The 55,927-nt window shown below is 42.5% G+C and overlaps 2 protein-coding genes across 6 annotated transcripts; both read left to right on the top strand.

Moving 5' to 3' along the window:
* The first annotated feature begins 4,760 nt into the window (after positions 1-4,760).
* LOC310644319 (sialic acid-binding Ig-like lectin 5) lies at positions 4,761-23,571 on the top strand. Of its 5 annotated transcripts, XR_014493269.1 has the most exons (12): positions 4,761-4,875; positions 9,006-9,178; positions 10,984-11,412; positions 13,123-13,176; positions 13,493-13,747; positions 16,696-16,761; positions 16,882-17,133; positions 17,521-17,844; positions 19,182-19,269; positions 19,611-19,644; positions 20,769-20,889; positions 23,070-23,205. XR_014493269.1 is itself a non-coding variant. In XM_083369185.1 (11 exons), the coding sequence occupies exons 2-11, from the start codon at positions 9,079-9,081 to the stop codon at positions 23,271-23,273; spliced, it is 1,893 nt and encodes a 630-aa protein (XP_083225311.1). In that variant the 5' UTR covers positions 4,761-4,875; positions 9,006-9,078; the 3' UTR covers positions 23,274-23,571. The 5 variants fall into 5 exon arrangements, 3 of the variants coding, with proteins under 3 accessions (XP_083225311.1, XP_083225313.1, XP_083225312.1); XM_083369185.1 differs by lacking the exon at positions 19,611-19,644 and having other exon boundaries at positions 23,070-23,571; XM_083369186.1 differs by lacking the exon at positions 19,611-19,644 and having other exon boundaries at positions 4,764-4,862; positions 23,070-23,571.
* A 3,578-nt stretch (positions 23,572-27,149) lies between these two features.
* On the top strand, positions 27,150-45,621 carry LOC310644321 (sialic acid-binding Ig-like lectin 13). The gene is made up of 9 exons (XM_083369191.1): positions 27,150-27,241; positions 35,635-35,773; positions 35,909-36,259; positions 38,070-38,363; positions 38,872-38,922; positions 40,135-40,389; positions 40,726-40,819; positions 43,546-43,609; positions 44,832-45,621. Exons 2-9 carry the CDS (start codon positions 35,713-35,715, stop codon positions 45,045-45,047), a joined length of 1,386 nt encoding a protein of 461 aa, XP_083225317.1. The 5' UTR covers positions 27,150-27,241; positions 35,635-35,712; the 3' UTR covers positions 45,048-45,621.
* Positions 45,622-55,927: the final 10,306 nt, after the last annotated feature.

The following is a 55,927-nucleotide window of genomic DNA, read 5'->3' as shown; positions in this document are numbered from 1 at the left end:
GTCAAACACAAGGCCCGGGGGCCAGATCAGGCCCGCGAAGTGGTTTCATGCGGCCCGCGAAGCCATCCTGGAAACAGTGAGGGAACGGCCCCCACTGCCTTGGCCCTGGCCCAGAGACCCTCCTTCTTCCAGAGACCCTCAGATCTGTCCCACTCCTGCCCAGGCCCCCATAGGCACCCTTGATGCCAACGATGTAGAGCTGGCCACGCCCACCCAGTAGGCCATACACACTCTAGCCACGCCCACTCAGTAGGCCACGCCCACCCTGGCCATACCCACCCAGCCCCCTGAGGGCAACCACAATGCTGATGCGGCCCTCAATGAAATTGAGTTTGACACCCCTGGCATAGACTCTCAAGAGGAAGACAAGCTGTAGACATGCAGTCAGTGCAAATGTGTGGTACTACTAGATTCTTCTTCCTTTTTTTTGCAAAGGGTTTTCCACAAAAAAGGAGAACTTCACCCTTTCTCAAGGGCAAAACTGAAGCGCCATTATAGAAAAGCCTCACGGGATTTAAAGGAAGTGCTGGGGAGCCATATTGCCCCTTGGGCACACCTCGTCAGAGTAAGGGCAAGAACAGCACACTCCACCCTTGCAATTTTCTCCAACGCGCTTTTCTTCTTTGATGAAATTTTTAGGCTCTAATCCCCTTTCATTCCACTGAGCAAAAATTTGGTGGGAGTAAAAAAAAAAAGCAAGAAAAACTCTCTACTGAGCTTCGGCAGTGAGTGTCTCAGAACTGATGGGAGAAACTAGAATATGTCTACCTTTGATGCCAACCTGAAAGGCAAACTTATCTTTGGAGCAAACAATGTTTTCTGGCATACTTTGAGGATGAAAGGAAGAACGTCACTGCAGCTGATTCTTCTCTGGGCAATTAATACGGCCATGTTAATAAATTAATATGGCTCCAAGAAGACAGGCCTTCTCTATGATGTGTCCCTCCCTGTGGAACATCATCTTTGCTGAAATAAGATTGGCCTCCACTTTGACACTTTTTTGCAAAAGGCCCTGAAATCATGGTTTTTGCCAACAGGTCTGAAGACTCCAAGGCGATATGGAGCCCATTAAGTGGTTGGTTTGAATGTTATCAGAGAGGGATGGGCGTTCATTCGCTTTTGTGTTGCACTTTCATTTCTGTAAGCTGCCTGGAGTCTCTGTTGCAGCAACATACATTTTCTTAATAAATAAATGTCAGTCCCCACCTTGCCATGATGCTTTATTCTGGGATGGAATGGCATGTCCTCCTGGTTCAAGACAAATCCATAGATAGATAGATAGATAGATAGATAGATAGATAGATAGATAGATAGATAGATGGATGGATGGATGGATGGATGGATGGATGGATGGATGGATGGATGGATAGATAGATAGATAGATAGATAGATAGATAGATAGATAGATAGATAGACGGACAATTTGTCTCCAGTGCATAAGCTGTCAGTGTACATACAAACGACAAAGTGGTAAGACTTAGATCATAGACTGCAATCATTAATCATAAGATACAAGTGTATGTATGTATGGAGAGCAGAAGGGGAACAAATAAGGTAACGTTTATTGTCACTTTTTTATTGTGGGCACAACAGCACACATCAAAAATGAAATTTAGTTGCCCGCTCTCAAAGTGGAACATATACATGACACACACCTAACCATACTATATACACATATGTATAGAGCCACACCCCTACATATACATAACAAATAAATATTAAATATTATATACAGTCCATCTTAAATATATAACGGAAGGAGGAAGTCTGAGAGTTCACAAGGTTAATGCTGTGTGGAATGAAACTATGGCTGAATCTGGATGTTCTGCTGCAGATACCACGAAGCCTCCTTCCAGAAGGTAACAAGGAAAACAGGTTGTGAAGAGGATGTGTAGTGTCCCAGATAATCTTACGGACCCTGCTCAAGCAATGCTTCTGTGCTATGTCCTGGATGGAGGGGAGGGAACTGCCAATGATCTTTTCGGCCATCCTCACCACTCTGCACCGCCTTCCTGTCTGAAGCAGTGATGCTTCCAAACCAGACTGTGATATTTCCCTTCTGCTCTCCAGACCTCAAGCTGCTGAGTATCTAAATATCAGACTAGCATTTCAAACACGAATTGACCCAACCATCTCAACCATCATTTGACCTCAAAGACTTTGTGTCCCACCTGACAAACATTGTCTCTCTCCTCACATGGACGGAGAACATCCCTGGAGATTCTCAGTCATCCAGGTCCTAGTTGTCCCAAAGATGCTTATTCACGAGGCAACTGGACTGCAAGAAAGTCCAGTTGCCTCATGAAAAAGCATCTTCGGGACATGAAGGGAGAACATTTTTGAGTAGCTGTGAGTAGCTCCATGCATAGACTGCTTTTGGTTTTCAGCATCACTGCACTTAGCTCTTCCCAGGAAGCCCCATCTTCTTAAATATTTTGAGGAACTAAGAATTCAGTCTGCTGTAGCGCAGTTTCCACTTTCTTCTGTCTTATTCTCCTGGGGTGAAAAAAAAACCTCACCTCATGCCAGTTATTTCTTACCCGTGTTATGAGAAAGAGAAAAATCTGGGCCTAGTCGACCATTTTGTATTCTGTTTGGTAACTTAGCGCGAAGAGCATCTCCGAGAGGAACTGAACAAGTGGAATTTCTCAAAATAGAGTTACTGTCTGTGTCCCCTTTCTGGAAACCCCCTATAAGCATATTGAATAGCTAATCAATTCCCCTGTAGCAGAAACACACTGCAATATAAGGCTTTGTCTCCCTTTGTGTCACAGTTCCTGAGCCCTGGTGGGCTGAAAATGCTTATTTAACTGAATTTTGTGAGCTTGGATAATTGGTGCAACTTGAAATAGACTCACTCGTATGTTCAGGTAGCTCCATGGAGAATGTGCATGAATCTTCTGGCAGTGTATGATTTCCATGGAACGGATGTAGTTATCAAAATTAACCCTCAGAACTTTGTTCCCATCTTTAGACTCAGTGTTCATACCTGTAACAAGTCAAAAAATTTAACAGAATAACAAGAGTTGGAAGGGACCTTGGAGGTCTTCTAATCCAACCCCCTGCTCAAGCAGTAAACCCTATACCATTTCAGACAAATGGTTGTCCAATCTCTTAAAAACCTCCTGTGTTGGAGCACCCACAACCTCTGGAGGCAAGTCATTCCATTGATTAATTGTGTCAGGAATTTTTTTCTTAGTTCTAAGTTGCTTCTCTCTTTGATTAGTTTCCATCCAAGACTCTCATGGCTGGTTCATACAATAGGCTAAGCTGGTTAATTTTAGCATTGTTTCATTTTTCTTTGGTGCCTCAGTGTTCTGTGAATGCAAACCATGTGGTTAAGTTTACGATTCAAGAGAAGTTCCAGAAAAGATCTATTCAGTAACAAAAGAAAAGTAGTCCATTTTGCCAACCTAGCTACTTAATAGACACAGGGCCATCTGAGCACACAGATAACAACATTTTTTCATTTGCATAACATCCAGGGTGAAATAATTTTGTTGCAAAAATGCCTCGGTTCTCAAATAAATAGAAGGGTGGAGCAGCACCCAGCTTTTCTTGGGAAAGAGGTCAAAAGAAGCTTGTAGGAAGCTTGCAATATTTGCATTATTTGAAGGTTTGTAGATTGTGCTTCAATGGTTTTGTGTCTTAATATTCATCAGGTGTCTCCAAAATCTACCGTTTATTCATAAGGCCACAGTGAACTATCTCATTACTTTGCACTCTTCCAATGGGTGGAAAATGGACTTAGGACATGCATCTTAGTTACTCTTCTGCTCCTATTTTCAACCCAAACTGACTTGCATCTAGACAAGCCACCTGTTCAGGCTTGCATTATGAATCAAAGGTTAAGGCAAAATTTGTATCTCTTAGTTAGAATTTTCCACCCATATCCAGCTTCATTTAATGCCTCCAGCATTCTTCCCTAACAGCAGACCAATCCAATAGTTATATGTTAAAGGTCTATCCATCAAGTTTGAATTCTCTCCTGTCTGCTTTGTCTCATGATTTTTTTGGGGGGGCTTCTGAATGTTTCTCAGTAGGCTGCTCATCAGGATGATTATTTTCCTCAAGATCTGAAGCAACCTGTCTCTCATTTTCCTGTTGTGAAAAATGGATAAAAAAGAAAAACTGGGGAAAAAATCTAGTGGTTAAGGCATCAGGCTAGAAGCCAGGTTATGGTGAGTTCTAGTCTCATTTTAAGCATGAAAGCCTGCCAGTGGCTTTTGGCCAATCACCAGGAGACTGCGAGTTCTAGTTCTGCCTTAGATTATGAAAGCCTGCTGGGTCAATCACCAGCAGATTGTGAGTTCTAGTCCCACCTTAGACCATGAAAGCCTGCTGGGTGATCTTGGGTCAATCACTAGGAGACTATGAATTCTAGTCCCTCCTTGGCCATGAAAATCAGCTGCGTGAACTTGGGCCAGTCACTATCTCTCAGCCCAACCTTCACAGAGTTGTTCTTGTGGGGAAAATAGGAGGAAGGAATATTGTCGGTGATCACCACCTTGAGTTAGTTATTTCTAAAACAATAATAAAGGCAGGGTATAAATAAATAAAATAAAAATAAAAAGTTGCAACTGGTATTCTGTCCCACCTTTTGCTCCCAAATGACCCTTGAAGACCTGTTGTAATTGAGGAAAATACCATGCCCTTCCCCTTGCACCCACATTTTCCACACTTCTGCTTTTTCTGCATGCCACTATCTTTTAATATCAGAAAACATCTCCCTGCAGTTCTCTTTCTCACAGCAGAATCAGCAAGCACGGGTGGTGATGTGAAGAGAAAGTAGATTATTTAGCCACAATAACGGAGAAAAGATCTCACCGGAGAAGGAAAGAAATCTGGAACAAGGAACCAAGGTATAGTTTTGTGGTGAGTTTAAGTAACTTTTCTGAGGAAAGTCATGGTGTATTTTCATTCGAATGCTGATCCTCTGGATAACTCTTGACTCAGAATAATTCAGAACATAAATCCTGATACTGGTTTGAGATAAAATGTGTGTGTGTGTATGTGAGTGGTTTTTTTTTTAAATTCCATTTATATCCCGCCCTTCTCCGAAGACTCAGGGCGGCTTACAAGCTTAGCAGTAGCCTTCATTCTATGTATATGCCTTCCTATTAGGGCTTTCACACACACACCCAAGCGGCATTATTACAAAGTCAGCTTAATTGCCCCCAACAATCTGGGTCCTCATTTCACCTACCTCGGAAGGATGGAAGGCTGAGTCAACCTTGAGCCTGGTGGGATGCGAACCTGCACTAATTGCAGGCAGCTGGTGTTACTTAAGGAGGCATTAGCCCACTGCTCCACCAAGGCTCCTTTCCCCCAGAACTGAGAGAAAGCGACTGGCAGGGATAGAATTGTTAGTCTTCCAATCTGGCCTCATGTCTTACAACCACTACACTTAACTGTCTCTTGAAACTGGGTTTGAAATGCTTTCTTTTGTAAACCAGAACTCAATCTGGAAGTTAACTCCACTTTGAAGTAGAACTCAGGATTGCAGAACCGTAGGGCCATGCATAAAAATAAGATGGCTGTGGCAATTGTCTTCTCATTCCTCTAATGTTTTCCTTCACAGTGCAAGAAGTTTTTGATTCTTTGACGTTGCTGTAGGGATGCTTTCAATGTATATATATATATATATATATATATATATATATATATATATATATATATATATATATATATATATATATATATATATATATATATATATATATATATATATATATATATATATATATATATATATATATATATATATATATCTCAAAGAGTTATTTTGCTGGTGTTTGCTGTTTCAAGGCTAAAGAGCATGCAGATTTTGCTGCATTTGATTATCTGTGTCTCCATTCTGGAATTTTTTTCTGCCTAGTTTGGTTTCCTAATCAAGAAACAGTCCATGGAGAAATTCCTTCTTCCTTGGGGACTAAACCAAAATGCAGGGAGGCTGAAGCCTAGCTACAAAATGAAAGAACTGTTCTGTACCAGCCTGCTACCGGCCCTGCAGCAAAAGCAGGGACAACCCCTTTTACAAGAAGGCAAGAGGCTGGAATTACGCCTGCCAAATTTATTGCTACAAAAACAAACGGAACAAGACACAAACCAAGAAACAGGAGCTTTAAGAAACAGGAACTATCCAAGCGGTTGCCTTCAGCAAACCAGCCCTCCCACACATTCCCCTTAAATACAGTTCAGGGCGTGGCCTCTCTGTGCCTCCTTCTGAGGTTCCCCATTGCCTTCCTCTGTTTACTCCTGATTGACTGCCTCCTGCGTCGGGCGTCCTTGAACAGGGCCAGCTGTGGGTCATCTTCATCCATGCTGTCAGGCTCACACAGCTGGGTCTGCGTCGTGACCAGATGAGAGGGGCCTGGCTGGGGGCTCTCATCAAGCTGTCCAATCCCCTCAGCAAGCTCTTCAACACCCCCCTCCTCCTCCTCTGAGTCGTCCAACCCAACTGCCGAACCCACAGGCTGACCCTGAATCACAACAAGAACATTCACACAACTCTCTGTCATCTCATAAATGAGATAAGGGCACAAGAAATCCATGGGAAGAATTGCTTCTTCCTTTAAGACATGCCAATGTTAGTTCCCCTACTTTAAAAGGAAAAGCAACCAGACCTTAACACAATCCATTGCTAACATGAGGGACAGAGGGTAACTAGGCCTTATACCCCAAAGGGAGTCTGTCTAAGCTACTATATAGCTCAGGCTGGAGAAAGAGGCACAGAAATATGATTACTATGCCCCCACTTAGATATAGGACTTGCTTTTGATACCCAGCAGTTCTAGAATTCTTTCTTAATGGCTTCCTACTTTTTCTACAATTACTTATTGGAAGTTCATTGATTCTGTTGTTCTCTAACAACTTTGGGAATTCTCTGATGCACAGTAGATAGTCATGAAGCTTCAGATCATACACCTCTGTCTTAGGTTTAGTGCAGGGGTGTCAAACTCAATTTCATTGAGGGCCGCATCAGTATTGCGGTTGCCCTCAGGGGGCCGGTTGGTTATGGCCAGGGTGGGCGTGGCCTACTGGGTAGGCGTGGCTAGAGTGTATATAGCCTACTGGGTGTGCATGGCCAGCTCTACATCGTTGGCATCAAGGGTGCCTATGGGGGCCCGGGCAGGAGTGGGACAGATCTGAGGGTCTCTGGCAGAAGGAGGGTCTCTAGGCCAGGGCCAAGGCAGTGGGGGCCGTTCCCTCACTGTTTCCAGGATGGCTTTGCGGGCCGCATGAAACCACTTTGCGGGCCGCATCCGGCCCCCGGGCCTTGTGTTTGACATGTCTGGTTTAGTGGGAAGGTCAAGAGACATCAGATCTGAAAGCTCTTGAAGGCGGCCTGACCTTCAAAGAAGGATTCTTTCAGAGTTTCCTTTCCAGGAGGCTACTGCAAAAGGTTAGCATAAAGTTACAGAAGTCACAGCAACTGGATCGTCTTCCTTTTCAATATTCAACTTATTTCCCAAGTTCTTAGTCTATTCCCCATGGCTACTGTATGAAGAAGTACGTTGTCCTACCTTACTACACAAGAAAATCAGTGACGGTACTAGGAATGTGAATCTCTCTCCAGTTCTAAGTGTACCATCACATGTTCCCCACTACAATGTACAATGAGAAACAGGATACTCACATATCTTTCAGCTAGCCCACACGTCAATGTCAGCGGAAGATGGTGCACCATACCTACCAGACCTTCACCCAAACGTGTTCCTTTGAGCAAACACAGAACATGGAAAACATGGAACAGTAGTTCCTTTTTCATAAAATCAGAAGAGATCGTTGAAAAAACAGCCAGAGGTATTTTCACTGCAGCTCTATATAACTAATTCAGGAAGTAAGTTGACAGTTTACCGTATTTTGTTGAATCAAACCAACTCTCTCCTTCCTGTCTGGAGCCGTTGTTTTGAAGAGTATCAGAATCTGCTAAGAGGAAGTGGGAAACCAAACAGAAGCTGCACTGTCTATTTTACTTTTTCCTCACAATTCCCCCCCCCCTCGATCCTAAACTAACACTTTAAAGTAATTAAGAGTAATTTTGGTTCCCATAAAAATACTTTCCCCTTTCCTAACTGACTAAATTACTGTAAGATCTCTTCTTAAGATTTTTTTTAAAGAAAAGAACATATTACCTCTTCTGTAGACCACAGACTTGTATCCAAGCATGCCCAAATACTGTGCAAAACAGATTTGGATGATGTTAAAAGACAAATATGTCAAATAATAATCATGTTGAAGGTTAATAATTGTGACTCTTGGGATTGTTCAGCCTGGAATCAGAGAGAGAATCACTCGTTAACTCATCTATCTTCCAAAATATTTAATCACTGGAGGTTTTTAAGAAAGGACTGGACAGCCCTCTATCTGAGATGGTCTAGACCAGGGGTAGGCAACCTTTACTCTTTTCTGACTCGTGGACTTCAACTCCCAGAATTCCTGAGCCAGCCATGCTGAGGAGAAAGGGAGAGGTTTCCATGCTGAGCCATGCTGGCTCAGGAATTCTGGGAGTTGAAGTCCACGAGTCATGAAGGGGCCGTAGTTCCCCCATGCTGGCTCAGGAATTCTGGGAGTTGAAGTCCATGAGTCATGAGGGGGCCATAGTTCCCCATGCTGGCTCAGGAATTATGGGAGTTGAAGTCCACGAGTCATGAGGGGGGCCATAGTTTCCCCCATGCTGGCTCAGGAATTCTGGGAGTTGAAGTCCACAAGTCATAAAAGAGCCAAGGTTGCCTACCCCTGGATAGGGTCTCCTGCTTGAGCAGAGAGTTGGAGTAAAAGACCTCCAAGGTTCCATCCGGCTTTATTCTGATTTATTGATTTCAGGTGAATTCTGTTAACATAGCCCTGCATTGATAACCCATTCAAGTGACAAGGTGGTCTGCTTAAGATAATTGAACAAGTTATTCCTAGATACTCCAAGCCCTTTGGATGCACTTCTTCTCCGTGTTCTCCAGGCATCTCTATGACCATTGCCAATGTATTTCTTTGGCTTCTTGCAGGCACACCAGATCACACGGCTTCTCTTCCTACTACAGAGCTCCTCCTTTCACATAAATATCAAGGTAAAACAAGATGCCAGCAAACGAGAGTGCATGGTGGATAAGGCTTCTTCCCTGTAAGAAAAAGAGACTGTCTCTGTCTTTGGCAATGATCTTGGCCCTTCTCTGCAAAGGTAGGTGGCATGTACTAAAGTAAGAAAAATATGGAATTAAAAAATATTGTCCGGTTGACATTGGGGATGATAGGGTTCAACATATCCGGTGGACAGAAGGTTGTTCTACTTTGATTTCAGCTTCCTTTGGAGCAGTGGTTGCCACTCTCATACTGGAGACTGATGACATTTCTACAAAATTTGATTTATTTACTAGGGCCCAAGTTGATCAGGAGCAACTTGCCTGTTTTGAGAAGCTAAGAAAAATCAGCTTTGGTTTAGACCACGGATAGGCAACCTTGGCTCTTTTATGACTTGTGGACTTCAATACCCAGAATTCCTGAACCAGCCATGCTGACTCAGGAATTCTGGGAGTTGAAGTCCACAAGTCCTAAAAGAGCCGAGGTTGCCTGATCCTGGTTTAGACTTTGATGAGAGATCTCCAGAGAATATTACGGCTATAAGGCAGAATGAGAAACTAGCAATATTGTAGACGGAACCCCAACTGTGTAACCAACTCTGTAACCAGATACAGAACATTGTATGAGTTATTCCCAGACAGGGAGATCTATAAATAAAGATAGTGAGAGATCTAGAGAATTCTTAGATGAGTTTCCAACAGCTGAATGTTGGTTGCATTGGTGGCACAGGGGTTAGAATGCAGTACTGCAGCTACATCTGCTGATTGCCAGCTGCCAGCAGTTCAGTCCTCACTGGCTCAAGGTTGACTCAGCCTTCCATCCTTTGGAGGTGGGTAAAATGAGGGCCCAGATTGTTGGCAGCAAGAGGCTGACTCTGTAAACTGCTTAAAGAGGGCTGTAAAGCATTGTGAAGTGGTATATAAGTCTAAGTGTCAAACCTGCATTGAACCTGACTGAAGACATCTTGCTCGTTTTCGGTTGCCACGTGATTGGGGGGGGGGAGAAAGAATGAGACATTTTATGCTAAACAATTCTTTGTCCTGTGGGAACCAAGGTCATTTCTGTTCCTTCAACTTGGGGGGTTGAGCCTAATGTCAGAAAGCCTGCCAAACTATTCTATTGGGAAACGCAGTTGATTGCAAAGGTTTTGGGGTGGGAATTTTAACTTTGTATTACTGTTTCTTTTGGAGGGGACTTTAGTCTGGGTTTCACTTTTGACTGTGCCGATACTTTGTAACCAATAAACATGTTCTTAGAGGAAAACTATTAAGAGTTCTGCTTGAATTGGTCTCATCTATCGGAACCATGACACTAAGTGTTATTGCTATTGCTATTTTGGCTGCAGTCTTTACACATCTCTTGATTCAGTCTATCCCTTCCAGCTGAGATGGTTCAACCAATTGGCAAAGTTCACCTTTTTGTCCTATAAGGAACTGTCCAATTATTTTTTCCCTTGCATCTTGTTAAACAACAGAGAATCATTTCATTGTAGAGTTCCATCTATTATTTATTGTCTTGGACACTATGTCTGTAGTGGACATATCACTCTAAACCTGGCTTAACAATAGACAATTGCTGTGTTTTTGTTATGTACAATTCCCAAACACCAAAAGTACACCATGGTTCAGCACAATGTTCTTGTTCGCCAACATAGCCAAATAATGCCATAACATAGAGGACCCTTAGCTGCTGAACGCCGTCTTCTCTTTCAATCTCTGGAGCCCACTGTTGTGGTGGAGAGGGCGCACAGTGGACATATGGCCTCATGTTTTGGAGGGCTTGATTACTTGTGATGCTTTCCACTTTATGAGTTAGTCCTACAAAAAACCTCAAGAGGTTTTCCAGTGCTTTCATTTAGGCTTTGTCTGTATCCAAACTAATTTTGTTTTGTTTTTCTTGGATCAGGAATCAGAAGTCAAGGAACAAAGGATTATAGTATCACTGTGCCTTCTTCTGTCTCCGTGCAACGTGGTCTCGCTGTTTATATTCCGTGCCAGTTCACTTATAAATCGGAACACCTGCGGCAGCATGAGAGTATAAATGCTTACTGGATTAAATATCAGCCACAATTATTCCCCTGTTCTCCATTGGTTTCTCTAGCCTGCAGGCCTGTAGCTACCAATGACAAAAGCCAGACAGTCAAACATTCAACCAAGGATCGCTTTTATTTATTAGGAGATTCAAATAAAGGAAATTGCTCCCTTGTCATCACGGAGGCTCAGATAGAAGATGAAGGACAATACTACTTGCGAATTGAGGGAAAAAGTCAAGGTCAACTAAAATTTTCTTTTGTCCAAGAAATGGGACATACTTCACCTTGTGTTTATGTGATAGGTAAGCAGTTTTCTATTGTTGGATGACTTATTCATTTTGCTGAACTGTTATTGTCTATTATAAAGAGATCAGAAAAGATCTACCAGTAGGAGATGAGCTATTAGGAGATATCTATACGTTGGGTAAAAAAAAACCACAAGCAAGATAGCAACTGTGACTGTGTGACTGAAGCCTCATTTCATTACATGTGCATTACATGTGCATAACATGTTATAAAAAATTGCACCTTCAGTCACTTCCAGTGCCCGCCATTTTGCCTTTTTGGACTTTCTTCCTCTATCCCTCCACTCCTTTGGAGGCCTGCAACTACAATGATGAGCAAAGAATTGCCTCCTCTCCTTCCAATATCTTCCAATGTTGACTCAGCAAAGGAAATGAATTAGATTATGTCCTGCCAATATTAAGTACCAAAGTGCAATCTGTGGTTGAGGTCCCCTTTGCTGCTGTAAAGCGGGGGTCCCCAATCTTGGCAACTTTAAGACCTGTGGACTTCAACTCCCAGATTTCCCCAGCCAACATAGCATACCTAGCTGGGGAATTCTGAGAGTTGAAATCCACAGGTCTTAAAGTTGCCAAGTTTGGAGAACCTTGCTTTAAAAGGGGAGATATGTTACTTGATGCCTTCCAGATATTTTGGATTATAGCCCCTATCACATGTGTTGACCAGGAATTGTGTTCACAATATTTGAAGGACATCAGGATGCCATGCAGTCAAAACAACAAATTGATCACTGCTTCTTAGCACAAAAAGAGGGGGTGCTAGCGATATCACTATGAAGGAAGAGAAGGCAAGCCAAGTGAAGGAAGTATTAAAATAGATCACTCTGGACAAGACCCCCAAATAAAAGAAGTGTCTGAGAAATTGCCCAAACAGTATTCAATGGTGCAAAAAGGTACATGGGAAAACAGAAAAAAACAAGTAGGAAAACAACAACAACAACAACACAAATCTCTTTCCTACATACCCTGATTCTCACAGAATTGAACCTATTAACCATAGCACTTAGAGTTATATACCACTTCACGGTTCTTTATAGCCCACACTAAGTGGTTTACAGAGTCAGCCTATTGCCCCCAATAATCTGGGTCCTCAGAAGAATGGAAGGCTGAGAACCCTGAGCCAGTGAAGTTTGAACTGCTGACAGTGGGCAGAGTTAGCCTGCAATACTGCATTGTAACCACTGTGCCACCATGGCTCTCTTCTTCTATATAAGAAAGTAAGACTTTAGGAAGAAGCTGGGTGGTGTGAAGGTTCCAGCCAGCATCTTTAAAATCTCTGTGAAAGAGGTGTTACCTTTGATTTTGAGGACAGCATTCTTCACTTTGCCCATAGCATCCAGCTGACCTTAACTGATCTCAGACAGCTAAGGGTTGAAGCTGTTTGGTGCTGAATTAAGAGACCAGTAAAAAATCCCAGGGCTTAGATTAGAAAGTTGACAAAACATTCATGAAGGTTGCATTGGCAAAACCTCTTCTGTATCATTGCCTAGAAAATGCATATTTCTCTGATGTCATCAGGAGTTGAGCTTGACTTATTCTTTATTTCCAACCTCTGACTCTAAAATGCAGCCACCAAGGCTGATTACATTGTAATCTCATATTTATACGCGCAGTAGTCAAAGCTTTCTGTTTTTCTGTCTTTCGTGAGCTTGCTGGCCCTGTGTGCCTTCTGGGCAAGGAACTCTCATTTTTCCTCTTCCTACGTTTCAGAACCACCCCAGAAAATCAATATCACAGTAAACGTGATGGACTCGGGACACTATGGTAAGATTTCAAATTGTGGATGTTTTTGCAGATTCACTTCAAGCCTAGTACCAGAATGGTGACTCTCTGCTCTGTTCCCCAAATGTTCTTGTAAGCTTGAAAAGCTCTCCCCGTTTTATCTGATCATTCCCTAAGCAACATCTCTTCCCCCCATCTTACAAGGTCAAGGTCATTTGCATTATATATTTCACGAATGAAACCAAACAACAAAATATTCAGTTATCTTGATTTTCTGAAATTATGCCAAATCTGGGGAGGTGGCTTCCAATATGCAGTTTTGGGTAGTTCCCTGTTTGATGCTCCTAAATGCTTGCAGGCTCATCAGAATGGCAAAGGAAAGAGGGATTAAACCGTGTGATAGCCCAGGAAAGAACCACTGTCAACCTGATCTGTATTGCTGATGGTAGACCAACTCCCAACCTATCCTGGATGAAGGGGAACAAGACAATTGGTCAACCCAAGAATTACTTTGAACTGAGTGAAATTGGACCAGAGGATGCTGGAAAATATCAGTGCCTGGCAAATAATCAGTACGGATCAGTCAAGACGACGGTGGAAGTTATTGTCCAATGTAAGATTTACTTGTTGTTGGGTTATATAGCTGAAAACACTCATCCACTGTAGCTTGACTTACAGTGACCCAGCAAACCCTCCCACTTCATCTGCTGCAGCAGAACATGGTCAATACATCCTTACCCAGGTGAATCTTCCATTAATGGGGCTCTCCACAAGTGAGTGTCGATGTGAGTGCCTGTTGACCATCATTCTAGGTGGCCTATCAGAAGGTCTTCTTCTTTTAAATAGGCTTTTATTAAAAGAGTTTAGCTCATAAGAAAGAAAGAAAAAAAGAAAGAAAGAAAAAAAGTAGAGTAAATGTGAAAATGTGACCCATGGCATCCATCCAGGTTACTTAAGTGACTGTCTCATCTCACTGGGATTGGTTGCTCCAACAGCGCTGGCAGAGGAGCCATACTGCTGGCCCCACCAGTCAGGGTGTTCTGGCTGGTGTGGTCTAGAAGAGCCGTTTCTGCCATTGCGCTTGCATTCTGGGACATCTTGACCCTCGGAATGAGGTCATCTTACTGACCTTCTGCAAGACCCTACAGATCTGTCTCTGCCAGCTGGTTTAAAGATTCAAAGAAGAGTCTTCATGTGGGCTGGTTGATAGATTAATATCAGATCCTTCCTGTTTATCCTACTCCCTCCCTACCCATCTTTTAGCTATTTATTTTGTATTTTTATACTTTTGTAGTATTTCATTTATATAGTTTTATTTATTTATTTAATATTGTAAGCTGCCCAGAGTTACCCTGTGGTGAGATGAGTGGCCAATAAATTTGAAAAACAAAAGAAAAGAAAAAGGAAGAATAGTAGGTAGAGGGAAAAAAAGAGAATAGAAAACATGTACATTGTCAAGCGCCCGGGAGTCAAGGAGATTCCGGCAGTTCAAATGAGTATAAAGATTTATTGCAAGCTTAAGCTCTCTACAAGAATCTGAGCTACTAACAGTCAAGGGAAGTGAGCGGGAGATAAGAAAATCATTCAGGGTGGGCTGGATTTAGATCTCTTGTGGGCATGCAAAGGCTCATGACTTATAACATGTTTGACCCCTCCCTTGGGTTCAGCCTGGTCATCTGCTACATACATGTATGTATTCATAGTTTTTGCATAAGAAAGAAAATAATTTTGTGGTTTTGATTTGAAAAAAACAGATTATAGAAAAAAGGGGAATTGAGAGAGTGGTTTGATTAGACTTGTGTGTATAATTGGAAGCTATTTCGTTATAAATAGCAGAAGGTCTTCTTGTGGCCCCTTGAAGAAGATCCCTTATGGCACCAAGTTAATGGTACCATATCTCTTAATCCTTTGTCAGCCACAGCTGCTGCCTTACAATTATACAAGAGCTAACAAGGAACAGCGCCTTCTACAAAAGTTGCCATAAGCAGCAGTGCTCAAACTACAAATTTCCTTTCTTAAAAACATTTCAGTTGCATCTCCCTTTTAGCACAAAAGAACAGGCTACACACTTTTGAGGGGAAGTTACAATGGTATAAACTGAGAAAAGGCAGGGCTTTTTTTCTCATAGAACGCTCAGAACGGAGTTCCGGCACCTTTTTTGGATGGAACCTTGTAGGGTAGGCAAGGCGGGTTGTATGAGATGTGTGAGTTCTGGCACCTTTTTCTTTTACAAAAAAAGCACTGAGAAAAGGAATATGGTTGTGGTGTTCTATTTCCTAAAAGAAAAGTTGAGCAAGGAAAGCTGGATCCACTGGCCGAATACATTTCTCTGATCTCCTGCTTCAAACCCTTTTCTTTCAGCTTTTGGTGTGCTTCGCTTTGGAGAGACATCTTTATCAATCTATTCTATTCTGTCTTGAAGGCTGGGGATGATGGAAATTATAACCCAAAGTACTGGGAGAGATACAAGATTAGAAAAGGCTGCCTCAGGGAAAATGAAGATTATTTTCCCCCTAAAAGCAGATTAAAAAAAATTCTTACTCAGTAAAAATTGTATTGAAATGCTATGGGTTGTGCAGCTGCTTCTGTAGAATTGCTGTAAGGATGCAAAATCTGATACCGGCTTGTTTCTCTAGGAGTTGCCACTTTTTTACTCCTAAAACAACAACAATAACAACAACAACAACAAAGCAAATCTAGATTCTCAGAATGCCCAAAGGAAGTTTAAATTAGAAATTATTCTACATAATTCTCTTTCCTCCTTTCCCTCCTGCAAATAACGATGTGAAAAGAATACACGATGTCCCATTCAGAAAACGTATACAATACACAATGCGGGAAATATCAGTAATTTGTGAGTCAGTAACTCATAAATGTTACTCGTCCCCGCTTCTGCCAACCTAGCAGTTCGAAAGCACGTAAAAAATGCAAGTAGAAAAATAGGGAACACTCCGGTGGGAAGGTAACAGCGTTCCGTGCGCCTTTGGCGTCTAGTCATGCCGGCCACATGACCACGGAGACGTCCTCGGACAAGTGCTGGCTCTTCGGCTTTGAAACGGAGATGAGCACCGGCCCCTAGAGTCGGAAATGACTAGCACACATGTGCGGGGGAACCTTTACCTTTTTAACTCATAAATGTGTACTTGATTGTCGGGGTGCTAGGCTGACGGAATGGGACAATTGGCCGCAGCCATATTGTTGTAGCCACTTCCTGCCCCCCTACCCTAGCTAACCCCCTGAGGCCGTGGTGAAGTGTCTACAACATGTGGCTATGGCCAATTGTCCTATACCCCTGGGCTGAAGAGTACAGAATCCACACACCTTGGATCCTTTATTTTGAACTTCGGACTCCTCCTTCTGTCACTGAAAAGCCATGAAAATTTGGCTCTTTAGCCTTTGGCTAGAGAAAGTGCAACCCCTCACTTCATCACACCTGTCATCTAGTGACCAGATGCAATCTTTAAGATGCCCTGTCTTGCAGGCCAGAGGTTTTATCTTTCTTCTCCACAAAACTTTTTCTCTCATGGAGCTTGATGTGTTGTTGTTGTTGTTTTTCTTCAGATCGTCCAAGGATGCTGATTTTCAAGACCTCCCAAACTCACAGGAGAGGCTCCATACTCACCCAAGGTACCTTAGGGTGCGACTATGAGCAGGACTCCTCTGTTTTCTGAAGGAGGCCAGTGGCTGGCTTGATCAAGGCTCTCTAGCTCTTTCATGGAAATGATGGATGCTTTACTCTGGTTTCAGGTTGCTCCGGGGAGCTGGCCATTGGCTCTGAGTTGACAGCCCAAGAAGGTGACTTGCTGGAGATATTCTGCAAAGCAGATAGCAATCCTCCAGGCAGAGCGAGTTGGATGAAAGGCGACAGCCATTTGCAGAACTCTCCAGAAAACCAGTTGAGACTAACCAATCTGACAGTTGAAGACGAGTGTGTATATATGTGCAAAGTCACAAACTCGATTGGCTTTGTTAATGGGACCTTCCGGCTCTATGTGACATGTGAGTGAACCACGATGCTCTAGAAGGCACTTCCTTCTGGAGGGAAGATATTAAAGCTGTTGACATCTTGAGCTATAGGACATTGCTCATCCTTGGCAGAAAACCCACCAAGGATCCATTCTGTGGAAGGGAGAAAGAATATGAGAGAGATTCCTGGATACCACAAGCCAACTAGGACGTTCATAATGAGGGAGGTGAAATGAGATCTGAAGGGCCTATAATAGGAGAGCGAGACTCTTATGAATGATGCTTTTATCACTATGGCAGCCCTAGGTTTGGAAAAAAAACAATGTGGCACCTTTTTTCTTTTCATGTAGAGAAATGAAAGTCTTAACTAAATTAAAGACCTTTGAACTACATGGCTCTTTTGTTTTTGTTTTTTTCCAGATGCCCCCAAAGTCAGCAGAAGCCCCCAGAAAAATACAACCTGTTATTATCACGACAGTGGCTTCCTGTGTAGCTGTACCCTGCATGCTAAACCACCCCCCCAGATCGAGTGGGAAGTGGATGGGGAGAGGATAACCAGGACAAGAGGAAACCAGAGAGTCCAAGCTTTAACCCAGAAGAATGAAGTCACCAGTACATTAAACTGGACTGGCAGCCTGGATAGAGCTCATAATATTATCTGCATAGGGAGCAATTCTTATGGAATCCAAACCATGCAATTCCTGTTGAGTGCCAAGGCAGACCCAACTTCAGAATCGTCCACAGGTAAGGAACTCCACCAGGCGCGTGTAAGGATACGTGGGAATTATCCTCGGGGGAAGGAGGAAAACCCACAGCCTAGGCCAGGGATGGGCAACCTCGGCTCTTTTATGACTCGTGGACTTCAATTCCCAGAATTCCTGAGCCAGCATAGCTCAGCATGGAAGCCTCTCCCTTTCCCCTCAGCATGGCTGGCTCAGGAATTCTGGGAGTTGAAGTCCATGAGTCATAAGAGAGCCGAGGTTGCCTACCCCTGGCCTAGACAATAGTCTGATAAATGAAATATGACTTTCAAGGAAGGGTGAAGACATTTCAGAAAGGACCCTCCGTGATTTTTAGGAGAGTAAATGTAAGAGAAGGGGGAGGTCATTTTAGGCTGGCAAATTTCTGCTACTGGTACTCCTTGAAGGAGAATTATTTGTAGCTCAGGCTTGAAATGAGGGGTCCTTGGTGCTCTCTCTGAGCTTGCTTGTTTTCTTGCAGACATTTCATGACCCTAACTAGGTAACATCATCTAGCACTGATGATGATGTTACCTAGTTAGGGTCACGACACATCCGCAAGAAAACAAGCAAGCTCAGAGAGCACCAAGGACCCCTCAGACGCCTCTTGACTTACAACTACAACTGGGGATCCGAACTTCTGTTACTAGGCAACAGGGTTGTTAAGTGAGTTTCACCTGATTTTAACAACCATTTTTGCCAGAGGTATTAAGCAAATCACTGCAGTTAAGCTTATCACACAATTGTTCAGCAAATTTGGCTCCGCCCCCATCATTGATTTTGCTTGTCAGAAGCCAGCTGGGAAGGTTGCATATGACAAGCACATGACGTTGGGATCCTACAGTCATCATCAACACCTGCTGGTTACCAAGTGCCCGGATTTTGATCATGTGACCATAGAAAAGGGCCCGATGGTCATAAGGATGGGGATCAGTTGTAAGTCACTCTTTTCAGTGCCATTATAACTTAGAAAAGTCCCTAAATGGATGGCTGTACATCAAGAACTATCCGTACGGATTCTTATCTGTTTCCTTCAAGACCATCTTGCTGATTCTCCATAGCGGGGATCTTCAAACTTAGCCCTTTTATGACTTGTGGACTTCAACTCCCAGAATTCCTCAGCCAGCGTGCCTGGCTGAGGAATTCTGGGAGCTGAAGTCCACAAGTCATAAAAGGGCCAACTTTGGAGATCCCTGCTCTATAGTCTTGGGAACAGAGGTCTCCCTCTATCTCCATGCAGTATAGTCTTGGGAATTAGACTTTCCCAAAATCTCTTACCAAACCATGACCAGAAGAAACTATTTTTTGGTTTTCTCCAGAGCTCTTGGTTTATTGTTGCAGGAAGATCTAATAAGGCTTTGTTCATTGCTGGGTTCTGTGGAATTTTTCTGGGAGCTGGAATCTTCATGGTGTGTTTATTCCTGATCAGGTGAGTTTCTCTCCAGGTCATTATGTTTGAGTAGAATTGATAAAAAATCACACTCTGACCAATAACTTGTATCAATCTATAAAACTCACTATAAGTTAATCATAGCCAGCCCATTGCAGATTTTATCGATCCTGCCCTGGTCCCCCATTCCAGATTCTAGGTTTTCAACACGTAAATGGTGAAATTCAGAAGCATCATTATGACAATCATTATGCTCTAGACCTAGTATATTTCAGCAGAGTTACAATGCTGAACAGTCTGTTAATTGTTCTGTTGTCAACAACAATGAAGAACTGGGCCAACATACTAAATATCGTTCTCTATGGGATATTTGACTGCAGAAAGACGAAAAAGGGATGGAAACAAGGAAAAAAGGTAGAGACTGTGTAGCAATATATGTGTGTTTATTCTATGCTTAAAAAAGATTCAGATGAAGTGTTTCAGATTACGCAGCAGCACTGGTACAGCATCTCTTTAAAGCAGCCACTCTTTCAGGCTTTGTCACACAGCTGCTTTAATAAGCCACATTAAATTTTAAAGATCCACAACTTTTCATGCATGGAATAGATCCAGTAGAATAAATGACATCTGTCACTAATTTTAATGGGTCTACTTTAGACAGATCTCAAAGTAGCAGCTTCTCTAGGATTAGAAGAATACCGGATAAAGGGGCAGAATTTGTTTGAAAACAAATTGCTTGTTTGATTACTGTCACTAAGCTACTCCCAAGTGTGTTTGTGTGTGTGTGTGTGTGTGTGTGTGCGCACACACACACACACACACACACACACACATTAGTGAAGGAAACTTTCTGCTTGACTCCAGATATTCAGCCTAAACTATCCATCTGCCATTGTTACATTTGGGAAGAGCCAAAGTATGATTCATCCTACTATGGTGACACTATATGAATCCTTAGTATTTATATAGTGTGTATAAAGACACAAGCCCCCAACCCAATTTGATTACGATTTCAATTAAATGGAGTGTTGCATTGTTGTGGGGAGGAAATGCATCATTAATAAGAGAAAGAGATGGAAAAATGATGGATGTAATTGATTAGGGAATTGACACAAGCAAAAAGCTAGGGATTAAGAGATCAGTTTTAGGAGAAAAAAAATAGAGAAGATTGTGGCTTCATTTCTGAAATAACTATTGCTGTACTAGTGGATTCCTCTAATAGTAGATATTGGGCTACATCAAGAGCCTTTAAACTCTTTGATGAAGTTTCTAATTGCTCATTAGCCCCCAAACATTTATTATATGACAATAATGTAATAAATATACAAAAATAATAGCAACAATCTCTTGGATAGTCCTATAGTACTGTTAGTTAAAGTAGTGTTGATTACCCTTTGGATAATCTCATCAGCCTTTGGGGTCAATATTGATCACTTTGGGGAACCCTGAATTAGATTATTTTCTAGGTCCCATCCATTCTATGACTCCACAGATGTACAGTGTAAGAACCTAACATTGTCCTACTGACTTGCTACCAGGATCGTCAAGCAGAAGAAAGCATTGTCCAAAGCTGGTCATGTCAAAGGAACCTCTTTTGAAAGAGAACCTCATGAGAAACCCAAGAATTCTAGTCAAATCTACAGCAACATTTTCCCAACGGTAGGTTTCACATGTAATTTTGCTCTCCTCATCTGGAGAATGAAGGAAGTAGTGAGTTCAGACTAAATTAGAACAGAAAAGAACAGAATACTTTATTGGCCAAGTGTGATAGACACACAAGGGATTTGTCTCTGGTGTATAAGCTCTCAGTGTACATGCAAAAACAACAAAGTAATAATAATCATAATAGTGATACCAATAAGAGAAGATAGTGGAACAGATGAGAAGGGTAAAAGTAATACAGCCGTACTACATGGGTAAATAGACATAAGACAGTACTGTGGGGATTAGGTGTTCAGCGAGCGATAGCATGAGGGAAAAAGCTATCCCTGTGTCTAGTTGTTTTGGCATGCGATGCCCTGAGGGGAAGGAGTTGATGTCCAAGATGTGAATGGTCTGTAAATATTTTCTCAGCCTTCTTTCTGACCTGTGCAGTTTACAGGTCCTCAAGAGAAAGCAGGTTGGTTGAATCGAGGTGTTTATTAAACTGAATTTCATCGCCATCTTCTGGCACTTTGTTCCAAATTACTGATCCACATGAGGAACGCAAAATGGTTGCTCAAGGAATCCTGTCAGATTCAAACCTAACAAAAGCCACCTTTCATTTCTGTGGCTGGTTTTATTCTTCCGTTCGTACCAAATCAGTTCTCGCTGTCCTAAACGATCCTAAGTCAGGGATTTTCAAAAGCTAACAACACATTGTTGTTGTAATCCTTTCATCAAAAGCCAACCTGGCATGTTTTTCTGGTCAAGCTGTAATCCTTCCTTAAATGTAGCTTGCCAGAAGAATTTATGATCTTTACTCCATTTGTAAGGAACCTTTACATTGGTGAAAAGAGCCTTGTGAAAAGATACATTAAAAAGCCAATGTATTGAAAAAAAGTCCCCAAATAACTAAAGCAGAGATCAGCAAGACCAGTCTTTTAGAAACCATCAGGCTTTTTCTGAAATCAGATAGATTCCTGGTATTTTTAAAAAAAATCTAAACAATTTTTGTAAATGCCGCCAGGCTTGTAATAATCTAATTAAAAGAAAAAGAAACCTATTTCTTAAAAACAAAATCTAACTCCTTTTCAGTTCTAACCTCTTTAGGCTCTGGTCAACCCCAAATGTTGACCAGGGCCTAAGTTAACCCAACCTTGAGGAAACTGAGGCATTAACGCTTCTGTGTGTCATATGTCAATGAGTCAAGTGCAGTTTTTTCCCCCGCTGTCATCTTAAATATTCTGCCATCACGCCAATCTCAGGAACGGAGAATAAGAATACAGGTAGTCCTCGAATTACAGCTATTTGCTCAGCGACTGTTTGAAGTTACAGCATTGCTGAACAAATGATAGTTACAACTGGTCATCTGAAGTATGGCTTGTCCCAGCACCCTTGTGATCATGTGCTAAGCATCCTGGTTGCTTAGCAACCTGTTTGCACTTAATGACTCATTGCCAAACACCCTGAGATCATGTGAACACCCTTTGCAGCTTTCTCTGCTGGCTTCCCCAGAAAGTCAATGGGGAAGCCAGTAGGGAAGGCCACATTTCACTGAGGTAAGTGTCCCCCACTCACTCACCCTCCTCAGTCCCTCTGAGCTCATGATACATCAGCCACTTGTGTACCCCACACACCTTCCCCAAGTGAAGTGGCTCCTTTTGTGCATGGCCACACACCCTCCTCAATTACATAGCCCCTCTTGTGCACTCCCAACTCCTGTAGCACCTTTTGTGCACCCCTGCACCCCTCCCTGATCTGTGTGGCACCTCTCATGCATTCCCATACATCCCACCGTACCCCCGCACACCCCCATTCATCCTCCTTGATCTGCTCAGCACTTCTAGCATACCCTCCCTGACCCATGCAGTGCTTCTCAAGCAACGCTGAGCGTAGTTACACACCCTTCCTGAACCACACAACACTTCTAAACATACTTTTAATGCAGGGATTAGCGAAAACTTTAAGCCCTTGTTCATTAATAAGTTGATTAAGGCTGAGTGTCTTTGAACATTCTGAATCTCGCTTTGCAGCCTGGACTGAGCTGCTGCTTATAAGATAAGTTAGTAACTGGCAAATTTCCCTCCTATCTCTTGGCTGTTTGTGCCCAACAATCGCTTAGAAAATAAGGTGAGAACAAGGAAAGAAAATGAGGGCTTTTCCCCCCTTTCTCCAAGAACATTGTTCCTTTCTTTCAGGGTCTGAGATTATCCCTGGTCAATAAGCCGAAAGCTGCTGGAGAAAGGAAGCCAAAACGACCCCAGGTCTCCACTGTTCCAAGCCCAAGGAGAACAGAGCCAGATGAATTGCAGTATGCTGCCCTAGAGTTCAAGCCGAAAAATAAAGACGTTCCAGTCTTAAGATATGACAATGTGGAGTATTCAGCGGTCCACAGAAATTAAAGTCCTTGGAAGTGAGCGTTGGCTTTTGTGGAAGCAGGAGAGAAAGAGGATTGACGTTTTTGAACTTCAGTGCTGGGCTCCTGAAGATGCTGTGGATAGCCAAGAAATAAAGCATCAAACAAATCAGCTCGGAGTCATCATGCAAGGCACCAGTAACCAGGCTCAGATGATCTATTTCAGACACCTTATAAGAAGACCCAGCTCTCCGAAGAAGGTGTAATGCTGGGAAAAGGGGAGGGAAAGAGAAGAAGAGGGTGAAAAGCAGCAAGGGGGGGGGAATGGACTCGGTTATAGTGGCAATGGGGCTACCTAAGGACCATTCCAGAGAACGTTTATCTATAGGGTTGCTAAGAACTGACACTGACTTGATTCATAGTTAATCAATCATTCTTAAGAAATGCCAGATGTAATGAGGATAAGGCTACTTGATTAAAACTGCAATAATTCACACACACACACACACATACATACTACTAAAACATTTGTGTCTCTCTGTCTACATATTTCAATTGGGTGAAACGGTGCATTGCAGAACAACGATTTTGTAACCAAGGTACCTCAAACGGCCGAACTTACAGAATGGGTCCAAAATCCAGGATCCAGGACTTCTGTAAGGATTAAAAATTGGCAAATTCATGGTCACTTCAGTGCTGCTGCACCGTTGTGCTCTTAACCAAAGTTTCAGTAGACTGGCCCCCTCCTTTAGCCACTGGAGATCAAGTAGATTGATCACACCCTAGCCCTCCAGTGGAACAGCACAACTCACCCTGGCCCTCTCGCTGCGGCCATCTCACCCTGACCAACTTGCCCATGGACAACATGTCACAGAAAATTCCACGACCAACTCGCTTTGGGAGAACTTGCTGCAGGACTATTCAACAAATACAAAAGTTAAATGAATTTCAGTGGAATGGTGACCAATAATAATAAAGAAAGTCCACCCAGAAATACAAGCGTGACAACCATTTTGACAAAAACATGGTCACAAATAATAAAAGTAGCTGAATGAAATGAGTAATACAGTGTCAAATTGTCCCGTAGTAAGTTGTCCCATGGTGTGTTAATAATAATAATAATAATAATAATAATAATAATAATAATAATAATAATAATAATAATAATAATAATAATAATAATAATAATAATAATAATAGTTGGAAGGGACCTTGGAGGTCATCTAGTCCAACCCACTGCTCAGGCAGGAAACCCTATACCATTTCAGACAAGTGGCTGTCCAGTCTCCTCTTGAAAACTTCCAGTGTTGGAGCATTCACCACTTCTGGAGGCAGGTTGTTCCACTGGTTAATTGTTCTAACTGTCAGGAAGTTTCTCCTTAGTTCCAGGTTGCTTCTCTCCTTGACTAGTTTCCATCCGTTGCTTCTTGTCCTGCCTTCAGGCGCTTTGGAGAATAGCTTGGCTGCCTCTTCTTTGTGGCAGCTCCTGAGATATTGGAAGACTGATATTGGAGAAATTGGCCATGGTGAGTTGGCATAGAACCCTCTCCTCCAGAGGCTGAATGGTCCAGTCCTTTTGCCAGTCCCTGGAGGGCGGTCAGCCATATTTGAACCATCAAGAAGTTGGAAGTTCCCACTGCCACTAATTTTTTTGCCCTTGAGCAAAATGGATTCTAAAGATGATGCAATGAATGAAGGGCCATTTTTTTGTGGAAAATCTTCCATTTGTGACTTTCCCTATAGACAGGTTGTTCCACTGGTTAATTGTTCTAATAGGAAATTTCTCCTTAGTTCTAGGTTGCTTCTCTCTTTGGTTAGTTTTCATCCATTGCTTCTTGTCCCACCTTCCGGTGCTTTGGAGAATAGCTTGACTTCCTCTTCTTTGTGGCAACCCCTGAGATATTAGAACACTGCTATCCTGTCACCCCTCGTCCTTCTCTTCATTAAACTAAAGATAAAGGTTCCCCTGCACATGCGTTTCCGACTCTAGGGGCCAGTGCTCATCTCCGTTTCAAAGCCAAAGAGCCAGTGCTTGTCCGAGGACGTCTCCGTGGTCATGTGGCCAGCATGACTAGACGCCAAAGGCGCATGGAACGCTGTTACCTTCCCACCGTAGTGATTCCTATTTTTCTACTTGCATTTTTACGTGCTTTCAAACTGCTAGGTTGGCAGAAGCTGGGATGAGTAACAGGCGCTCACTCTGTTATGCGGCACTTAGGATTCGATCCGCCAAACTGCCAACCTTCTGATCGACAAGCTCAGCATCCTAACCCACTGAGCCACTGCATCCCTTTTTTCATTAAACTAGGCACACCCAAAATCCAGCAATCGTTCTTTATATGTTTTAGCCTCCAGTCTCCTAAGAGGGCAGAGTCAACATTGAGTGTAGAGTCAACATTGATAACAGGAGCGTAGAGCTTTGATTCCATTCCAAAATACCTTTGGAGTTTCAGTGTCAATCATCTCCTTGCAACCTGTACCTTCAAAAAGTGAGTATTTTCTTAACGAACAATGACCAAGCTTACACAGCCAGCATTCTCAGCCCTAGCAGGAAACTTTTTAAAAATATTAGTCAGTTGGCATAAGGCTCCTCTTGTGACACTGTTGATGATGAAAAATGCTTTCAACAGGGTAATCTTTTGCAGTCTCATGCCGGAACAAACCCAGTCATTTCCAGGTGAAGAAAGCTGAGTTAAGGAGCTGGTTTACATTATTTCACACTGGGTCTTCAGTATGTCCAGGCTGCAGTAAGGTGCTTCTGGATTGTAGAGGAAGGGTGTGGTTCAGACACTGGGGTTTTTTTGAGACTTTTTCTTTATGCTTCCCTGAGCACAAAACACTTACACTTTGGAGAACTCATCCAAGTGTCTTAGTCCACATGTACATGCAAGTCGTATGAAGGTATGATGGTGAAGTGAAGGCAAAGGATACATTCTGCATGATTACAGCTGATTTGTGGCCCTATACAGGTTGTCCTTGACTTACAACAGTTCATTTACTGACTGTCCAAAGATACAATGGCACTGGAAAAAGTAACTTTTGACTGTCTTTCCACGCTGACAACCATTGCTGCATCCCCATGATCTCGTGATCAAAAACCAGAGGCTTGGCGTTATTGATGGTGGTTGCAGTGCCCAGGGCTCTGTGATCCCCTTTTATAAACTTCTGACAAGCAGAGCCAATGAGGAAGACAGATTCACTTAACCACGGTGTTATTAACTTAACAGCTGCAGTGACTTACGTAACAACTGTGGCAAGAGAGGTCGTAAAGTAGGGCAAAACCAGCGGTGGGATTCAAATATGTGAACAACCGGTTCTCTTTGTGGATGCCGCCTCTGGAAGTCCATTCTGGGCCTGGGCAACAAAAAATTAGATACCGGTTCTGCTGAAGTGGTGCGAACTGGCTGAATCCCACCCCTGGGCAAAACTCACCTAACAAATGTCTCACTTAGCAACAGAACGTTTGGGCTCAATTGTGGTCGTAAGTCAAGGACTACATGTAAGAGATTCCTGTCCCTGCAGAATCACAAGCTATTGATGAAACCATAGTTAGCTAGGTAGACCCAGCTCCAGCTTGTTGAATCAAAACCACCTTAAATGTCTGATGGATGGATGTATCTCGGGGCTGGCATTGGGTTGCCATTGTTCTCCAAAGTTTTTTGAAGAGGAAGTATTGCAATAAAACCGTCTACAACCTGAAACCTGACTCTAGAGAATTTGTAAAACAAAACAAAATATCAGTGTGATCTGATATGCATGGAGGGTGCATTCTTATTACCCACAAAAAAGGGTAGTCTCCTGTGTCACCCAATGGAACCCCATCACTTTCTTAATTTGTTGAGCGATGATGTTGCAATTGACCCATGGGAACTATAACCACTTCTGCTTTTGGCGAGGACAGATTTCCGACCAAAGGCCTTTTCCTGCACTGTTCTGACAATAGCAGAGAATAAACCACAGGAGCATAGAAGCTCCCTGAAGTCCTGTAGAAAGGCAGCTCTCCTGCACCAAGAGGTGAGACTATCCTTTTTTTCACTCAGTGGGAGTTTTAAGAGCCTAGTTGACTTCAAAGGGCTCTTAGTCAGATCAAAAAGAGTGTTTAATTTGAGCTTTCTTTGCATCAGTCACTATCTATATCTATCTATATCTATATCTATATCTATATCTATATCTATATCTATATCTATATCTATATCTATATCTATATCTATATCTATATCTATATCTATATCTATATCTATATCTATATCCAGGGCTTTTTTTCTCATAGAACGCTCAGAACGGAGTTCCGGCACCTTTTTTGGATGGAACCTTGTAGGATAAACAAGGCGGGTTGTATGACATGTGTGAGTTCTGGCACCTTTTTCTTTTACAAAAAAAGCACTGTCTATGTCTATATCTATATCTGTATCTGTATCTGTATCTATATCTATATCTATATCTATATCTATATCTATATCTATATCTATATCTATATCTATATCTATATCTATATCTATCTATATCTATATCTATATCTATCTATATCTATATCTATATCTATATCTATATCTATATATCTATATCATCTATATCTATATCATCTCTATCTCTATCTCTATCTCTATCCCTATCCCTATCCCTATATCTATATCTATATCTATATCTATATCTATCTATCCAGGGCTTTTTTTTCTCATAGAACGCTCAGAACGGAGTTCCGGCACCTTTTTTGGATGGAACCTTGTAGGATAAACAAGGCGGGTTGTATGACATGTGTGAGTTCTGGCACCTTTTTCTTTTACAAAAAAAGCACTGTCTATGTCTATATCTATATCTGTATCTGTATCTGTATCTATATCTATATCTATATCTATATCTATATCTATATCTATATCTATATCTATATCTATATCTATATCTATATCTATATCTATATCTATCTATATCTATATCTATATCTATATCTATATCTATATATCTATATCATCTATATCTATATCATCTCTATCTCTATCTCTATCTCTATCTCTATCTCTATCTCTATCTCTATCTCTATCTCTATCCCTATCCCTATCCCTATATCTATATCTATATCTATATCTATATCTATCTATCCAGGGCTTTTTTTTCTCATAGAACGCTCAGAACGGAGTTCCGGCACCTTTTTTGGATGGAACCTTGTAGGATAAACAAGGCGGGTTGTATGACATGTGTGAGTTCTGGCACCTTTTTCTTTTACAAAAAAGCACTGTATCTATCTATCAATCTATCAATCTATCTATCTATCTATCTATCTATCTATCTATCTATCTATCATCTATCTATCATCTCTCTCTCTCTCTCTCTCTCTGCTCTGTCTCCTCAGTGGAAGAAATATTTAAAAAGGTGGTTTTTTTGCTATCCAGAAGCTTCTGCAGAGCTGGTTCAACCACTGAGCGGGAGTTCCTTCAGAGTACAAATTTTTGGAGAGATGGAACAGCAACAACTTGCTTCTTAATTTGGCATTCTTGCATTCTTACTCTAAAGGATTTTCTGCTTCGTGATCCAAAATAACTGGGCTGCCATTGAATGTTATGCATATTACCTTGATGGATGTAGAGATATGGAAGATGACCTTGGTGGGGAAAAGCAGGAATCGTTACAGAAGAAAAAAAAGCCAATGCATTTATTAAGAGTAAAGCAAGAAGATAATATTCAGGCAGATGGCTCCCTAATTTACTGAACTGTAAGAAGGATACAGCATAAGCAGTAACCATTCCCAGATTATATAATGAATTTGCCATTCTGATAATTAGATATATGTATGTATATATGTATACATATAGGTGTGTGCAGGGCTTTTTTTCTCATAGAACGCTCAGAACGGAGTTCCGGCACCTTTTTTGGATGGAACCTTGTAGGGTAGGCAAGGTGGTTTGTATGACATGTGTGAGTTCCGTCACCTTTTTCTTTTACAAAAAAAGCACTGGGTGTGTGTGTGTGTGGGGGGGGGGGAGAAGAATCCAGAGAAATAAATATTTTGGGGAATATTAAAAAAGGCAGAATATGTTTCCCCAAAGGAATAATGGAGAAGATCTTGAAAAAGACAGAAACCAGCCCCAGCCCCTCTCTCCCAGGCAGAAACTAGGCAGAAAACAATTTTTTAAAAATGCAGATGTAATAATCCATTCAGGAAGGTTGGAGCCAGGAAGCTAGAAGCTAATGAAATTAGGAAGACAAAGACCCCTAAAATCTACATAAAGGTAAAAAGGTAAAGGTTCCCCCGCACACACGTGCTAGTCGTTTCCGACTCTAGGGGCCGGTGCTCATCTCCGTTTCAAAGCCGAAGAGCCAGCGCTTGTCCGAGGACGTCTCCGTGGTCATGTGGCCGGCATGACTAGACGCCAAAGGCACACGGAACGCTGTTACCTTCCCACCGCAGTGGTCCCTATTTTTCTACTTGCATTTTTACGTGCTTTCGAACTGCTAGGTTGGCAGAAGCTGGGACGAGTAACAGGCGCTCACTCTGTTACGCGGCACTCGGGATTGGACCCGCCAAACTGCCGACCTTCTGATTGACAAGCTCAGCGTCCTAACGCACTGAGCCACCGCGTCCCAAAATTTACATACCCCCACGCAAATTCTAAGGACAGGAAACATAATAGGATTAACCCACCAATACCAAAAGGATGCATTCAGACTCAGGTCAAAGTACATGACACAGGAAATACAAAGCCTCAAACAGGAAGAACTCCAAATACAAAGCCCAAAGGAGATATAAAAGCCCACCACTCCCTGCTACATGTGGTTAGGATTCCCAGAGCCATCTTTCTGTCTGACTCTCCTCTTCAATAAAACCACAACTTTCTTTCTAAAGCAGTCTCCATTTTGATTATTCCCAGCTTGGACTGGACCCTGATGAAGATTTTTCTTTCAACATGTGTATATACATGTATGTATGTGTATGGTCTAGTGGTGAAGATGCTTGCCTCCCACTCAGAAGGATGAGAGTTCAATCCTAGGTAGGGGCAGATGTTCTCTCCTAGGGCTCAAAGCAAAAATGTCTACTGTGAACTTCGCGGGGTGTCAGGAAGGGCATCTAGCCAGTAAATACTCATCTCCATTCAGTTGTCCTGACTCTACCAGGGATTACTGGGTCATAAAAAGAGAGTTTGTATATATTATCAGAATGGCAAAACCATGTACCATCTCATGTTATATAATCTGGGAATGGTTATAGGCACCCTCCTTTTTTAATCCAGCAGGGATAATTTCAGAAAGGATAATTCAATCAAGTGAGCATCTCAAAGTGTTAAGGATTAAAGAGCGTTTTGAAATACTGTTTCTTTTCCAGCTGGAATTAAGAGTCTTTTCACTCCTCTGATGTCTGCTTTGGGTCATTTATTTAAGTACTTCCTAAAGTGGTAATCCCTGGGCTCTTTGCAAGAAGTAAAAGTGATGATAAATCCTGCCTAAAATTTGCACTTTTGTGTCTGCTTTAACCACGAATGTGTGCCTGGTAATATTTTTCAGAATCCTCCAGAACTTCTCACCCTTCCATTGCTTACAAGACCCTGAAATTCTCAAATGCAGACATACCCCTTTTCTTTTTCCTTTTCAAAAAGACATTTCCTGTGCTCTCCTTTCACATATATACATGCTTTATTTTCTATCCACACCCATCATGTATGCTTAGAAGACTGGCATATTGTAAATTATATATTTAGAATGCTTGTATATAAAATGTTTGCAACATATTATATATTTAGAATGCTTGCATATAAAATGTTTATAACATATAACTATGAAATTTACAACAAGGAAGGCAAGACTTATGACATTAAAGAAACCTTCAAGCCTCTTATGAAATCTGGGCAGACACACAATTTCTAACCTCTTAAGGAACTTAAGCATAGTAACTGAATTCAGAGTACATGCCTCTACATTCACTGGGGATTGGCTTGCATCCAAGACACATTTATCAGTAAACAAGCCAAAGACAATGGGTTTTTCATCTGAATAGGTATATTGAGAATAGCAGCTTAGTGTGCAGGTAGGGTTACTCTTAGATGTTGCCAAACCATAACTCATTGCAGTAGAAGTCAACCATGACTTACAGTGAAAAATTCTCCATTCTGCGGTCCAGGTATTATATTTATAATTACAGCCCTAAAGAGAGATGAACTATAGCAAGCGTAAGATTGAGACACATCTTAGGCTTGTTAGTTTAAGCATGTTTAAAGGAAGGTGACAGATAATTTGACGGATCTTTATTTATAGTGTATTATAATGATCTGCAGTGTCCTCTTCCTTCTCTTCCTCCTCCTCCTTCTTGAAACTGTATTCAGGAAGTTTGATGGCACCATAGTTTGAGAATAGTTTGCAACATGGTAGTGTTGGGAAATTCTAGGCTTCTAGATCTGAATAGAAGCAGCTGAATGATACGATGTGGAAAAAGTACATAACATTTACCACGTGGATCAGAGAGAAGTGAAGCTGAGTGGTGGGCAATTCCAGGAGACCAAAGCAAGCAGACTTTCACAAAGTAGGCACGAAGACTTTGGGATTCTGTGTTGCAAGGTTGGTGAACTACAAATCCCAGGTGCCCCGGAGTTAAAGAATCTTAGGTGATGCATGTTCTGAGGCCTTCACAAAAGGGCAGTTTTAAAAGGGGATTAGGCAAACTTATGAAGGAGAAAACCTCTAATTAAAAGAATCATTTTACTACTGACATGACAGACTAAATTACGGATAGTCCTTTGACTTATGACCACGGCATTTCTGTTGTTAAGCGAGACATTTGTTAAGTGAGTTTTGCCTCATTTTATGACCCTTCTTGCCACAGTGGTTAAGTGAATCACTGCAGTTGATAAGTTAGTAACATGGTTGTTAAGTGAATCTGGCTTCCCCACTGGTTTTGCTCGTCAAAAAGTTGAAATAGGTGATTGCATGACCTCGGGACACAGCAGCGGTCATAAGTATGAACCAGGTGCCAAGCCTCTGAATTTTCATCACATGATCATGGGGATGCTACAAAGGTCGTGTGAAAAATGGTCATAAGTCACTTTTGTCAGTGCTGTTGTAACTTTGAATGGTCACTAAGTGAACCGTTGTAAGTCGAGGACTACCTGTAGTGTCCGTATAAATTAGGATTATGACCTCATGGCTTGCCTGCCAGCTTCCTAATTTCCTTACTAGGCTCCACTGGAATCTAGATGAGGCTCGTGTGGTGAACGGTGCTACCATTTGTAAATGGGATGGGTGCTATCTCTTGTCAATCTTTTATCATTTATCATTCCTAAATTGCACATTTCTTCTGGGCTTCTTTCCCTGAAGCAACTGGTAAAAATTAGGCACTGTGCAACAAATGTAGACCCAAAGTATTCTTCAACGCAGCCACTCATATATATGCCTATAAGAGGAGACCGCTCTTTGCTGCTTTTATAGATCCTACAGCAGCATTTGATACTGTAAACAGGGAAATACTATGGAATAAATTGACATCTCTTAAAATAGAACCTATATTGCTAGCTTTGGTTAAAGCCCTTTACACTAGTACCAGTTTGAAGGTGCAGTATGGGGTTAATGGGGCCCTGACTAACAGGATTCATACAAACAAAGGGGTAAGACAAGGGTGTATCCTGGCCCCATTATTATTTAATCTATACATTAATAACCTGCCAGGGTTAATGAAGGATCCCATGGTACATATGCTGATGATCCTAAATATATACTGTAATAGCTTGCTCTATGCCGCAGAAGACTCCTGCGAGTCCCTTGGACTGCAAGGTGATCAAACCGGTCAGTCCTAGAGGAGATCAATCCTGACTGCTCTTTAGAAGGCCAGATCCTGAAGCTAAAACTCAAATCCTTTGGCCACCTAATGAGAAGGAAGGACTCACTGGAGAAGAGCCTAATGCTGGGAAAGATCGAGGGCAATAGAAGAAGGGGACGACAGAGAATGAGGTGGCTGGATGGAGTCACTGAAGCTGTAGGCGTGAGCTTAAATGGACTCCAGAAGATGGTAGAGGACAAGAAGGCCTGAAGGAATGTTGTCCATAGGGTCGCGATGGGTCGGACACGACTTCGCAGCTAACAACAACAACAACATGCCGACAATATGATCCTATATCGTGTTCACAAGTAGGATTGCTTGAGCTATTAAGAAGGCTTAAGTCCTATTGCCAGGACAACTCCCTAACAATCAGTAAATCTAATTCAAAAATCATGGTGTTTGGAAAACATTGTGAGAGACATAGATGGCAATTAGATGGTGAACCAATTGTACAGGTTAACATCTTTGCATACTTAGGCATAGCGTCTTCCAAGACTGGATCTTGGGCTTGCCATCATCAATGGAGCACCCTTAGAGCAAAGGCTCATTTGAACCTACTGCTTAAATTAAAGGATCATAGTTATCCAGGGTCCCCTGTTCCACTAATCAGAGTATATAAAGCTAAGGTCACTCCTACACTTTTGTATGGAGCAGAAGTTTGGGGTATATACCCAGTTACAACACTAGAGCAAACGCAGTCCCAGCCCCTGAGATGTATTCTGGGCATATTTTAGCAACAATTCCCATTTTAGCAACAGTTCCTATTGCTTAAATAGGACAAGAGGGACAGAAGAATGGAATTGGTTTAAACTGGAGGGATTTGGAGCAAAAGTCTAATATTGGACAGCTGCTATGCAGGAATCTGTTCTGTCCAGTTGTCTATCCATCCTTTCACCCTTTCACTCACCTTGTGCACACTCTGTCTGAAACAACAGTGGAAGTCCCCTTAAAGTCACATTCCTTTCCTCTTGTGACCAGAAGTGCCCATTTTGGTTACATAAAAATAGAATCCACAGTCTGGATATTAAAAACAGGGTAAGGTATTAGTTCCACTTCTCCAAAGGTCCTTATGCAAGAAGACTCTCTGGGATGGTTGGTTTAATTTGACACCCTTAAACCAGCTCTCTGATTTGCAGAAGGAATTGATTGAAGGTGGCCCAAATAATAAACATAAACAAATGACAGGGTGAAAATCATGCAACGAAATAAACTTCTGATGTGATCCCAAATTTCACAGAAACGTACTTGGACCCTTAAAAACAATACTAAGGCAAGGTCAACAATACTAAGGCAAGGTCCCTTAAGGGTGACATTTTGGTGGCCATTCCAGATATTAAGAGCTTTTCCTGTTCAAAAGTGATCCAGACTGTGTCTCTGCACTGCAAACGGTATCTGTTCTGATTTACTTTATCTGAAGGGGAAAAAAAATAACATTAACAAAAACTCCAAAGACTTTTAGCCTAATCTGTGCCCAGGCCGAGTGGCTTAAATGTCATATTCTTCCAACCTCAAGGAAAACTACATCTAGTGCCTGACTTATAACCACAACTGGGATCAGAATTTCTGTTGTTAAGTAAGGGTTTTTTTTCACTGAGTCTTGTCCGATTTGATAAATATTTTACCACACAAAATTGCAGTTGCTAAGTGAACCATGTGGTCGTGAAGTGGACTGGCTTCCCCCATTGACATTGCTAGATGTTAGAAGGCAGCTGGGAAGGTTGCAAATGGTGATCACTTGACCCTGGGACATTGTAACTCTCATAAATACATGCTGGTTATCAAGTGCCTGAAAGTTGACGGCAATAGCATGTAGACTTATATACCACTTTACAGTGCTTTACAGCCTTCTTTAAGTGGGTTACAGAGTCATGCTATTACCCCCAACAATCTGGGTCCTCATTTTACTGACCTCAGCAGGATGGAAGGCTGAGTCAACTTTGAGTGGGTCAAGATCGGACTCCTGGCAGTTGGCAAAATTAGCCTGCAGTACGTGGTGGCTCAGTGGGTTAGGACGCTGAGCTTGTCGATCAGATGGTCGGCAGTTTGGCGGGTCGAATCCCGAGTGCCACGTAACAGAGTGAGCGCCTGTTACTCGTCCCAGCTTCTGCCAACCTAGCAGTTCGAAAGCACGTAAAAATGCAAGTAGAAAAATAGGGACCACTCCAGTGGGAAGGTAACAGTGTTCCATGCGCCTTTGGCATCTAGTCATGCCGGCCACATGACTACGGAGACGTCCTCAGACAAGCGCTGGCTCTTCGGCTTTGAAACGGAGATGAGCACCGGCCCCTAGAGTCGGAAACGACTAGCACGCATGTGCGGGGGAACCTTTACTTTTACCTTTACTGCATTCTAACACTGCGCCACCTTGTAGCGAACAGAGGGATACTGCAACAGTCTTAAGCTTAAGGACTGGATTGTAAATCACTCTTTTTTTTCCCATTACTGTTTTAACTTTGAACAGCCACCAAACAAATGGTTGTAAGTTGAAGACTGCCAGTACTTATCCAAGAGGAGAAGAAACAGTAGTTTTGAGTATCCGTCCTCTGATTCTCTCCTGGCTTCAATATTCTCCCGAAGGAACAAAGCTCATTCTGACCATTTCTGTCCCCAGGTTTACCCCATCAGGCTTCTTGGGATCCTGTTGCTGAGCGCAATCTTCCAGAGAGGCGGTCGTTTCAGGGATGAGAAAATGGGCTGCCCCTTTGAGGCCTTCTTCTTCGGGCTAATTTCAACATCGTTGCTTTGGAAAGGTACGAGCTTGGTGGGAAGGTGAGAGGCTGACTCTTGAGGCCAGCCCTTGGATGAGTTCTCCTTTCCAATGATGGAAACGGGACGGGATGTCGGTTACTGTGTAGCTGAGATTCTTGTTTTTCCACTCTTTGCAGGTGTGATACCTGCCAGATTGGAAGGGTATGACCTGAAAGCTCCTGAACACGTGTTGGTAGAGGAAGGGCTCTGTGCCGTTATTCCCTGCAATTTCACTTATAATAAAGAGCATGCCAATCCCAATGAAGCATTGATTGGATTTTGGAAGAAAGGAACAGAGAGTACGGGTTCTATTGAGCTGTCTCAGGAGCGCTTTCAACTCACTGGGAATCTGACCGCAGGAAACTGTTCTCTCCTCATCTTGAACGCCCGAAAAATTGATTCAGGGAGCTACTTTTTCAGAATGGAAAAAAAACCTCGTGCCTTTTTTAGCTTTCACAGCTACGCTAATCCAGACCTGAAAGTGACAGGTGAGTACCTGGAAAATTGTTCGGCCTTTGTCAGAAGCGCCGGTTTTCACCAGCCATTGTAAAATGTTATCATCAACACCCCTCCCTCTGTCATTTTCTCTTCTTGTTTTAGTTCTGCTCTGATAACGCTTTTGAAATCATTATATACAATGGGATCCGATAATAATTGTTTTGTACGCTGATGTTCTTCTTGGACTGTTGTATGCTGTTCAGAGTTACTTTCTGGCCATATAAATTTGATTATTGATCATTGGGCATAACCCCTCGGCGGGAAAACACCCGTCCCTGATTTGTTGATTAGTTTGACAGTTGCCTATATAAAGGCTCGTTGTACTGTTCATGTTGTCCGGGCTGAGCTAAATAAATCGTTTGTTGAACTGAAGCCACCGTCTCTCTCATCACTGCCCGAGATTCTGCAATTAATACATGAATGAAGAGGGATGGGTTGGGGTTGCAGATAATAACCATAACGTGCAAGAATGAAGCCACTAGCGGATGAAAGAATTTCCCTTTGTCTCTCTTTCTCTCTCTTTCACACATAGACACAAACCCGAGAAAAGGTTTCAAGCAATCTGATCCGCAGAGAGCCACAGGCTTAGACTCAGAAGCTTCGAGGGGTAGTGAAATGCTTCAGGATAGCATGAATGTTTCCTTAGTAATAGAGATGGGTGTCCCCACCCACCACCACCCTGGCCTTGGTTTCACACATCATACTAAGCTGGATTTTGGTTTCTTTGATTTATGCTAGTGAGATGTGTAAACCCACTTGATGTAATTGATAGTACAGATTTGCCACGTGTGAAAAGCCAGTGGTGGATTTTCTGATAAACCATGGTCAAAAGCAATCGTGTCTTAGCATGAGGGTAAAAAAATAATAATCAGCAAAAGAGGGAAAGAAGCACTAAGACTTTTGATCAACAGCTCACCCTTGAAGATCCTCCTGAAAAATCTTTGGATATGTGTTCCCTGCCCTCCTTTAGCATTTCCTGGCCCGCTGGATCTGTAACTCTGCCCTTGTAGACGGGCACACCAAACTTCTCAAAATTTGATGAGGGCTTCCTAGGGCAGTGATGGCGAACCTTTTAGAGACCCAGTGCCCAAACTGCAACCCCAAACCCACTTATTTATCGCAAAGTGCCAGGCTGCATCAGCATTGTGGTGCCCTCAGGGGGGTGGGGCATGGTCCACTGGGTGGGCGTGGCTGCAGTGGTCACAGCAGACTGGGTGAACGTGGCTGGGGCCAGTCCCTCGCCATCTCCGGGGCATCCCCGGGGGCCCAACACCGCTTGCTCGCTCACTTACTGCCCTGTCGCTTCCAAACACCACATGCTCGCTACTCTGGCGAACTCTGCTGGGGCAACGGCGCGCGTGCCCACAGAGAGGGCTCTGAGTGCCACCTCTGGCACACGTGCCATAGGTTTGCCACCACTGTCCTAGGGGATTCATGAGATGCTGACAAACATGGATTTGTGCATGCCCCAAAGGTGCTTTTCTAAAACTGGAGTTTCTTGGGGGTTTTTTTCTTTGAAAATTTAATTTAATTTTAATTTAATAACATTTAATGTTTCACTTCTCCTCCGAGAAGCTTCTTCAGATGCTTCTTGGATGAGAATATGCTTGAAATATAGAATCTCTGTGGTCATTCCTGGTTGCATAAAATCTTGTACTCCAAGAGAGGATAAAATCTCAATGGGGTCCATCTCACATGAGAAGCATTTGGGAAGGAGCCTGAAGAGCAAGCCCAGTGGGTAGGTAAGAATGTATGTAGTCCTGGAGTAACTTTCTCCCGATTCCTCTCTTCTTTTCTTAGAAAGACAACCACCAGAAATACAGGCATTGGGGACATTGCGGGCAGGAAATCGTACAAACATCACCTGTGCAACCTTCGCAAGTTGTAGTCGGATGCCTCCAAACATCACCTGGAGTGGCTTTCCCGAACCTCACAACTCTCATTTGCAGCTGAACGGGTTCCAGATCTACAGCACAGTGCTGAATTTCTTACCTTCAGTTGCAGACCACCAGAGGAATCTCACCTGCAGGGTCAGCTACGAAAATGAGAATAAATTGGTTCCTAGAGAGACAACTATCCAACTGAATGTTGCCTGTGAGTGATCATTTCTAGGTCTGCCTAGCTTCAAACCCTAAACCCCAAAGCAATTTCCGTTTGAAGGATGGAGCTGTGTCGCTGGTCCTTTGCATCAGAGACTCAAGTCCCACAGTTTGCTGTTCTCTCTTTCACTCGGCCTGGCTCCCTTTGAGAGTTGTTTTTCTTCACTAGCTTGTGGGGAGAAGGGGACAATCGGAGATTCCCTAGGGCAGGGTTTCCCAGCCTTCCCAACTTTTAAGACGTGCGGACTTCCACCCCCAGAATTCCCCAGTCGCCATGCCTTCACATCTTAAAATTGCTAAGGTTGCAAAACACTGGTGTGGACATTATAATATCAAAATGGCGGACAGTTCTTTGCATCTTATAACCGAAAAGGGAGCGTGTTGAAGAAAAGAGGTTGGGATACCAGCTCCAGGAAATCAGCATATGTAATTGGTGATCTGACTGTGTCCAAATCTCAGTTGGAAAGGATTTCTGAACAGGAGGATTTGTTTTTCTCTTACAGTCCCACCGCAGATGGTAGTGATCGAGGGGGAGCATTTTCACTCCAATAACAGTAAGTTGCATGATTCTCCCAGCAGCCATTTGTTCAGTAAGGAGGTATCAAAAAGAGGCAGAAAAGGCTAGCAGGAAATAGAACAAAAAGAGAAGATCTTTGCGGACCAACTGGCATTTATTTATGATGATTACCGTGCCCCAGGGTCAAGTGATTGCCATTTGCAATGGCAGCATGATTGACTTAATAACTGCAGTGATTTGTGGTAAAAAAGGTTATAAAATCAGGTATGACTCACTTAAAAACCATGTAGCTTAACAATGGAAATTCTGGTCCTAATTGTGTGGTAAGTCAAGGACTACTTATATACCAATATTGTTCAGAATTGCCCTGGAAGTAAGAAGGAATTCAAACTGCTGTCCATTTCAAATAACTGTTTTTGCCTAGATTGTCTGTCTGTCTGTCTATCCATCCATCTCCATCTATCCATCATCTATCTATCTATCTATCTATCTATCTATCTATCTATCTATCTATCTATCTATCTATCTATCTATCTAATCTATAATATCTATAATCTATTCATCTCTCTATAAACTATCTATCTATCTATCTATCTATCTATCTATCTATCTATCTATCTATCTATCTATCTATCTATCTATCTAATCTATACATTAATATCTATAATCTATTCATCTCTCTATAAACTATCTATCTATCTATCTATCTATCTATCTATCTATCTATCTATCTATCATCTATCTATCTATCATCTATCTATCTATCTAATCTATCCTATGTCTATGTTTCCTGTCTCTGTCCTATCTATCTATCTATCTATCTATCTGTCTGTCTGTCTGTCTGTCTGTCTGTCTGTCTGTCTGTCTGTCTGTCTCTCTCTCTCTCTCTCTCTCTCTCTCTCTCTCTCTCTGTCATCTATCTATTACCTTTATTATTTTCAAAAAAAATAACTCATGGTGGTGAACATACATAATACTCCTTCCTCCTGCAATTTTCCTCACAATGAGAGAGAGTGACTGGCCCCAAATCATACTTTTCCTAATCTAATTTTGTATTTACTAATTCAGGTCTCAAATTTAGGAGGCAGCCATGAACAAATCGCACGAGATAACATCAGTTTCTTCTCCAAATTGCAAACTAAGACATTTTTAATCTATTGTTGAAATCGATGCATATTGGTAAAATCATCCAAGCAAATGTTGAGATTTCTGGGCATTGTCTTCTCAGTGTCCCTCTTGAATCTTGCAGGTCAGAAAAACTTCACAAGCGTGTCTCAGCTCACGGTACAAAAAGGGGACCGCATCCGGCTACTCTGCACGGCGAAGGGCAACCCTTCGCCCAATGTGACTTGGGTTAAGGAAACCCAAGTCTTGGAGAGACCATCCCAAGCCTTGAATGTCTTGAAGCTTTCTGATCTTATGTTGAAGGATGCTGGGAAGTACACATGCCGAGCAGCCAATGCTGAAGGCTTGGCTGAAGCATTCCTCGAACTCTCCATGACAGGTATGTGAGGCATTCTTGAATTTACTCAGAGGGGTGAAAAAATCTGGAATTTATAGCCAAGAGCTGGATGGAATTTTTGAGAACATTGGGGCAGGATTATTTGTTTCTAAATTTATTTTTATGTATTTATACCCTGCCTTTATTGTTATTTTTATAAACAGCTCAAAGTGGAAGACATATCTAATGTTCCTTCCTTCTCCTTTTTTTCTCTACAACAACCACTCTGTGAGGTGGGTTGGGCTAAGAGGGAATGAAACTGGCTCAGTATTAAAATCCAAACTGGATTAAAAAAATAACAAGCTATTGAACTCTATCTGTTCTTCTGTGCATCCAAAGACCCAGAGAAAAGCCTGCTTCTTATAGTGACTGGTGCCTTCGTCATGCTTGCTGTTATCGTGCTAATCACTGGGATCATACTGGCTTCTGAAAGGTAGTTAATTGTGGGAATTTGTTTCTGGATTGATCAATGAATGACGAGGTTGCAAATATATGTTGGAAGATAATGTCTTCAATTCCATGATATCCTTGTTTGGCATGTTTTCTACCTTATTTGTAAAAATAATAATAAAGGTGGGATATAAACAAACAAGCAAACAAATAAAATCTGTATATATATATATATATATATATATATATATATATATATATATATATATATATATATATAGAGAGAGAGAGAGAGAGAGAGAGAGAGAGAGAGAGAGAGAGAGAGAAAATTTCTGCTTTTGCATAAACATTTGCAAATTTGTGTAAGCCATTTGTGTAAGTCAAGGTGCTGGTGATGACCTATAAAGCTCTAAATGGCTTGGGTCTGGGATATCTGAGGGAACACCTGCTGCCGGCATCAAGTTCCCTTCGTCCTGTGCGCTCCCACAGGGAGGGCCTTCTCAGGGTGCCGCCGGCAAAGGATTGCCGGCGGGCAACACCCAGGGAGAGGGCCTTCTCTGTGGGCGCGCCTGCCCTTTGGAACCAGTTACCCGTAGAGCTTAGGACTGCCCCTGATTTTCGTTCGTTCCGCCGGGACCTGAAGACCTGGCTCTTTGAGCTTTCCGGCCAGGACTGAGGATTTTTTTAATTTTTTAACTTATTGTAATTGGGTTTTTAATCAGAGTTACAGGGGGTTTAGATTTTAATTAAGGAAAATTTAATCGATTTTAATTGTTATTAATTTTTGTATTGTAATGTTGTTTTAATTGCCTTGTGAACCGCCCTGGGTCCTACGGGAGAAGGGCGGTATATAAGTTTAATAAATAATAATAATAATAATAATAATAATAATAATAATAATAATAATAATAATAATAATAATAATAATAATTGATTGGAACTTTCCAGACACTGTTTTTCCTCCAAATAAATGAGTTCATCTAGATGGTGCCCTCTCACAGAATCAGTGCTTTGATCAGAGGCATCAAGATATTGGTAGCACAAGACTCAACAGCTGGCAGCCTTGATTTGAGACCTCCTGCCAGATTTTATAGCCTCAGCTCTCTTGTATGATATTATTGCTCTATGCATTGGCAATTCCTTCTCCATCATCCTACGCCATTAAAATAAGAACTGACTATAAAGATTAACTCTCTCTCTCAAAAGTTGACTTACAAGACGTATATAAATTTCCTATTATGTTTTAGAAACTTCTTAAATTTTTTATTTTGTTCCTATGAGTTTATGTACCCTTGTCAGTGTTTTATTGTCATTAATATATTTCTCTCTCTCTGCCTGTTCTTTCTTTCATTCAGACATGAAGAAATCTATGAATTCCCACTTCACTTTATTAGTTCCCCACATGCTTAGTTGATTATTGTCTGGAGTATTATTAAGTCTGGATAATCTCCGTTCATAAAGTACACAAGCTTTCCTTTCTGACAGTAACAAATTATTTAATTTTCTCTGGCAAAGTTGTTCTTATTTATAACTGAACAAATTAAATATGCTGTGTTAGAATCAAATTATACTAAGGAAATCTCGAAGAGGAGAGAAGCCTCTGAGTTTTTGCACAAGACACTAACCCTTAATTTGGATTGTTTAGTTTGTTATTTACTTATTTATTTATCCAATTTTATATGGCCACCCATCTCAGGAAAAGTGACTTTGGGCAATTTACCATTTCCCCCCCATTTACTTTCTTCTGCTTTTTCTATTAATTCTCACAATTTGCTTGCCGCAGCCCTAAGGTGGTATGCAACGAAAACCATCACTCTTTTAAACTCAATTTTATTCCCTTTTGGATTCCTGCATGGGATGGAAATTCTGTCCCCTTCTCCTTTATCCTACCTTTTCTTAATTTTTTTTTTCTAACCCTGCAATACGCTAACGTCGTTTCCATTTTGTACATTCTTGCCACTCAATGTTTCATGCCTATTATTAAAAAGATGATCAGGAGACTGGAGGCTAAAACATATAAAGAACGGCTGCTGGAATTGGGTATGCGTAGTTTAACGAAGAGAAGGGTGAGGGGTGACATGATAGCAGTCTTCCAATATCTCAGGGGCTGCCCCAAAGAAGAGGGAGTCAAGCTATTCTCCGAAGCACCTGAAGGCAGGACAAGAAGCAACGGATGGAAACTAACCAAAGAGAGAAGCAATCTAGAACTAAGGAGAAACTTCCTGACAGTTAGAACAATTAACCAGTGGAACGGGTTGTGTCCAGAAGTTGTGGGTGATCCAACACTGGAGGCTTTCAAGAAGAGATTGGACAAGTCTGAAATGATGTAGGGTCTCCTGCTTAGGTAGGGGTTTGGGTTAGAAGACCTCCAAGATTCCTTCCACCTCTGTTAATTCTTTCATATACGACAATCAGAATATGGAGTCTCGTTTCTAGAATTAGTATATAGGGCTATAATTATCTACTGGAAAAGCAAGCACTTTCCCTCCTTGTGCAGTGGTTTAGCTTCCTTTATGCACATCCTGTTACATAAATTCCAGCCCTATGAATCAGCATCCCTGCTAGCGAATGTGCCTCTGCCTGGAGGGAAAGGATATCTACAAAGGTTTATATTGCTTGCAACAGGGAACTTTAACCGAGCCCAGTCAATCTGCTCTTTAAGCAGCAGCATGCAAAAGAATTTATTTATTTATTTATTTATTTATTTATTTATTTATTTATTTATTTATTTATTTATTTATTTATTTATTTATTTATCTATTTATGCAGATACCGGAGGAAGAGAAAAACGGCGACTGACTCAGAAGCAGGAAACACCATAGCAAGTGTCAAGGTTTGTAATGCTTTCTCTCTCTCTTTTTTTTTTACTGCAACTCACACCAAGGGCATTTTGCTTACCGCGCAATCAATCCAGAGCATCTCAAATGGATGCTGGCCTTTTCTCTCCCTCATCTTTGCAAGTCCACAACTTGCCAGGAGCGGTTCCCCCCCCCAAAAAAAAATGGGAGATTCAGCTTTGAAGTCCACCAGGTCACAGAACAAGCTTTGCTCTCCCTTCAGCCTTGGCTGGGCTTCGGCTGAACTTCCCTTTAATCAAAGCAACTGTCTGACTTCTTTGTGACCAGCCTTCAGGAAGTCTTTTGAGACGGCTGGGTGGGGTAACTCTGGGAATTGAAGTCCACACATCTTAAAGTTGAGTTGAGAAATACTATGGCCGTGGTGGCGAACCTATGGCACGTGTGACACAGGTGGCACGCAGAGCCCTTTCTGTGGGCACGTGCGCCGTCATCCCAGTCCTAGGCCTTCAGCTGGGTTTTTATAAAACCTTTTTGCATTAGGCCTCTGCCACCATGTGCAAAAGAAAAGAAAATAGTTCAATCAATCAATTTCAACTTCTCGTGGGGAAAAAAAGAACTCGCCAAGTTGGAATCGATTGATTGAACTTTTTAGTCCCACCCAGTCTGCCATTGCCACCACAGCCACACCCACCCAATGGCCACGCCCACCCAATGGGCCACACCCAGCCAATTGGGTACACCCAACCAATGGGCCACACAGATTAAGACACTGCTCAAGGATCTCTCCAACACCTTTCCCTCCCCTTCAGCCATTAGCCATGGAAGTAAGAGTTAGAAACATCTGGAGAACTCTTTTTCTCCACCCCTGGGTGAAGAAGTAAGATGACATTTCTGTGCCTCAGTAAAATGCTTTAATCTCAATATGCAGGGTATTTTTTTAAAGGTCTGGAGGATAAATCTCAAAAATTGAATTTTTGGGGGAAGAAAATGAAAGTTCAAGCAGATTTTTTAAAAATATGAAATGTTACCTCCAAAACAAGCTTAAGCAAACTTTATTTTTTTTAGTTTGCAGAACTGATCTCCTTAGAGTGCAAAAGTTGTCTCTTTCTGCTAATTCTTCTTATTTTGCTTCTGCTTATTCTAAAAAAACCCAACAACCTGCACCTTGTTTGCGGTAGACTGTAAAATTAGCTCAAATTTCAATTTATGTGTAATGGTGGAAGTTTCTGCTTCCACTCAACTCCTCTCTTCAAACAGGAACTCAACGCTTCAGACCTCGCTGCACAAGAAGTGAATAGCATTCCCTCCAAACCAGGAACCACCAAGGAATCTGTTGATAGCGATCCCAGCGACCCTGAAGAAATCCATTATGCGACTATTACATTCAATCCACGAAATCCTAAACCAGTTATAACTACGGAAGACATCCAGACGGATTATGCCGAAATCAGACCTTACAGCGTGAAGGTTTAAAGGGATACCTCCGTTCTGATTAGCAGCCGTGTCCTTGGAAGATGCCAGCTCTGGTTTAGACTCCATCACTTTGTCTCGTCTCTGTGTCCTCTTTGGAGACAGGAACTGCCTATCCAGCTGTTAACTCCCAAAAAGCACAGCAGGACCAGGGAAGCAAGACTCGTTTGGAAATTCATGAATCAAGTTTCATGTCAAGAAATAAAGGGCTAAGATACAGACTCTTGGAAACTGAATGAGTAAAACTCCCACCCTCATTTATGAGTGATGTCTTGGAGAGTTTAGACTCTTTTTTTTTCCGCCAAAAATGCAAAATTGGAAAAAATGCTGTTACTTTTTCATCCAGAGTAGCTTGGCACCCAGGTACCTGTCTGCTCTTTGTTTCCGATGTTTCAAATACTTCCCCTCTTCCTGAACCACAGTGCGTTCTCTTTTCAAAGTGCTGCAATCCAGCAGTTTCACATTCTCACATAACGTGAGAATCAGTGGCTTTCTATCCACCTTAATAGGGCTGAGTGTGCCTGGGAAGAGATGTAGCTGCTTTAAAGGGCTACGTTCCCATTTATTGCCCTCTGAAGCCCCTTTTAAAGATTGAATCCAAAGCACTGCCCAGCCTTAAATGTTAATAGGTAAGAGTCGGTTTGAAGTGCAAGATGGGTGGCATATACATTTAATAAAGAAAGAAAGATCAGTGATGCCTACTGAACATCAGGAGACTAGATCCAGTCTATGACTTCCAGGGAGGAAATGGCAAACTGAAGATGGTTGTGTTAAAAGTGGATGCTTATATGCTTATACCTAAGGGTTTTCCAAACATGACAATTTAAAACATGTGGTCTTCGACTTCCAGATTTCCTTAGCCAGCATAGCTGACTGGGGAATTCTGGGAATTGAAGTCCACACATCCCAAAGGTGCTTTTTCAGGAGGCAATGGGATTTTCTTTTGTTCCTTTCCTTTTTTCTTTTTTGAAGAGGTTTCACTTCTCATCCAAGAAGCTTCTTCAGCTCTGACTGGATGGTGGGGAAGGGCAGGATTTATACTCCTTCCAGATGGCTGGTCATTTGCATTCTTTTAAAGCAGACATGTCAAACACAAGGCCCGGGGGTCAGATCCGGCCCGCGAAGTGGTTTCATGTGGCCCACGAAGCCATCCTGGAAACAGTGAGGGAACGGCCCCCACTGCCTTGGCCCTGGCCCAGAGACCCTCCTCCTGCCAGAGACCCTCAGATCTGTCCCACTCCTGCCCAGGCCCCCATAGGCACCCTTGATGCAAACGATGTAGAGCTGACCACGCCCACCTAGTAGGCCATATGCACTCTAGCCACACCCACCCAGTAGGCCACGCCCACCCTGGCCATACCCACCTGGCCCCTCAACGGTAACCACAATGCTGATGCGGCCCTCAATGAAATTGAGTTTGACACCCCTGTTTTAGAGAGTCGTTGAGGCCACCTGGAGGTTTACCTATGTCCTCCATGACACCTGAGCAGTGCAAATGTGTGTGGATCCTTCTTGGCTGCAGGATGTTTTCTGCCCTGGGTGCTTTCAGTGTTGAAGACAGGCGGAGGCTGTTGGGGATAAGTTTGCGTTGTCTGCATCTCAAACTGAAGCGCAAATGGTTCCTGGAGTCTGCAGTGTCCTCTGGAAATCCATTCATACTCCCACACTGTTCGAAGTCCCGTCAAATGTGTGGACTTAGATTGCCAAGGTTGGGAAACCCTGGTATACAGAAGTACAGACACTTAAAACTTCCCTGAAACACTCAGTGCCATGTGGTATTGGGGAACAGGGAACAGAAGGATAGCAGAAATGTTTTTACACACCACTTCCACCTTGCGCAGCAGAAGTCTTGTGATGATGCACTTATTTGGCACAATTTTCTATGAAATACACTCGAAGTGAAAACTCCAGGAGCAAAATTGCCCCCACCTTCCAAGTCTGAAGAATGATTTCTGGTCTCTTCCTGGAAAAACGCTCGCTGTTGATCCATCGGATTGTGCCTACCTTCTGTGCCCGCCTGCTGTGCCATGACACAATGGATGCCACGATGCCAAGAGCCCCAGCCAGGTGCTTCTTTCAGACAATAGGATGAGTGGGTGGGAGAAAGCACCTGGCGGCAGTGACATCAGCTGGCCCAGGCAAGGAAGGGAAGGCATTGTCTGAGAACAGGGGTCGTCAACCTCGGCTCTTTTATGACTCGTGGACTTCAACTCCCAGAATTCCTGAGCCAGCATAGCTGGCTCAGGAATTCTGGGAGTTGAAGTCCACGAGTCATAAAAGAGCCAAGGTTGCCGACCCCTGTTCTGAGAATATTTGCACACTGTCAGAAAATGAAGCAAGCCTGATGGCTGTTTACGCTGAGCTAAACTGACCCTGGCAGCCATCCTTTTGTTTAAATTGGAGGAGCCAGATATTGAATGTGCGGTTTAATGCATGCAAACCATGTTTCCCAATCAGTAGCCAGGAATATTTGTGATTCTTTCTCGGGTAAATGGCTATTTTCATTCTCGACGTATTAAAATTCTTCAAAGCGTTCCTAAGGACCCCGTTTTGCAGGGTCAGTGCTATCCCAGTCACAACGGTGACTCTTCAAAGTTACAACGGCACTAAAGATGTGACTTATGTGACTGTTTTTCACACTTACCGACCGTCGCAGCATCACGTGATCACAATTCAGCTGTTTGGCAACTGGTTCATATTTATGACGGTTGCGATGTCCCGGGGTCATGCGATCCCCTTTTGCGACCTTCTGACAAACAAAGTCAAGATTCACATCTGTTACAGTTGTTACTAACTTAACATCTGCAGTGAGCCTTGGTGGAGCAGTGGGCTAATGGCTCCTTAAGTAACACCAGCTGCCTGCAATTAGTGCAGGTTCGAGTCCCACCGGGCTCAAGGTTGACTCAGCCTTCCATCCTTCCGAGGTAGGTAAAATGAGGACCCAGATTGTTGGGGGCAATTAAGCTGATTTTGTAATAATGCCGCTTGGGGTGTGTGTGAAAGCCCTAATAAGCAGGCATATACATAGAATGAAGGCTGTTGCTAAGCACATTGTGCTTTAGATTGTAAACCGCCCTGAGTCTTCGGAGAAGGGCAGGATATAAATGGGATTAAAAAAAGAACTGTGGCAAGAAAAGTCATAAGATGGGGGCAAAACTCACTTAACAAACATTTCATTTAGCAACATAAATGTTGGGCTCAGGTGTGTTTCTACCTGTATTGGTGGTTGAGTCAGCAAAGTCTCCAGCACTCTATTTAGTTCACATCACAATCAGAATCAGAGATCAAATATCCTGGCCTATGCAGACAGGATATTTTTAGCAGGTTGGGGTGAGCTAAAGCTATCAAAGTCAACTAGGCAGGCAAAGCAAAGTGAACTCTTTACCATTTCCAGGCAAAAAAAAACATTACACTCAAATCTTCATATTTCTCACAACTAGAATGGTACTACACGCCTCATGCAGGTAAAAAGGCAGTTGTCAAATCGGGTGAGGCTACTAAAAAAATTGTTCCAGGCGACCAAGGAGCAGAACTCATGGTATAATCTCAGTTGATGGGACACTGTGAGTTCTAGTGCTGCCTTAGGCACGAAAGCAGGTTGGGTGACTTTGGGGCATTCCCTCTATTTCAGCCTCGCAGGATTGTTGTGGGAGAAATAGGAGGAGGGAGGAGTATTGGGTATGTTTGCCATCCTGAGTTGCTTAAAAGGGCCGTACGTAAAATATATCAATAAACAAACATTGTCCTAGGAAATGCAGATGAGATCAAATTCACATCCCTACGGGTAAACATTTTAATTCCTCAAACATTCTTTCTTCTAGATGAGCAAGATCAGGCAACCAAATGATGGATAACAAGCTCCCTCCTTAATGCAAGTTCTTTAACGTAACAAGTTGATGCTGTAGCAGGCTTTGCACATCCCTTAGGAAATTCATTTGCCTATACACAGAATGTGAACACGTTTGCCAGATATTTCTTCCCTTGGCACATGTTTTTAAGTAAAGGACTGTAAATGAAAAATACATCCCATGTGAGGTTTAAAAGTAGTCCTGGTGATTATGCAAACTACTGTTATTATCAATAACACTGTAAAGAGTGTTCAATTTCACCAGCTTTTAAAGTGAATAGACACAGGCATTAAGCTACTTCTACTTCCCTCTTCCTGTAGCAGTGAGGACAAACCTGTGTTTGTTTAAGGGATTTTTTAGTTTGTTTGTCTGCATCGAATGTGCTCCAACCAAAAACACCACAATTTTTAGACATTCATACCTGGAAGTACAATCTCCACTGCACACTTACATTTGCAGACAAATGATACATAGGATTGATCTAGCCCTTTCTGCATGCCATCTGAAAATTGCAATCAGTAAACCAGAACTTTCTCATCATGCCTTTAATGCATTTTTTATTTTGTTTTTAGCTACCCGACCTGATAAGCAAATTTAATGAACTCAAGCCATAGAATAATAGTAAATTTGGAAGTTGGTGGGGAATGGAGAATGAAGAAGAGGAGAGATATAGGCAGAAAGCAGTTTAGTTGCTTATCAGAGAGAGCCGTGATGGCGTAGCGGTTAGAATGCATTATTGCAGGCTAACTCTGCCGACTGCCAGCGGTTCAATTCTGACCAGCTCAAAGTTGATTCAGCCTTCCATCCTTCCGAGGTCAGTAAAATGAGGACCCAAATTCTAGAGAGCAATATGCTGACTCTGTAAACTGCTTAGAGAGGGCTGTAAAGCACTATGAAGCAATATATAAGTGCTATTACTATCTGCATCTATCACTATTGCTCTCTCTCTCTCTCTTTGTGTTTGTGTGTTAAATGAAGATGACTATCATTATTATTCACCTTTCTACCCACCCTTCCCCATCTTAAAAAAATAGAATAGAATTCTTTATTGGCCAAGTGTGATTGGACTCACAAGGAATTTGTCTCCGGTACGTAAGCTCTCAGTGTACATAAAAGCAATAAGTGATAAATTAGGATCATAGTCACCGTAAAAATGCATTCATCATAAATCATGAGATACCGCACTTAGTGATAGTCATAGGATACTAAATAAACAATCAACATAAATCATACTAGGATAATAAATAAAACAATATAAATCGTAAGATACAAGCAACAACATTGTAGATAGGAAAGATGAGAAGAAGAATAGTAATACAGCCTTGCTAGATAATTTGACAGCGTTGTGGGAATTAGTTGTTTAGCAGAGTGATGGCATGGGGGAAAAAAACTGTCCTATGTCTCATTGTTCTGGTGTGCAAATGCCCTATAGTGTTGTTTTGAAGGTAGAGGTTGTAACAGTTTACGTCCAGGATGTGGATCTGTAGATATTTTCACAGGTCCCTTTTTGACTCGTGGAGTATACAGGTCCTCAATGGAAGGCAGGCTGGTTGCAATTGTTTTTTCTGCAGTTCTAATTATCCGTTGAAGGCTGTGTCTGTCTTGCTGTTCAAATCACTATTTGAGACATGATGGTGCCTTGCTTACTTGATCTTAATCAAGCTAAGTAAGATAGAACTTAGACGGGAAACCAAGACATCTGTGTCTTGTAACGCCCTATATTTTATCTTTTTGCACACCCCTTGCCACACCAATTTAGATGTATCCTTCTGCCACTGCTTAAACGGTGCATCCGTTGTCCAAACAGATACTGTTTGAAATAAAAAAAAACATCACCTTAGGCAAGATATTCATTTTTAACCAACAGAAATTCTTTCCATCAATGACGGCTGTCATTTCTCCAGTCTTATTAGGTCTTTTAAAATTTTACTCCAAGTCCTCAATTACCTGCGTTCATTTAGCGACTGTTCAAAGTTATAACGGTACTGAATTTTTTTTTAACAACTGATCCTTCTAAGGATTAAAAGCAGGGAATCTTCCAGGAGATGGCGGTCTACACAAATTTATGAAATCCTGAGCACACAGCTATAGTAGCTACATTTTTTTTTCCATTCCTTCTCTTTTCCCCGCTTCCTTTGCTCCCCTCTGTGCGTGCCTGAAGCGTGTTTGCCAATCTATAAATGTTTCATACAAAGAGCGTGTTGGAAAGCATTTGATAAGAGAGTATGGAGTGCCTGAGGATCCAGGCACAGAGTGGGCCTTGGGGTTTGACTTTTGCCTGAGTGTTCATTTTCTTCCCATTTTTTTTTTTTAATGTAGAGGCCAAAAGCATTTTAAATCTTCATGCTGCTCTTTAATACAAATGAAACTTTTTGAACTTGTTTGGAATTCCAGAGCTCAGCTGTTTTATTGAGCTACATGAAGTATTAATCAGAAATGCCCCCCCCCCCCGAACGTTTGCACGGGATGAATCCATTGAAAATGGAGGCTCCATAATTAACATACACGCTAGCCTACAATCCTGGGCCTTTAAAGGTTGATTTGGCACGAACATATTAATCCCCTGAAGTCCTTTTCCTGAGGCTTTAGCGTATTAGCTTGCATTTGCAATTGCAGTTCAAAGCACCAGGAAGAGGGTAATTTTAAAATACGGAAGCCTTTTCCATAAGCACTCTTGGTGATCAAATCTCCAATTATAACACAGGCTGTAAAGATCTGGATAAAGATCAGAGCACAGCAAAGGCAGCTTTCTATTCAGTATCTCCTTGTTGCCATCTAGTGCTCCATTTCCAGGCTGAAGCCCAGATACCACGCATACAGGACCTTAAAAAAATAATAATGATCATCTGAGGGAGGTTATATCTTTTATATGGTATCTATCTATCTACCTAAGAAGAATATAGGAGGTATATGAAAATATAAACTACAGGCAGCGATATAACTTGAGCAAATAAAGTCACCTCCAAATTTTCAGAGATTCCTGATGGACAAGCCCTGGTGAGAGAGGGAGAGTAGTTCTGCTTCTTCCATCCATGTGTCCCATCTCAGGACCATCAGCTATGTTCTGGAGAGGCTCTGAGTGCAGAATTCACCACTGGAGATCAAGTGCCTTCCACGCACAAGATTGAACAATCTGAGACTGACACCATGACCCTCTATGTCAGGGGTAGGCAACCTCGGCTCTTTTATGACTCATGGACTTCAACCCCCAGAATTCCTGAGCCAGCTGACTCAGGAATTCTGGGAGTTGAAGTCCACGAGTCATAAAAGAGCCGAGGTTGCCTACTCTTGCTCTTTCTGGATGGTATGTGCAAATAGCCTTGGGAGATAGGAGGAAGAGCTGTAGACTATACCTGGGGTCGTATGATCCCCTTTTGTGACCTTCTGTCACCGACGACACAATGGCATTACAACGATTTTCTCAAGGTCAGCATCACCAGTGCAATTGTTATTCCAGAGTAATCCTGGGGAGGAAGACAGTTTCATGGGATCCTTGGCGCTCTCTGAATTTGGCTGGGTTTTTTTTTGGCAGATGTTTCATTACCCAACTAGGTAACATCATCAGTGCTAGAAGAGAGTGGGGTTCGTTTTTTGTTTATTTACAAGTGGCTTGCCCTGTCGGTGAGGATGGGAGTGTTTTTGATGGTTTCTTCATTAGCAGCTGTTTACTGTTTGTTTGCATACTAAAAAGCAGAGACATCACCCTGTCAACAAAAGTGTGTATAGTCAAGGCTATGGTCTTCCCAGTTGCAATGTATGGCAGTGAAAGCTGGACCATAAGAAAGGCTGAGTGCCAAAGAATTGAGGCCTTTGAACTGTGGTGCTGGAGAAGGCTCCTGCGAGTCCCTTGGACTGCAAGGCGATCAAACCAGTCGGTCCTAGAGGAGATCAACCCTGACTGCTCTTTAGAAGGCCAGATCCTGAAGCTAAAACTCAAATCCCTTGGCCACCTAATGAGAAGGAAGGACTTACTGGAGAAGAGCCTAATGCTGGAAAAGGTTGAGGACAAGAGAAGAAGGGGACGACAGAGAACGAGGCGGCTGGATGGAGTCACTGAAGCAGTAGGAGTGAGCCTAAATGGACTCCAGAAGATGGTAGAGGACAGGAAGGCCTGGAGGAACGTTGTCCATGGGATCACGAGGGATCGGACATGACTTTCCAACTAACAACAACAACTGTTTGTTTGTCTGAGTTGGCATCTTCATAAGGCTTCCTTAGGGTCTGCAGATGGTCTTTCTCCATTGGTGTAAACTCCTTCCTCATCTCAGTTCTCAAAGCTCCCACTCTGATCACTTGCTGGCCTGTTTCTGACAAACATGATAGATGCTAAAAAGCCAACCCAGAGTTTCAAAAAACGGCTTGCAATCCTAAGCAGAGGCTCCAGCCAGCATCTTCTGCCCCTGTGACTCTCAGGAAATGTGAGAGTCCTTGCATGAAGCTCTGGGGACAGGAGTGTTGTGGGCGGATGTATTTTGTCTCCTAGCCCCGTCTCTGGGTTGCAGTTTCTCCTCCTTCCTCGTATGAAATAAAATAAAACCAGCGTTTCCGTTCGGTCCTTTGGGGCCCATGATTTTATTCTGAAGCTGCTCCAGAGGGAACGCTGCACATGGGGGAAAAAGAGAAAACAGTTTGATCTGATGGCTACTAAGTTCTAATCATGGTCCTCTCTCCTCTTTTTTTTTTAATCTGATCATTTATTCATGAAGACTTTAAAGCTGATGTATGACTCACTGGGGATCCCTGCCTTCATTCCCCAAACAAAATCAAAAGCACGTCATCTGAAAATTTATTAGCCCTTGGTGCAGTCCCCAGAATTAGCCTCGGGGGAACTGTAGCCACAGTGCAAATTTGACTGGCCTCTAATACAAGAGTAAACTGGAGATCTGTCAACCTGGATTGTCCTCAGAGACAGGCAGCCAGATGGGCAAATGGTAAGATATTTTAAGAGATTTCATGTTACATTGACCCTTCATTAAGCTGCAGCATGGGAGAACCTGCCCAAGGGTGGCAGCTTAATTTTGAAGGAGAATCCTTTCATGCAGAGACGTCTGTCTGTCTGTCTGTCTGTCTGTCTGTCTGTCTGTCTGTCTGTCTGTCTATCTATCTATCTATCTATCTATCTATCTATCTATCTATCTATCTATCTATCTATCTATCTATCTATCTATCATCGACCCATCCATCCATCCATCTATCCATGCAGTGGTGGGATTCAAATATGTGAACAACCGGTTCTCTGTGTGGATGCCACTTCTGGAAGTCCATTCTGGGCCCGGGCAACAAAAAATTAGCAACCAGTTCTGCCCAAGTGGTGCGAACCAGCTGAATCCCACCACTCACTCACTCACTCACTCACTCACTCACTCACTCACTCACTCACTCCATCCATCCATCCATCCATCCATCCATCCATCCATCCATCCATCCATCCATCCTACCTACCTTATCTATCTATCTGTCTGTCTGTCCGTCCGTCCATCCATCCATCCATCCATCCATCCATCCATCCATCCATCCATCCAATTTTAAAACTGCCCATCTCCCTCACAGAAAGAGTGAATACAAATAAATATTAAAAAAATATTAACACAATTATCTAGGCAGATATTTTCCCCCCAGTCCTACTCGGAGATGTAAAGACATGGGCTTTCTCCATGCAACTCATTTCGCTCTACTACTAAGCACCAACCATGCCTCGTAAACAGCAAGTTGGTAGGAATCTGTGATCAGCTTGGACTGGACAATGTAGAACAGTATTTCTCAACCTTGGCAACCTGAAGGTGTGTGGACTTCCAGAATTCTGGGAGCTGAGGTCCAGGCATCTTCAAGTTGCCAGGGTTGAGAAACACTGACGTAGAAGCATCTCAGGGCTTGGCTGCTGAACTGTGCAGTCTCTCCCAAGTTAGCATCCTTTAGTTGCCTTGGACTATACTTACCCCGAGGGACGCGGTGGCTCAGTGGGTTAAGACTGAGCTTGTCGATCAGAAGGTCGGCAGTTTGGCAGGTCGAATCCTGAGTGCCGTGTAGCAGAGTGAGCACCAGTTACTCGTCCCAGCTTCTGCTAACCTAGCAGTTCGAAAGCACGTAAAAATGCAAGTAGAAAAATAGGGACCACTCCGGTGGGAAGGTAACAGCGTTCCGTGCACCTTTGGTGTCTAGTGATGCCGGCCACATGACCACAGAGACGTCATCGGACAGGTGCTGGCTCTTTGGCTTTGAAATGGAGATGAGCACCAGCCCCTAGAGTTGGAAACGACTAGCACGCATGTGCGGGGGAACCTTTACCTTTACCTCTATACTTACCCCAGCAAATTTGGGTACCACTCAGGGGAACCATAAGGTATATCAGAAAGTCAAGATGATACATATGAAAAGGGGCGGGGCTTTGATCATATGGTTGCAGCTGCCAGCCTGAACTCTTTGACACCCTCTTCCCCCACCCACCCACCACACTAGACCGTCTTGCAGCTCCTAATGTTGTGTGAAGGTGGCAATTACGTTTGTAACAGACTTAGTAAAGCTAGTGAACACATCCTGTAACAGTATTTGAAAATCACCTCAGGTGAAAGAGGGAAGAGCCACAGACTACAGGCAGCTTAGCCCGCAAAGGAAGATGAGCATGAAAAACATCTCAGAGTTTCCCTAGCTTCTTGGGAGATAAAGGTGATGCGGGAGACGTGTACCTTCAGACCTGACGGGTTTCATTAATGTAATCTTACAGTAAAGTAGAATTAGCTCATTAGCTTCTTGCCTGGACTAACTCGCGAGGTTGACGTTGCAAGATCAACCCCTCTTCTTCCATCTTTCACTTTCCTTTTCAAAATGCGTCCTTTTTTAAAACAGCAGCAAAGAACAGAGCAGTTGCGGTCTCTGTGCGCCAGCATTTCATTTTCCTTCCATTAAAGGGGAAAAAAATTAAATAAATTCCTAATTTACAATTCCCCTCCCGTCTTACTAGCTTCCCCAAATGCTTAACCACTAGACCTCACTTCTCCTTGCCAATTAAGTTCTCTGGCTGCTGTAGACATTATGGGT

The sequence above is a fragment of the Vipera ursinii genome (genome assembly GCF_947247035.1).
Source record: "Vipera ursinii genome assembly, chromosome: 9".
NCBI lineage: Eukaryota > Metazoa > Chordata > Lepidosauria > Squamata > Viperidae > Vipera > Vipera ursinii.
Note: the sequence above shows the minus strand (reverse complement) of the source record. Positions and strands in the feature narration are given on the sequence as shown.

What these genes read in the sequence shown, in the direction of transcription:
- LOC310644319 (XM_083369185.1), top strand. Translation starts at nt 9,079, where the DNA reads ATGCCAGCAAACGAGAGTGCATGGTGGATAAGGCTTCTTCCCTGTAAG. An exon ending in AGGCTCCATACTCACCCAAG is followed by an intron (nt 16,762 to 16,881) that starts GTACCTTAGGGT and finishes CTCTGGTTTCAG; the next exon opens with GTTGCTCCGGGGAGCTGGCC. An exon ending in GTGTGTTTATTCCTGATCAG is followed by an intron (nt 19,270 to 20,768) that starts GTGAGTTTCTCT and finishes ACTTGCTACCAG; the next exon opens with GATCGTCAAGCAGAAGAAAG.
- LOC310644321 (XM_083369191.1), top strand. Translation starts at nt 35,713, where the DNA reads ATGGGCTGCCCCTTTGAGGCCTTCTTCTTCGGGCTAATTTCAACATCG. An exon ending in TATCCAACTGAATGTTGCCT is followed by an intron (nt 38,364 to 38,871) that starts GTGAGTGATCAT and finishes TTTCTCTTACAG; the next exon opens with TCCCACCGCAGATGGTAGTG. An exon ending in CCTCGAACTCTCCATGACAG is followed by an intron (nt 40,390 to 40,725) that starts GTATGTGAGGCA and finishes GTGCATCCAAAG; the next exon opens with ACCCAGAGAAAAGCCTGCTT.